Raw genomic sequence first — 72,089 nt, 5'->3', positions numbered from 1 at the left:
CTGATCACACTGACTAGTATATTTTTTCACATATGGATGAAGAGTGGGCCAATAATAGCCTGCTTGTAACACTTTGAATGCTGTCCTCTTTGTTGCAAAGTGACCTCCACAAGGCCCATCATGACAAGTCAGAAGGAGGTCAAAGACTTCCTCTTCCCTGATACACCTTCTCAAGATTTGACTTGGGCAAAGTTTGGAAAGACTGCCCCAATCCAAGTGAAGGGAGCACTTTTGCTGACTATATTGCTCTTTTCTCTGGAGGAAACGTTTGGTGGAACTGTGCTGATACCAAATAGTTTTCTATATCAGAAAACCATGGAGAGAAAACTAAAATAGCAAATAAGTGCTCATCCGGTGACTAGTCATCGACCATTCCTTCTTCACCTGCAGGAAAATTTACCCAAGATAAAGGTCTGCAACAACATTTTCATTACCAGGCTTATCAACAAAGGTTAGATCAAACTGTTGTAATAAAAGTAACCATCTTATAATTTGAGCATTCACATCTGGTTTGTTGATTAAATATTTGATTGTAGCATGGTCAATATGCACAAATGTTAGATAGCCTCTAATGTAATGCCTGAATTTTTTTAATGAATGCACAACATCTAGGAGTTCCTTTTTGGTCACTATATAATTTAGTTCATCCTTTGATAAGTTCTTCTAATAAAATAGATAGCGTAAGGTAGCTTTTTATGTATCTGACCTAGGGCTGCTCCTATGGCTTTGTGTGAGGCATCAACATGATTATGAAATGGGAGGGCTCAGTTTGGGCCTCAGAGAATTGGTGCAGTGGGTTAACATATCCTTTAGAATGTCCAGGCCTCTTGACAGCTTTTTGACCATATAAACTCAGAATCGTTGGCCAAAAAAAACAAATAAAGGAGAGGCCAACTTGCTGAAGTCCTTATGAACCTTCGGTAGTATCCAAACTAACCCTAGGAAACTTCTGACATCTCTTTGCTTTTAAGGAGGTGGGACCTTTTGGATGATGGCTATTTTGTTTGGGTCCACCTGTAGTCCTTTCTAAGATACTGAATGACCTAGCATGGTCCCTACAGTCATTAAGAATTCACATTTTCAGGACTGAGAGATAGATTCATTTCAATGCACTTGTGCAGTACTTTGCCTAGGTTAGATAGGGTTTCTTGAAAATAATAGCCATAGGGTGTAAAATAATCCATATAAATCTCCACCACATCATGGATTAATTCAGTGAAAATACTCAAGATTGCTCTTTGGAAAGTGGCAGGAGCATTACATAGACCAAAGGAAGGAACCTATAGGCAAAACTACCCCAAGGGACAGGTGAATTTGGTCTTATCCTTGTCTTCTAGGTAGATCTAGATTGGTTGTACCAACTGAATCCATCTAAGAAAGAGAAAAACCTTTTCCTTGCCAGGCCATCTAACACTTGGTCAATGAAGGGTAGAGGAAAATGATCCTTTATTGTGGCTTTGCTCAACTCCTTATAATTGACACAAATCCTCCACTTACCATTTTTCTTAGGAACTAACACCAAAGGAGAGACCCACTCACTATCGGAGATAGGGTAATGAATCCTGCATCTAGCAGTTTTTGCAGTTCTTCTTTGACTATATCTTTAAGAGCTGGATTCATCCTCCTTTGTGGTTTCGAGAACAACTTGAAACCTTCTTTGATGTATATGTCATGAGTACACACTGAGGGGTGTACTCCCTTCATTTCCTTCTAACTCTAAGTGAAGGCTTCTAGGTTTTCTTTAACATGTTGCATAGTTTCTCCTCTTCGAGAGCAGAAAGAGATGGATTGATTTTCAAGGTTTTCTTTGGGCCGAATTCTATGGTTTTGACACAGAGTGGGTTGGAACCGACCAAGAATAAGTCAATTGGATGATTGTTTTGGCTTTCCTTTTCTGCTTCTTCTAAAGGTAATGAATCAAGAGTTGGAATTTGGAGCAGGGGTTCAATCAAGTCATCCTCATCTTGTTGTCCTCGTCCCATGGTTGCTTCCAAAGCATAAAGTTGGGCAGATTAAACTTCATCTTCTTCCTCCTCCTCTAGCCATAAAGGTAAATCATGCTCGAGAGAAGTTGAGCAGGAGGGTATATGAATAACTGCTTGGACATATGCCCATTCTTGATGGTCATATTCCTAGCTCTGTAGCTAATGTAAGCATCAGTTATGGCCAACCATGGCCTCCCAAGGATGAGAGGATAACCATTAAGCTTAGCCTTAGTGTGGAGGAGTAGCAAATCTGTGGGGTACTCTGAGGAGTCAATGGAGAGCATCACATCCTCCACAATTCCCTTAGGGGTTACTATGTAATGGTCTGCAAGTTGCAGAATTGTTGTGGTCTTCCTCAATGACCCTTGGAGGTTGAACTTGAGTATGGTGTCCTTGGTCATCACATTAATGGAAGCCCCAAGATTGATCAGAGTGTGTGGGATGATGGTGACATTGATGTGCACATCTACTATAGGGCTTCCAGGGTCCAAATATTTTGGACATACTAACTACCCCAACATTAATTCAGACAACTTCCCGATGACATTAATAGCAGGGGCATCCCCTTTTTCGCCTCCTTGGATGCTTGAAGAATTTCTCCTTAATCAACTTATTGTAAATGGGAACATCTTTTATTACTTGGAGAAGGGGGATATTTACACACAGATTTTTCAATTCTTCCAAAAGTTCAGTCTCTTTTCGGGTAGGCTGGAGTGGTTGGGTTAATCTCTGAGGAAAGGGTGGATTTACTTTAAGGTTGCTTTCCTCTCTTTCTTCCTCAACCTCCCTAGGTGGAGGGGGAGGTTGGTTATCCAGAAGAACTCTCCTAGATCTTAGGTTAATCTCCTAGATTTCCACAACATAAGCTGGATATGATGTCTCTCCACTGTATAATTGCTGAGCATGCCTATTGTTCGGTTTCAGATTTGGATGGGTAGGCATTTGGGGTTGCTTGGGTGGAGCAGAGTGTAGGAGTTGCGGTTGGGCAGGTGGTGGAGGCAATAGAGCTGGAACATTGTTGTATTGGGGCATCCACCCTTGGAGTGGTGTATTCCACTTGTTGGCATTATGGTTCAAGTGTTGTCCTTGATGGCAACTCACTCAGTGGATGGTACAGGTGCTCAAAGGTTAGTACAGGTGATGGCAACTTAATCAGAAGACAGATCTCAGTACAGCATGGCAAGAAAGCTCATACACGCTGTTTCGTTAAGCCCAAGTCGCGTGTACACGCAAGTTCGATTCAGAAAAAGCGCGTGTATGTGGAAAGGTTCCTTTGGTTCATGGTGGTTAGACCTTGGAAGTTGTGCCTATGATTTCGGACCATTATGTCTCGACGGGCGTGTCGATCCCTAGTTTTAAAGTTGATGGTATTGTGTTACTATGGTTTTGGCTCTTGGTATTGAGAAAGGCCTAAGGCTATATAAGGAGAAGAAGATCATTAGGCAAAGATCATCTTTCGACAAGGCATGAATATCGAAGAGAGAAAGAGATCTGATATGCAGGTTCTGAGTTGGTTGATCTGAGCTAAGGAGAGATCTCATCGGTTGATGGAGAACTAGATCTAAGGAGAGATCGGGATCAAATGGTTTGAAATGCACTATCATGTTATGGTTGATTATGCGTATTTCTAGATCTGCATATTGTCGCAATGTTACGTTCTGAGTCTAATTAATATCTGGTACAACTGCAAGTTGAGAAAGTTTATTTTTAGATCTGTACGCAGGTTGGCTTCGGTAAAAGCGCGTGTATACGCGGTTTCTGCTCATTAAAGTAGCGTATATCTTTTGAAGCTTGATTTGGGTTTACAGTGGGATCTGACTGTTATTACAGAGTTCTGTAGTCTGCTCTGTGTTCTGGTAACTGGTGATTGACAGGGTTCAGTGGTTCAGTGATTCAAAGTTGGTTGTTTTATGCTTCAATGATCTGTTGTGAAAATTGAATGAATTGTGGTCTTCAGATTGTAATGTTGTGCTTCAGGAATATCCAAGTCTGAAAATGTATGAAAAGTGATACCTGGAAGAAGGAAGATTGTAGGTCAGCACCTACGTACTAGTATCTTGGCTAGTACAAAAGCAAAAGGGGGTTGGAGCTCCCTTCCAAGGAAGTTTGGAGAACGAGAGAAGGTTGAAGCCTTCTGCAGGTTGTAGCCTGCGTACTGGTATAAGGCTGCACAGTACAAAAGATTGTAAACTGAAGTTTCATATTAAGAAAGATAAAGACAACTTGCAGCAGGTGGTTTTCACCCACATTGGGTTTCCACCTTATATCTTGGTGTTCATGTGTGTGGCTTTTTATCTGTTCTGTTATACTGCACATGTTTACTGTTAATTTGATGAATAATGTCCTGATGCACTTAATTGAAGAATAAGCCAACTAAATTGTGAGTTTTCTGCTTATACGCTGTTTTACTTCGTCACAGTAGCGTGTACACGCTGGTTCACTTAACTGAAGTAGCGTATATGTTTTGGGCATTTGAAAAGTTTGATTAATCTGATAATACTGATTCACCCCCCCTCTCAGTATTATTTCAACAATTGGTATCGGAGCAGGTCCTTCAGAGAAGCTTGATCGCTTGAAGGAAGATCATTCATCATGAGCAACTACGAGAAAGAAGCATCAATCAGGCCACCGGTTTTTGATGGAACAAATTTCAATTATTGGAAGGTAAGAGTTACTGCATATCTTCAATCTCTTGGTACAGAAGTTTGGGACATTGTAGAAAAAGGCTATGCTTTTCCTTCAGCTACTCCTACAGATCCAGATGAAAAAAAGGCATATGAAACAAATGCAAAAGCAGTCGCTACCCTATTAGGAAGTATATCTCAAACAGAATTCATGAAGGTCATGCACTTCAAATCAGCAAAAGAAATATGGGACAAAATGATCACTAGCTATGAAGGAGATGAACAGGTAAAGGAAGCTAAACTTCAAACACTCAGGATTCAATATGAGACTCTCAGGATGTATAATGATGAAAGTGTGGCTAATTATTTTCTCCGGGTAGATGAGATTGTTAATTGTATGAAAAACTTGGGTGAAGAAATAAGAGAAACTATAGTAGTTCAAAAGGTTCTAAGATCTTTATCCCCCAAGTTTGAATCTAAAGTATCTGCAATAGAAGAAAAAGAAAATCTCCGTGTTCTCACTATGTCTCAGCTACATGGAATTCTAACCACTTATGAAATGAGAAAGGGAGGTTCATCTGACAGAAGGGAAGCTGCTTTTAAGGCATCAGGAAAAGAAGATTACTATGAAGCAAGCCATGTTCCAGAAGAAGAGGAGAAGAATCAAATTTTGTCAGAAATCTTCAAAGGGGTTCTGGAAGGTTCAGAGGTAAGCTACCTTTCAAATGTTTTGCTTGTGGGAAAGTAGGTCATTATGCTGCAAAATGTCCTTATAAGGATAAAGGAAAAGAACCTGCTAGATGGAACAAGAAACAAAGTGCAAATAGGAAAAGCTACTACACCCATGAAGATAGTGATGGCTTATCAAACAGTGATGAAGATGAACAAGGTAATAAATATAAGCTGTTAATGGCATTTGAAGATGATGATTATGAGGATGCTATAGATGTGGATAATCTCTATAATGAAATCACTAGACTCAAGAGAAGCATAGAAGAAAGGAATGTGATTATTGATACTTTGCAATTTCAAATTGATGAAAAGGAAAAACATCTTGAAAAACTAGAAGGTGAAATTGTTGGTCTCAGAAAAGAAATTGAGAAAACAAAAACTATTAATCTTAAATTTGTCAAAGGATCTGAAACCTTGGATGAGATTATTAGTGTGCAGCGGTCTCCTCTAAACAAAACAGGTTTGGGCTATAATGGAGAAACCTCTCAAGCATCCACCTCAAAAAGTTATCTTGATGCAGCAAGAGGAAATGAGCGGAAGAACAATGAAGATAATCAGGTAAAGCAGGGACGAGTTACAAACAGAAACTATCAGGGACAATCCTCCTTAAGGATGAACAAAAGCTACAACCAACCACAGGTAAAATCTTCTCAGTTTGGCTCAAGAACAGATGAAAATAGAAATTACAATCAGTTGGCTGGTAGATTCAATAACCGCAGAAGCTTCTTCAATGGACAATGCTTTTCTTGCCACAACTTTGGTCACAGAGCAGCTCAATGTGTTGCATATAAAACAATCATGACTAGGGAAGCTCAAAAACAAAGAAGTATGACAGGGATTACAAAAAGGACCTATAACAACTTTTCGGTGCTTGAAAATGAAGTTGAATGTTCTATTTGCAATAATTTTGGTCATAAAGACTCTGAATGCAGGAGCAGGTTTCAGGAGAAAAAGGAACAAGCCACAAGCACCAAACATGGAGAATAAAGGAACCTCAAACAGAAAGATGTGGGATAGCATTTTATGCAGAAGGACAGGAAAATCTATGGTACATTGACAGTGGATGTTCGAAACATATGACAGGTGATAAAGAAAAACTTGAATCTTATTCTACTTTAGAAAAGGGAAAGAAAGTCTCTTTTGGAAATGATACTCCTGCTACTATAAAAGGAAAAGGTATTGCTCCTTTAAAAGAAAAGGTCAAGGCTGGAAATGTTTTGTATGTTGATGGATTGAAACATAATCTTCTAAGTGTCAGCCAGATGTGTGATCAAAAAACAGAGGTTATTTTCAGATCGAATGGATGTCTTGTTCGTGATCTTGATACAGGTAAAACAGTTCTCAAAGGCAAAAGAACTCCAAATAATCTGTACATATTTGAAGAAGAACAACAACAATGCTATCTTAGCAAGGATGAAGAGCACTGGTTATGGCATCGAAGGTTGGGACATCTAAGCTTCTCACAAATAAGGAAAGCATGCAAATATCAGGCAGTTCGCGATCTTCCAGATATCAAAATTCCAGACAACACCATATGCAAATCTTGTCAGTTTGGAAAGCAGACCAGAACTAACTTTCCAGAGAAGGAAGGGTCAGCTAGCTTGCCTCTTGAGCTAGTCCATACAGATGTATGTGGTCCATTTAGGAAAAGGTCACCTCGAGGAGAAGAATATCTGATATTATTCATTGATGATTTCTCAAGGTTTGTTTGGTTAGGGCTTATGAAGCACAAAGATGAAGCATTCGAAAATTCAAATCCTTCAAAGCATTGGCTGAAAATGAATCAGGACACAAAATCAAGTGCCTCAGATCTGACAGAGGTGGGGAGTTCACATCAAATGAATTTTTTGATTTCTGCGATGAACATGGGATAAGAAGAGAATTCTCTACAGCTAGAACTCCTCAGCAAAATGGGGTTGTGGAAAGAATGAACAGAACTATCCAACAAATGGCTCGTGCTATGCTCGATGAATCAGGTACTCCTGCAACCTTCTGGGGAGAAGCCGCACATGCTGCTGTTATCATTCTTAACAAAACAAATGTCCGAGTAAACAGCACTCAAACACCTCATGAGCTTTGGAGTGGTAAAACTCCTTCCGTGAAGCATTTCAAAATCTTTGGGAGAAAATGTTATATTAAGAACACTGATGAGCAACTTGGCAAACTTGAACCTAGAGCAGATGAGGGCATTCTTCTTGGTTATTCTCCACATAGCAAAGCATACAAGTGCTACAATAAAAGACTTGGCAGAATTGTTGACAGTATTGATATAGTGGTTGATGAGAAGGGATATATTCCTAGGCAAGTTCATCATGAAGAAGATGAAGGTTACTCTCAAAGGCGAAATGATGAAGAAGAAGAACCTCAAGAAGAAGAAGAATCTCAAGAAGAACCAGAGGAGCAGACAAGAATAGAAGAGAAGACTCCATCCAGATATGTCCAAAAGAATCATCCAGAAACTCAGATTGTGGGGCAGAAAGAAGCAGGAGTACAAACAAGAAGGACACTTGCAGAAGCTTCAAGCTACTTGGCTCTACTTTCCTCCATTGAACCACAAAATGTGAAAGAAGCATGCAAAGATGAATGTTGGGTCAAAGCAATGGATGAAGAACTTGAGCAAATCGAAAGGAACAACACTTGGGAATTGGTTCCTAGACCAAAAGATAAGAATGTAATAGGAACAAAATGGGTCTTCAAGAATAAGTTAAATGAAAATGGAGAAGTAATTAGAAACAAGGCCAGACTTGTTTGTAAAGGGTATGCACAGCAAGAAGGAATAGATTTTGAAGAGACCTTTGCTCCTGTGGCAAGACTAGAGGCCATCCGAATGTTCCTTGCTCTCTCAAGCTTTCAAAACTTCAAGGTATTTCAAATGGACGTGAAATCAGCCTTCCTGAATGGAGACTTAGAAGAAGAAGTATATATTGAGCAGCCAGATGGGTTCATTCTTGGAATGATCCAAACCTTGTATGCAGATTGAAAAAGGCTCTCTATGGGCTCAAACAAGCCCCAAGGGCTTGGTACTATCGGTTGGACAAATATCTTCACCAACAAGGCTTTTCAAAAGGATCAGCAGATAGCAATCTCTATATAAAAGTTGAAAATAACAAATTGCTAATTCTTGTTGTTTATGTAGATGATATTATTTTTGGCAGCAATGAAGAAACTATGAGTCAAAACTTTGCCTTGGTTATGCAGAAAGAGTTCGAAATGTCACTTCTTGGAGAATTGACATATTTTCTTGGATTGCAAATCCAACAAAATGAAGGAGGTATCTTCTTGTCTCAAACCAAATACCTCAAGCAGATCTTGAAGAAGTATGGCATGGAAGAGTCAAAACCAGTATGTACACCCATGGTTACAGGATGCAGCCTCAGTGCAAATGATGAATCAGCAGCGTTCACCAACCCACTTATAGATCCATGATTGGGAGTTTGCTTTATTTGGCAGGTACTCGACCAGATATTACTCATGCAGTAGGGATGGTTGGAAGATTTCAAGCCAACCCAAAGGAAACCCATCTTCAGGCAGTCAAAAGAATCTTCAAATATCTTCAAGGGACCCAAAACTATGGCTTATGGTATCCTAGAAATACAGATCTCACTCTTCATGCTTACACAGATGCAGATGGGCTGGAAGTGTGGATGATAGGAAAAGCACAAGTGGAGGTGCTTTCTTCATGGGTTCCAGATTAGTGTCTTGGTTCAGCAAGAAGCAAAGTTCGATTGCCTTATCTACAGCTGAAGCAGAATATGTGGCTGCAGCATCTTGTTGCACACAACTTCTTTGGATGATGCAGACCTTGCAGGACTTTCAAATCACTTGCACTCCACCTGTCTCTATCTTATGTGATAATACAAGTGCAATCAGCATTTCAAAGAATCCAGTCATGCACTCAAAGACCAAGCACATACCAATCAAGTACCATTTTCTTCGGGAACAAGTGCTTGAGCAGAAGGTCAAATTGGAGTATGTTCCTTCTAAGGAGCAAGTTGCTGATATTCTCACAAAACCACTGCCCAGGGAAACTTTTGAATATCTCAGACAAAAGCTGGGAGTAGTTGATGCTTCATCCTGTTGTTGAAATTTGTTTGTTCTACAGAAAAGTTGGTATACGCAGGTTACGGAAGGGATATGAGCGTATACACGCGGATTTATGTTGAGTAAGTCGCGTGTATGCTGGACGCTTGTTGCAGAAAGAATATCCGCGTACATACGCTGCTTTATACAGGATAAAACGCGTATATGAAGTTCTGAACAGCAAAGGAAAACTCTGAAGTTCTGAACAGCAATAGGAATGTCAGAAGTATTCAGGCACAGTTTCAGGGAGTGCAACAGGCACAGGTTCAGGGGGAGCAGCTCAAAAGTCTCATAAAGCATTGTTGGCATTCAGATGTTTTGGTTGATTGGTTTAAGAAGGAGCTCAGAAAGAAATTCTCGTTGCTGATCTAACAAGATGTTTATCAGATGCTGCTGGTGTCTTTCCTAAGTCTTGGTCTAGATCTGTTGTCTCTATGTCATGTATCTCTCTTGTCTCTTTTATGGTGTCAAGGTCATGTAACGACCTTTGTTGGTTTCCCCACTATGCCTGGGATGAATGATGAAATGTTCATGTATTATCATGGTTAGGTGGATGAGTCATTTTTTTTGTATATCCTCACTTAGTTGAGAAATGGATGTATGTATGAGTCTTTGGTTATAGGAAGGTCTTTTATGATGTATAGAGTCATGTTCTTCTTGAAGAACATCTTTTGCAGATCTTGCCTACAGTCAAGGGGAGCATGAACAGCACTTGGTGAGCAGGATGGATAGATTGGTACTCTTTGGCATTCACAAAGGGGGAGCACACTTGGAGATTTCAGCATGTACTCAGGGGGAGTATGGACAGCAGTATGGACAGCAGAAGGATTACCAAGGAAGAGAATATCTTGGTCCTCCCTTTGCCCTTGATGTCAAAGGGGGAGAGTGACCTGGTGTGGTGGTTGCCATCAAGTCCAAAGGGGGAGATTGTTGGCATTATGGTTCAAGTGTTGTCCTTGATGGCAACTCACTCAGTGGATGGTACAGGTGCTCAAAGGTTAGTACAGGTGATGGCAACTTAATCAGAAGACAGATCTCAGTACAGCATGGCAAGAAAGCTCATACACGCTGTTTCGTTAAGCCCAAGTCGCGTGTACACGCAAGTTCGATTCAGAAAAAGCGCGTGTATGTGGAAAGGTTCCTTTGGTTCATGGTGGTTAGACCTTGGAAGTTGTGCCTATGATTTCGGACCATTATGTCTCGACGGGCGTGTCGATCCCTAGTTTTAAAGTTGATGGTATTGTGTTACTATGGTTTTGGCTCTTGGTATTGAGAAAGGCCTAAGGCTATATAAGGAGAAGAAGATCATTAGGCAAAGATCATCTTTCGACAAGGCATGAATATCTAAGAGAGAAAGAGATCTGATATGCAGGTTCTGAGTTGGTTGATCTGAGCTAAGGAGAGATCTCATCGGTTGATGGAGAACTAGATCTAAGGAGAGATCGGGATCAAATGGTTTGAAATGCACTATCATGTTATGGTTGATTATGCGTATTTCTAGATCTGCATATTGTCGCAATGTTACGTTCTGAGTCTAATTAATATCTGGTACAGCTGCAAGTTGAGAAAGTTTATTTTTAGATCTGTACGCAGGTTGGCTTCGGTAAAAGCGCGTGTATACGCGGTTTCTGCTCATTAAAGTAGCGTATATCTTTTGAAGCTTGATTTGGGTTTACAGTGGCATCTGACTGTTATTACAGAGTTCTGTAGTCTGCTCTGTGTTCTGGTAACTGGTGATTGACAGGGTTCAGTGGTTCAGTGATTCAAAGTTGGTTGTTTTATGCTTCAATGATCTGTTGTGAAAATTGAATGAATTGTGGTCTTCAGATTGTAATGTTGTGCTTCAGGAATATCCAAGTCTGAAAATGTATGAAAAGTGATACCTGGAAGAAGGAAGATTGTAGGTCAGCACCTACGTACTAGTATCTTGGCTAGTACAAAAGCAAAAGGGGGTTGGAGCTCCCTTCCAAGGAAGAAGTTTGGAGAACGAGAGAAGGTTGAAGCCTTCTGCAGGTTGTAGCCTGCGTACTGGTATAAGGCTGCACCAGTACAAAAGATTGTAAACTGAAGTTTCATATTAAGAAAGATAGAGACAACTTGGAGCAGGTGGTTTTCACCCACATTGGGTTTCCACCTTATATCTTGGTGTTCATGTGTGTGGCTTTTTATCTGTTCTGTTATACTGCACATGTTTACTGTTAATATGATGAATAATGTCCTGATGCACTTAATTGAAGAATAAGCCAACTAAATTGTGAGTTTTCTGCTTATACGCTGTTTTACTTCGTCACAGTAGCGTGTACACGCTGGTTCACTTAACTGAAGTAGCGTATATGTTTTGGGCATTTGAAAAGTTTGATTAATCTGATAATACTGATTCACCCCCCTCTCAGTATTATTTCCAACACCACTGAGATTGTGGCAGAGCATAAGATTGAAATGAATGGCTGGCTAGCTAGGAATGATATTGAGATGCATATGACCAAGGAGGGGGTTTAGACTAGGAAGGATGAGTAGGGGGTCCCGAAGAAGGTATAGTTGTGGTTTGGTTGGGGTTGTAATATGTATGGGATGACCCTAGCATGCCCTGCTGGTATGGTCTAGGCCTAGGAGGTCTCCTTTGGTTATTGTAGAAAAGCTGCTCAGTGACCCCTTGAGCTCCTTAATATACAACTTTGAGTCCGGGTAAAGAAAGTGAACGTGTTTGTCGAGTGGTTTTCCTCACAGAACAAGAAAATTTCAATAGAGTTCAATGGAAATTCATTCCTAGGATGCCTCCTTGTGTAGCTAGGACAAAATACTGTTTCCTCTTGCTTCCATTTAATGTTCGTGGTCTCCATTTGCAAGGAAAGGGTTTGACACATCTCACTTTTGAAATCTTCCAGCATGTTTCCAATTTCACTCTTGATGGATGAGTTGGAATATGATGTACTAGCCATTGGTTGACTACCCCTACCCTTTTTCTGGGCTGTCCTAGAATGGTTTCTAAAGACAATCTTGATACCCTCATAGGGTAATTGGTAGATATCTCTTCCTACTAATAAATGTAAGGTATATCAAAAGATCTTCTCTTACTCCCCTGAGCAAGACCATTTTTAGTGACTTAGGGTCAAGTGTGCACCTGGCCCTTTTGTAACTGAGCTGCAATCTTTCTTTATAGTCTTCTAAGGATTCATCATGGCCTATGATCATCCTAAAAATTTCTTCTTTAGTATCCTTTGACCAACAATAGTCCCGATATTTGTTGTTAAAGGCCTGCTGCATCTAAGCCCAAGTTGTAATGCTATCTCCAGGTAAACCCATGAACCACCACAATGCTACACCCTTGAAGGTAGATGGAAATAGTTTTAACTTTTTCTCATCATCTGTATAGTCATAGGTTCAACATATAACAACAAACTCAAATAGGAAAGTGTCGAGGTCCTCTGTGATTAGACCATGGAAATGAGCTAGGATAGAGGGGCTTATATTTTTCATCTTAGTGTCCCCATTGGTTTCCCTTATGGGGAAGGCACCCTCAACTCACTCTCTATTCCCTCTGTCATTTTGGTTTATAGCCATTGGTTCAGTAGGAATGGGTTCCTTTTCTTCTTCTTCCCCTCTCGGTTCTTCAAATATGTCAAGTTGCTCACTTGAGGGTTCCTCTAGTTCACAACCATCGAAGAAGAGAGAAGCTTGGCTGTTGGATGTAGTGGGGGTATTTGGCAAAAATTTCCCTAAGTTGTCCCTATTCCTACGAGGCATGAAAGGAAATATTTTTTTGGTTGGTTTTGTATTCCTTTTAAAGCTTGGAAAGTAAGTTTGTAGAATTGAAATTGTTGATTGAATGAAAATTACTGATAGAATGAAAAAGCTACTTGCTGAATTGAAATCCTACCTGTGTAATGGAAAGGAAAGAAGATAATGAAAAATGAAAGAAAATAAACAGCTAGATTACTTTTGCAGAAATAAACTAATGGCATAATATTGAAGAGAAGAAAAAATAGAAGAAGAGAAAGAAGTAATCACATTCTACTTAGACACCTCCCCGAAAATGGTGCCAAAAAGTGATGAGCACCAGTATTGCAGCAAGGATGCTGCAACTCTTGGGCTACCATATTTACTTATCAACCCAGGGTTTGTACAAACTTGGAGGTGACAACGCTGTATGCACCAAGTAAAAGTGATGGTTCTGCCTATTGTCACTGTTCAGGTGGCGAGAGACCACTTGGGTTCTAAGCCAGACTTTTGTAGAGTTAGAAGAAGCTTGATTTTTTGATGGAAGAAAGGAAAATCTACTCTAAAAGAGTTACTCTACTATACTAATGGAAAAAAAATCCAACATGTAATGCAAAACACACCATACCCTAATTAATCATTTAAGAAGCTATGCTAAGCAAAGATGTTAAATCAACAATAAACAAATGCTACTATCTAAGCTGCAGAAGTAAAAAGCGTCAAACAATACTAATGTGTAAGTAATGAAACTATACTAACTCTATTTTCACTTTTTGGGTCTTTTTAGGCAATATCAAGCATGGAAACTAATTGTTCTTATGGATGTGACAGGTGGATTGAAGGTTTTTGAGGATGGCTAGAAGGTTTGGAGAGTGGTTGGATGGTGTGGAGGGGTCCTAGGAGTCTTTTTGTGAATTCCTAGAGGTTTCCCATCAATTTAGCCTCAAAACATGCCATTTCAGGAAAACCTACAAGATGTACTAGAAACCTATAGGATGATCCTATAGGAATTATAGGAAACCTACAGGATACAACCGAGAGCTAATTGTGAGGTGTTGGAAATCTTAGGAAAGGTGTTTGATGGGTGGAATGGAGTGTTAGAAGGTCTAGGAGCACTCATGAGTCAATATCCAAGATAAGAGATGGCTAGATTCACTCAATGTGCTTAGAAGAATTTCAATGAAAAATGATGAAAAGCTAGTGAGGGTGATGGTGAAAGAATGGATGGCTAAGGTGGATGAAGTGGAAGGTGGCTTTTGGTTATGAAGTCTTGGTCTCTGAAGCACCTGCTCTTCTTAAAACATGTGTGTATTCCAAAAACTATGCAACAAGATACATTTTCATAAATTAGAAAAGAATGAATTAATTGCCTATATTATGAATGAAGAAAGTTTTTGAAGTGAATGAAAGCATAAGTGAGATCTTATTGCAGAAATGGAGATGGAAAAAAATGACAATGAAATCTGCCTTGAAACATTAACCAAATATTGAATTAAATACAACAAACTCCAAAGCTCATAAAGAACTAGAAATCTGTGTTTTTGGGGTTGCTGAAGGGTCCCTTCCTCAAGTCATGGTCCCATAGGGAGGAATTCAGGTCGAGACACCTACTAGAAACCTTGTGGTGATCCTTTTTCTCCTTGCTAAACTGCTACTGAAAGAAGACACAGATGGAAGCAAACTGTCACACAACCAATCTAATCTAGACTACTTGTAATGGGGAAGCATCTAGTAAGCAAACTAACAACTAAGTTATGAATCTACGCTAAGCATACATGTAAAATAAAGAGGAACATTGGTTGCTAGGGTTGGGCCCTAACCCAAGAGCTTCAGACATTTGAGTTAACTCAGTGCTGGCTCAAAACAAAACTCATTCTTATTACCAAACAACAGATTACATCAAAAGAACTGTCACAAGTCTTGCAACTCAAAATAGAGTATAATTTTACAATAAAAATCTGAATCCTAATGAGGTCCTAGGCTTCTCTACTTATATGTCTGAAGTAGCCAATGAATTCTTTAATATTAGGGAGGCTCGGCTCCCAAACTCGAGATAAAAGGGTGCTTTTTCTTTCACTTGATCGATTTCCTTCTAGTCCTCATGATTTGGTTGTTTGCACTCTGAGCTGATGGACTAATATTCGAATGGAGGGGTAGTAAATGAGGAGGATTTACCTGCTATAATCCCTCTCCCTTGTCCCATTTGATTTTTTACCTTGTTCTTTGCCAAAATTCCTTGCTTTTGTCCTTTAATCCTGCATTAAATGTATATTAGACCAAAAAGCAAAATATCCAACTCTAACTCATGTCATAAAAAAAAATATAATCAAAAGTATGCAATAAGTTATGAGAATAGTTGGTTTGACTAAGCTAGAAGGTGAATTAAGGCCAGTATAATTACCCAATGATCAGGCTCATCACAAGCACAGAAGAAAGAATAAACAAGCACTAAGGATAAGGGGAAAGTGGTGGATTTGGAGGTCGAAGAGGGCATGAAGGGCATAGACACCGAGGGGATGGATCCTATATCCAAGATGTTGGATTATATCCCTTCATGCAAGGGAAAAGTGAAGGCCCCTAAGGACCCAGACGCAAGACCATTCCTCCTCAATACACCCCTATTACTAGAGAACCTCACTTTTGAAGGACCACGCTTGGCACGGATTCCCAATATCAAGTTGGAAGCCTGGGATTTTGTGGACCACGAGAGGTTACCCCACTTGGAAATAAAAACTATATGAAAAAGTTCTTTTACAAGAATCAGGTGTCATTGTGCTAGATCATGTGGAGTGGATTTGTGGAGTGAATCAGTTGGGGTTGTTGAACCTATTGTGGGTGCCCCACTACCACTGCTCCAACATCAACCTCATAGTGATCAATCAATTTCTCACCCTAGTGCATGACAGATGCTTGAGTGTGAGCACGCTGATCCCTATCACTGATATGTTGATCCATCGGATCACGCTGTTGTGGCACTCGAGATTGAATCCGGCCAAGGAGTTTGGTTGAAAGACGAGCGAGCGTGACCTCGCTCAAAAGATGAAGGACAAGTTCAAATTAGTAAAGAAGCCATGCAAGTACTCAATCACCTCTATCACTGACCTTGTGGTGAATATTTCCATGCAGATCCTTGTGGGAAAAGTCATGAGGAAATTCCGTGTGGACAAGGTTCCGACACAAGTGATTTCTTTGGCTGCACAGTGCGTGGAGGGCATAGAGTTCAACTGGGTATGCTACCTATGTAGAGAGTTCCTTGTGAACTATTGAGAAGCGTATGATGAGAGTAAAACATTCCACTATTCATGGTTGTTTCTCTCCATTGTGCTCATCGCTTGGGATTTGCCAAAGGACAGTCCGTTGCCTCCCATGTAGAAAGATTTGATGAAGGCTACACAGTTTGCAACCCTCTAGAAAATAAAAGATGTCACATGTGTTATAGAGACCAAAGTCTTCTCAGTGCTGATGGAGGTGAGAATTCACATGGCCATCAATTATAAGCCATGGTTGTCACCAACCGTGTTTGAATAGATTTCAGAGTATAAGGAGTTTAAAGCTCAATCCACCACGTATACATCCGGATGCGGAAGGATCCACAACAAAAATGGTTTGAACTACCTTACCTCCCTACAAAAGATGTTATTCAGGAGGTCATCAAGCACTGAATGACAAATTAGCATATTCTATCTGGTCTGACTGTGGGCACCAAAAAATCCACAGAAAAGAAGAAGAAGGAAGCAGAAGGTCCAGCATTTGGCTGAGAAGCGGAGAAAAGAGACCGAGGAGAAGGCCCAATGGAAGCGGAGTGTGCGATGAAGTAGCAGGCTGAATAAGAAAAGTGCGGCTCCGAGTGCAATGGTAAGTACCCTTTGACCCAAGCAAAGGAGGAGGATTAGTTAGAGTAGGGAAGTGCTGGTCAGGAGGAGCAGAGAACTCCATTACAGATCAAAAGATACAAGGAACAAGGAAAGGAAGGGCTGAAAAGTGACAAATCCATCGTTGGATCCGATTACTCTGACAGAAGATGACCTGGATGAAATAGGCAACAAGGTGTGCGATACCATGGCAGAAATGTTCCAGCAGTTCAAACAACATCACTAGTAGGTGCTAAGTACCATTCAAAAGGATCTCCATGAGCTACAGATTCAGACAAGTAGGATCTAGGTAGGAGTATGGTAGAGAAGCACTGCATCAAGGAGTTTGGCACCAGGGATGACTTAGGCAGTAGACATGGTTCGATCACTAGATCTCTGGGTAGTCACCCTGCCAGACGGATCCTTGACCATGGAGGTGGCCGATGACAAGGTCATCGTAAGTTGTTTTAAGAATATTAGCTTTCTTAGAGAATTATATATTACATAGCAATGGAACACATAAAATATACTGCATAAATATAAACAAAGAAAACACATAAAACAAGAGAGACAAAGATATACATGGTTCACCGAGTTTGGTCTATGTCCATGGAGAAATAGCCAGTCCTTCCTTTTATATTATCCACCAAAATGAAGAGATACAACCTACAACAAATCCATTGTAATTCCCTCTTCGTTCTCAATCTCCTCTCTCTTTCCTCACTCAAAATACATATCTACATAGACGCAATACAATTCCCTCATATATAGCGAGGGGTTGCCTTCTAGGGAAAAAAACCCTAAATTAAACATAAATTCTACCATTAGATCTCTTCCTAATGAATGACCTAGATTGACTACAAGATTACAACATTTTTCAAGGAAATTTGACATATATTTTTAGCTTCGGGGGCACTGCCCCCGATCCCCCACCTGCGGGGGCTCCAAATAATCATTGTCGTCCCCCTTGGACCCCCCTAGTAGCATACATTTTACAGGCAGTGCTTTCGCCACATTACAAACTGTGGTCCAATGTGGTTATACCTCTACATAAAGAAGATAATCATGCTCCACACCCAACATGCCTTAACCTGGTCACACTCCCCAACAAGTACCTTCACATGCTGCAGGTAGGTGTGACAATAGAGTTCTGATCTCGAGAGAAACGCACACATAGCCTCATCAGAGAGTATCAGATGAAAAATGAACAGATGTTCATTAAGAAGACAGAGGCACTAAAGGAAAATGAAACAATACAGATGCAAAGTGCTCAGTGAGCAGTCGTAGTGGAAAAATCATACAGAACAGTTTTGGAACTCCATATCTCGGAGGACATACCATTGGAAATAACGATTAGAAAACTTACTATGGGCATGCGCGACGCTAAGGTAGAGGTCACTAGAGTCCAGTTTGAGCTAAACATGAAGATAACAGAACTGGAGCTCAATTCGCAGCCTTCAACCCTGCCATAGGTAAGGAAACAACACAAAGTCGTTGTAAAAGATGGAATCGCGACATTAGATTCCATGGTGGTGGACTGCACCATGCTATTTGAGTAGCCTATGGAGGTAGTCACAATCTTGTATGAAGATCACACCCTGCAGGTCTTAAATACAGAAGTCAGTGAGCTCTAATAATAATATGATGAAGTGAGGGCAATGGCGCACGTCGTTGCTACAACACAACACCTTGCCAGGCTGCAGGAGGCGAAGTAGCTACTTACACATGTGGAAGTAGTGCAGAGAAAGAGATCAATCTTAAGGAGATCTTGGGGCCTTGGTAGGATGAGGCCTACATCGTCTCCACTAGCATTTAGTAGAAATTGGCGAACTTGCAGAGTACGCAACAGAAAATCTAGCAGGACAGTGTAAGACCAACCATAGAGAAGCTAGTGGAACAGATGAAGTAAGTAGCCACAGAAAATGCCACTGAGGTAGTAGTTGCACAAGTGGAGCTGGGGGATGTTCGCAATAATATCTCCATGCTAGCCGAGTGATAGGAGGGTGAGTCACGATCTTTGCGTTGGGGGCATGTTGGGATAGGGTCCTCTAGGGTCAATTTTAGGACAAAAACCCAAGTTTTGGGGAAAAAGCCCAAGTTTTGTTGTATAAAGATGTAAAGTCTCTGCAAATTATGGTTGTGGATTGTGTAGTTAGTTAAATAATCATAAAGGGTTTTACCGTTCTTTATGTAAGTTGAGTCGACTTTTTGAGAATCTACCCATGGTCCGCGAATCATGGGATTGTATAAATAGGTGTTTCTTAGGATGTTTAAGGAAAGAAATGAAGTTTTGTCAATGGAATAAGTCTAGAGATTTAGTGCAAAAGAGTAGGTAGAAAGGCTCCATAACTGTGTGCACAGAGGCCTAGAGTAGACTCCACAGCTGAGTGCGTGGACCCTTGCAGCTGAGTGCAAAGTGAAGTTTGAGTCTGTAAGCTGAATTGAATACTAATAAAGAAGATTGTTACAAAAATACCTGTGTTTATCTCTTTAATTCTGTTTATATGAATGTGCTTTATGTTATGATTGGTTTAGAAATAATGATGTATTGATGTGTGACTTTACATGATTTATACTGTTATATGAACTCAATTGATGTTAACTGTTTACGCAAAGATTACCTTGTTGTATGCTGAAGTTATCAAACACTTCAGCCAATCTGAGTAATTACTAGGTTAAGAGTAATATTTGAGGTGCATAAGTAGCATATTAGTCTGTTGAAGGTCCGCAAAACATAGTCATAGACCTTCGCGGAGGTCTAGAGGCTGATTAAAGGGAGTTATATATATAAGACATAAATTCTTATCGATTTGCACAAAGGCAGATTTAGGGCATAAAATTACATCACATTGATCTCTAGATGCCAAAAATTGGTTCCAACATCCCCCCATACTGCTTCAGGTGAGACTTCAATCTGTGCTCTGCAAGTTGATGCCGAAAGGGCCAATACTGCAGGGATTTGTTTGGCGCAACTAACTCTGAACCTGGGTCGGAACCCACTAAGCCAAAAACTATTATCCCTTGGTATGCCCAAGGCTAAGAACCCTATTTGCTACTTCATCTTTGATTTCATATTCAGAGTATGTTTCGTTGTCATTGTATTCAGTGGTTCATGCTTTTGGATTCCTCTTGGATTTTTACAGGGGTGGAAGAATGGAATATGGTCATAGTATTCTAAGCCTAGTATTGAGTCAAGGTCATCCTTGAGGGTCTCTTCCTCCAAACCCTAAAAAATAATGCATTTGTTGGTGAGGAATTTTACTAAGAGATATGAGAGGCAACCAGATAAGATACCTAACAATACTAAAATAAATTTAGCACTTTGTTGCCAGAATGGTATAGAGCTTAGTTTAGAAATTTGTGACAAAGGATAAACAAATAAACAAGAGCTACAAGAAGGGTATGACAACCATAGAAACCCAAGCATGGCAATGATAGTACACACCACCAAGACACTTTATAAACCATGAACTAGAATCCACCATAAAGACGATAAAAATTAAAGAGTTGTAGAGATTGGACATACTACAAATTACCCCACAATTCTCATCCCAATAAGCTTGGAAAGGCTTCAGACAAAGGTTGAATCTTTGCTAGTCACCTCCCACATTGGTTCTATCCTTTGTTTTCACCATTGTCAATGTCCTAGAGGTCACCTCCTCATCCACTATCACCCCACTCCACATGCAAATGGTTAGCACCAAGTTCATATGCTAAAGGCCATATTCCTAGAAGCTAAGACCATTGTGCATTTGAATACTCACAAAGCCAGCATCATGGGATATCTCTTTCCCCTTAATAAAAATGAGCCATGAGGCTTGTCAAGGAACACAGGGCCATGTCAAATAGATATGGTATCCACAAAGATAGTGTCATGGAGAAATATCTCACCTATAGTGGGGGAATGTTACAAGGATTGTAGAATAACAAGGAACCTTAACTACCAAATAGAGATCTCGCAAATGAAATACATATCTCCTAACATGAAGGAAATGTATGATAATTAACACATATGGTTTAATGAGGTGAGATAGCCACATCTAACCCCATTTATATGTAATGAGAGGTGACAAGGCGGCATTCCAACACGCCAATCATGACATATTTTAGTAAAATATTATAATATCATATCATACTTAGTTATAAGATGTATTAATTTTAATATTATAATATTTAAATTTTTAGTAAATTTTCATAAATTCTTATTTAGTTATTTATAAAATATATAAATTTATTTATTTTTAAAATGAATATATCAAATTAGTAATATTCCTTAAACTTTTATCACATGTTTAAAAGAATAAATCAATGAAATTCAATAGCATAACACAATAGGGGTGGCCCTTCTCACTCTATAATGTTAAATTTTCAAATTGTTATATAATGTTAACTTCAAATTATTATAATTAATGTATCATTAGCCGAATGGATAATTAATGTATAATTAATGTATCTACTATGTTAATTTGCAATTTTTGAATTATTTTTCCAAATTAAATTAATTTATTGAATATTCATTAAAAAAAATTGTTTTAAAATTTTATTATAAATAATAAAAAAATTATTCCCAATTTTTTCATAATATATTTTTATTTCCATTGTCATTACATTTTTAATATCAAAATATTAAATTTATACATGTAACAACATAACATGTGATAATTAAAATATGATAATTTGATTATAATCACATTATCAATATTAAAATATGTTAAATTTAATAAATTATTGTTTGTACATAATTTAGGAGTAAATAAAAAATTTAATTTTACTTCATAATCTGGTGAAATATATTATATTATTATTTTTAAAAAAATTGAATAATATTGAAATTAAATATCTCTATCAAGTCATAAGGATTAGTTCAAGTGGTTTAGATCTAGACATCAAGTTCTTTGATATTGTTGCTAGTTGTTGTCGATTACAGAATTGTCTCTCTTAAATTCTCTAGGGGTGAGGCCCCATAATTAGGGCTGATGGTTTACCCAATTTAGCATCCACTAAATGTGGGGAAGTACTTCAGTTTTTATGCCTATAGACATAATTAATCAATTGTACATTTTTCAATTGAATTTAGCTTGGGTGGTTTGGCAAAATAGTTGTTATCCTCCCCACCCAAGTTCAAGTCTTGTAAGTTGACATGTTGACACTCTAGTATGGATTAACCTCTCTCTTCCCTTTGGGTTGAGAGGGAGGCTAACCATATTTTCTCTTTTCTTTCGATTATGTGGATGTAGTTATGCCCAATATTCTCTGGAATAGACTAACTATATTGAGGGTTGGCCTAGTACCAAAAACATCTAATTCACACTCTCGAATATAGTAACTATATTGAGGGTGAGCCTAGTACCTAATATTATGTGGATGTTGTTATGCTCAATCTCCATGATTCAAACTTTGGAATAGATTAACTATATTGAGGGTTGGCCTAGTATCAAAAACATCTCATTCACAGTATGGAGTAGAGTAACTATATTGAGGATTAGCTTATACGTACCATAAACATAACTCTGGAATAAAGTAACTACATTAGGGGTTGGCCTAGTACCAAAAAAATCTCACTCATACTCTGGAATGAAGAACTGTATTGAGGGTTAGCCTAGTATCAAAAACATCTTCAAACTCTGAAATATAGTGACTATATTGAAGGTTTGCCTATTACCAAAAAAATCTCATTCAGACTTTGGAATAGAGTAATTATATTAAGGGTTAGCCTTGTACCAGATTTGTCTTTCCTTCGGGTTGAGAGGGAAGCTAAAGACTAATTTTCTTATAAGTTTCTTCCTTAGGAAGTACCTAATATTTTGTGGATGTAGTGGTCACTATCTCTAGGATTCATAAAACACATTCCAAAAAAATATCTCTATCAAAAATTATATTTTAAATTGAATAAAAAGTTATTTGAAAATTTTTAACAAAAATATATTTATTTTGATATTAGACATTGTTTAATACTAACATGGACTTTCTCACACACATGTATATATAATTAATAGTTACTTTTGAATATGCAAAAAAATTGTCATTAGAAAGTTAAAGTTTGTGCACATTTTAGTTGCATGTGTATTACATCTAAAAAAAAATATATGGTTTGATTTGTAGTAAATTACTTCAAGAATTCATTTCAAATTTGCCTAATGTGATCTATTACAACAATATAAATATAAGATCACAACAATATAAATATTTTTTGTTTTATACATTGTGTTGGATGAAAGACAAATTCTATCCAACACATTGAATTAGGGAAATCACATTGCTGTGCATACAAATTATTGACAAAAGCTTCTTATTATTTCAACTTAATGTAGATAAATATATGTTCACTTTTTGTGATTTTCCATGATCACCCTATTTACTATTTTAATTCATTTTTTCTTTACTATTCTTGTTTGTTAATTAAAATTTCGTACATTAATTAGCTTTATGGTTGTTGACATGTTTTTTGAATTAAAAATGTAGACAATGCAGTTTACCCTTTGTTTTAACAATCATAACATATTACCATGAATACAATAGAATACTTTTAAAACACACTTTATAGGAAAGTCACAGGTTTAAAAATCCCATAAATCCGGATGCCAAAAAAAATATATCATAAAAATGAACCATGGCTCTGAGAAAAAAGTGATTTGGAAATGTATAAATCAAAGTGAATTGACAATGTATAAAACAGGCTCCGTGGCATTTATCTATGACAGTGATGCGTCATCGTTGTGCACTACACCGACAATTCCTTGAAGCAATACCTTAATGTCTTCATCATATTCATTCACAATATCTCTTTGAAAGAAGCTTTCGGAACATTTCAATATTATCTCCTCTAATCACACTAGGAGCACCTTGTTCATAAACAACCATTTTAATACTAAAACCATATCGCAAGTGAATTGGTTCAAAGCATTTGAAACCAGCTTCGAAAAGTTCTGTAATTCGGACAACCTCTGTTATTATATCGAGAATCTATAACTTCTCCTTATTATCTTTTCATAGTAATATAAGTTGTCAGCCGTGACTATTGGAAATTTATGTTTATTTCAAACACAAAAGAAATAGCACAGAGTTCTAATATAGGATCTTTATTAGAAAACAACAAAAATAAAACTCTTACAAAATAGTCTTCCTCTTCAGAGGGATCACATGAAAAACGCTCCAGTTCCAGAAACCAATTTCATTATCTCATAAAATTAAAGGTTCAGCACTGTTGTGCGTTGCAAAAAAAAATCTCATTCTCCAATTCCACACACTTGTGTATGCTCTTGCATTTTTTTTTATTATATAATGAACAACCCAAAAATATATTACAATACGTGTTGCTTGTGCCCATACTTCCGTAAAATAGAAAACAATAAAATTAAAAATTTCACCTACATTTACCAACCGTAGTAAATATCATTAATTACACGACTGAAAATATCTTATTGGAATTTAATGCATGGCTTATCATAATATTGCACCATCGCATCGGAGGAAGAGAAAAGATGTGCCACCGCTTCCATAATCCGTTGAATCATGCGATTTGCAATATGCGATTAGATCGCATCGCGAAATCGCAATCGCAGACAATCAAAGGGTTGCAGTGAAGGTTGACAAGGAAATGTGCGATATGCGATGGGATCGCATCGTAGGAAAAAATCTGCAGGTTTGTTGAAGTAAAGTCGCTGCTGCTTTTCAACTATCAGCTTCCGGCAGTTTGAAATTATCATTCCAACACTCCCCTTTAATTTTAACTGCTGGGTTTTTCTGCATACCCAAGCATGTCCTGAAATGATCGAAACTTTTCTTCCCTAATGGTTTTGTCAAGATGTCAGCTATCCTCTGTTCTGCAGTGCTGCAAAACAATCTCACCATTGTTAACCAATTCACGTATGAAGTGAAATTTGGTGTCTATGTTCTTTGTCCTTTTATGAAAAACAAAGTTTTTAGACAATGCTATTGCTGAACTATTGTCACAGTAAATGGTTGTGCCCTTTTCTTGTTCATGACACAAATCTCTGAGAACTCTTCTCAGCCATATTTCTTGGCATGTTGCTGCCATATACTTGGCCTCTGCCGTTGACAAAGACACAACAGGTTGCTTCTTAGAAGCCCATGAGATGGCTCCCGATCCCATATGAAACACATATCCAGATGTGCTTTTCCTATCATCAACACTTCCAACCCAATCGCTGTCAGTGTAACTTGTCAACATGAAACTTTCAGAAGAGGAGTATAAAATACCAAACCTCTTCGTCCCATTCACATACCTTAGAATCCTCTTGGCTGCCTGCCAATGAGTCTCTTTCGGTCTTTCCATAAATCTGGAGATTAAACTCACAGCGTGCATAATGTCCGGCCTAGTTCCAGTCAAGTACATAAGGCTGCCAACTATGCTCTTGTACAATTTTGGATCGAAATCCTTGTTGTTGTCTTCTTTGGTCAATTTCAACCCCATTACAGTTGGAATCATAGCTGCCTTGTTGTTCTGCATGTTAAATCTCTTTAACACTGCTCCCACATATTTAACTTGAGAAATGAAAACACCATTTTCACTTTGGTCTACTTCAATTCCAAGAAAATATCTTAAGAAGCCCAAGTCAATCATTTCAAATTCACTTTTCATGAATGCTTTAAAATCAGCGATGAGAGAAGCATCATTGCTAGTAAAAATCAAATCATCTACATAGAAAACAACAATAAGAATCTTACCGTCATTATCCTTTATGTAGGGTGTGGGTTCACCATCACACTTATCAAACCCATTGTCAATCAGATAAGCATCTATTCTGCTATACCATGCTCTTGGAGCTTGCCTCAACCCATAAAGAACCTTCTTCAGTTTGCAGACTTTATGCTCTTGGCCTTTAACTTCATAGCCTAGAGGTTGTTCAACATAAACCTCTTCTTTTAACACCCCATTCAGGAATGCAGATTTAACATCCATCTGATAAATCTTCCATTTGTGTTGTGCCACAATAGACAACATTGTTCTGACTATTTCCATCATTGCTACTCGTGCAAAGGTTTCATCATAGTCTTTTCCTTGTTGCTGCTTGTAGCCTTTCACAACAAGTCTTGCTTTGTGCCTGTCAATCTTGCCTTCAGCATTGCTTTTGGTCTTATAGACCCACTTAACTCCAATGGCATCTTTTCCTTCAGGGATGTTCACTAACTCCCAAGTTTTACTCTTCTCAATTGCACCAATTTCTTCATTCATTGCTTTAATCCATTTATCTTCATTTACAACATCTTCAAAATGAATTGGGTCATCAACATGACAATACAAAGCGAATAATGAATTCAGACCGGTATTGTTACTTACCTCTCCTTGTTCATAAATCGCATTCAGATTTTTGAATCTTGGTCTTCTTGGTGTGCTTGGAGTTCCATACGAACTTGAGGGTATTTCTGATCCCTGTGCTGTGCTTGAAGAAGCACTTCCTTGACTTCTCAAGGCTGTTCAAATTCCAGCTTGTGGTGTGGTTTGTTGTACTTGCAATGGTGGAGGAGGAGCCACCAAGGAAGGATTATTTGCTGCTGTCCCTTCCTCTTCTTCTTCGTGAGACACAATTGTCTTCGCATTCACTGTCTTCTCTAAGCTTCCATTCCAAGCTTCATCTTCAATGAACTGCACATCTGTGCTTACTATCAATTTCTTGGTGGATGGATTATAGAGTTTGTATGCTTTTGACTCATCACTATAACCAATAAAGACACACTTCTCCCCCTTACTGTCAAGCTTCTTCCTTAGCTGATTCGGTACATGTGCATATGCTACACAACCAAATACTCTCATGTGAGTGACAGTTTGCTTTTGACCACTCCATGCTTCTTTTGGTATTTTGTTCATGACAGCTTTAGTTGGGCATCTATTCAAGATGTAAACTGTGCAAGTGACAGCTTCTGCCCAATACTCATGCGGCAAGTGCTTTGCCTTTAGCATACTTCTGACCATGTCAAGAATGGTCCTATTCTTCCTTTCAGCAACACCGTTTTGCTGAGGTGTATACCTCGTGGTGAACTGCTTTTGTATGCCATTCTCTCTGCAAAAACGCAGAAAGTCTTTGGAGATGTATTCTCCTCCTCTATTTGTTCTGAGCACTTTGATATAATTCCCACACTACTTCTCAACAAGAGTTTTGAAGTGGCGGAATTTCTCAAACACTTCACTCTTCTGTTTCAACATATACACCCATGTCTTTCTGGTGTAATCATCAATGAAAGTTAAAACATATTTATTTCCGAAAAATGATGGTATTTGCATCGGTCCACACACATCAGAGTGAACAATTTCCAAGGGTGCTTTTGCCCTTATACTCTTCCCTGCTGGAAAGCTTTCTTTGTGTTGCTTGCCCAAAATGCAGCCTTCACAAAGGCTGTCCAGTTTCTCGATCAATGGAAATCCCTTTACCATTCCCTTTCTGTGCAACAGATTCAAGCCTCCGAAATTGAGATGTCCAAATCTCAAGTGCCACAACCAATTCTCATCTTTCACTTGTTCCTGAAAGACTTCTTGTGTTACAGCTGCAATAGCTCTTCCTTCCTTCAAATCTGCCCTGAGTTTGAGAGGAAACATTCTATTGCTGGTCATCTGCACTTGTGCGATGATCTTCTCACTTGGAGGTATGTCTCTGATTGTACACATATCATCTTTGAAGAACACATTGTAACCTTTGTTAATGAGCTGTCCAATGCTCAAAAGATTACATTTCAGACCGGGTACATAGTATACCTCTGGCACAATCATCTGTTCTCCATTTCTTGCTTGGATACTGACTCTGCCCTTACCCTTGACAGATATCTTACTATCAGTTCCTGTTGTTACCTTAGATTTCACATTTTCATCCAGATTGGCAAACATTGCAATATTTCTAGTCATGTGATTACTACAACCTGAGTCTAAGAACCAAAAATCTTAATGTTTGTCTTGTGCAATATTACATGTTAACAACACAATCTTTGGATTCTTATCTTCTTCATTTGCAAAATTAGCATTCTGCCTACTATTCATGTCATTTTGTTTTTTTCTACATTCATTGACGTAGTGCCCATATTTCTTACAATAATGACATTGGATTTTGGATTTGTCATACCTTTGTCCATGAGCTCGCTGTTTTCTTGAACCTTCATCTTGGTTCTGATTGCAGCTCTTTCCGCTTGTGCTTGCAGGATTATTTCTGCCTTTGTTTTGGCTTCTTCCACTACCTCTATTATTTTCTCTCCCTCGACCTTTTCCTTGGCCAAAAGGCATCTGAGTCTTGAATGCTTGCTCAAAAGAGGAATATGTTCCTCTACTCAGTCTATGTTCATGAGACATAAGAGAAACACTCAGTTCATCTACTGTGAACTATGAGAGATCCTTTGTTTCTTCTATTGCTACCACAACAGCTTCAAACCTTGAGGGTAAACATCTCAAGGTCTTCTCTACAATCCTTATTTCTTCAAGAATCTCACCATGAGATCTTATCTGGGTTATCAACCCAATAACCTGAGTGAAGAATGAATCTATTGTATCAGATTCCTTCATGCTGAGTGTTTTAAAGTCTCTCCTCAACATCTGCAACTTTGCAGTCTTCACCTTCTCCATGCCTTGATAGGCAGTTTTGAGAATATCCCATGCCTCCTTGGATTTTGTTGCTGCTGCTATCCGTGGAAAAAAACTTTCATGTACTGATTGGAAGAGAGAAAAGAGGGCTTTGGCATCCTTCTTCCTGTCGCTCTTCAACTGGTCTCTTTCTGCTACTGTTAAAGCAGCCAATGTTGTCGCATTTGCCGGTTCAGCATAGCTAATTTCAACCAGCTCCCATATTCCTTGAGAAGCAAACAATGTTTTCATTGTTATGGACCAATAACTGTAATTTTTTCCATTAAACTGTGGTAGTTGGGAATTTGTCAAACCAGTTCCAACATCTGCCATCTTAACCTGTATAAATAAAGAAGATATACTGACTGTATAATAAAAAGCAAAAAAACTTTATCTACTTGATAAGCTTCTTACAGCTCCTATAGTGAAAAACAAACTCTATTTTTGACTCACTGAGTGCCTAGACTAGCTCTGATACCATGTTGGAAATTTCTGTTTATTTCAAACACAAAAGAAATAGCACAGAGAACAACGCTCTGTTTCTAATACAGGATCTTTATTAGAAAACAACAAAAATAAAACTGTTACAAAATAGTCTTCCTCTTCAGAGGGATTACATCAGGAACGCTCCAGTTCCAGAAACCAATTTCATTATCTCAGAAAACTAAAGGTTCAGCACTGCTGTGCATTGCAGAAAAAAACTCTCATTCTCCAATTCTACACACTTGTGTCTGCTCTTGCATTTTTTTTTATTATATAATGAACAACACAAAAATATCTTACAATACGTGTTGCTTGTGCCCATACTTCCGTAAAATAGAAAACAATAAAATTAAAAATTTCACCTACATTTACCAACCGTAGTAAATATCATTAATTACACGGCTGAAAATATCTTATCGGAATTTAATGCATGGCTTATCATAATATCGCACCATCGCATCGGAGGAAGAGAAAAGATGTGCCACCGCTTCCATAACCGTTGAATCATGCGATTTGCGATATGCGATTACATCGCATCGCAAAATCGCAATCGCAGACAATCAGAGGGTCACAGTGAAGGTTGACAAGGAAATGTGCGATATGCGATGGGATCGCATCGCAGGAAAAAAGCTACAAGTTTGTTGAAGTAAAGTCGTTGCTGCTTTTCAACTATCAGCTTCCGGCAGTTTGAAAGTATCATTTCAACAGTGACAAAGAAATCAATGGACCTCAGCACTTTAATTAGTGCCATTTTGATCATACAAACATCATTGTTGGTGATGTTAAAAGTTAAAGCAGTATCAGAATCATGAACTGCAACTTCATTCAAATTTTTCAAACGGGTAATGAAAATTATGATTACATTCACCAGAATGTCCACATGGTATTCAAAATCTAAGATGAGGCACTTGTCTTTGATCTAGGTGACGTAGACTATTTCCATTATGTTGTAGACGTCTTCATTTGTTATATTTCTAGAATTCTGATTCCATAAGAGATAGAGAGAAACCTCAACCACATCATACGATAAAACGTCCCTTACTCCAAAAACGTAAAAAATGCTACCGAAAAATAGTTGACTGTAAATTCTTAAGAATATACTCCGCATTTTCGAATATTCTGACTCAATAAGATAATAGAGACTTAGTACTTAATACTCAAATGAATTAGAATACTTAATACCAAAATTAATTATTCTTTTGAGATACCTGAGTATGCCTTTTACTAGTTTCCAATGGCTTTCTAGGGGTCTAGCCATAAACTAAATTAACACAATAACAAAGTACGTTAAATCAAGTCTGGTTGTTGTAAGATAATTAAAGCTTCCCCCAGTTGTCTATACACTGTACCATCAACCTCCTTTGAGCCATCATCAAAATGAAGTTTCATATTCTATTTCATTGGAGCAAAAATAGCTTTGCACTGATCCATTTTGAACTTCTTAAGCAATTCTTTGACATATTTCCCTTGAAAACAAAAGTATGACCAATATTTATCCAAAATTCAAGACCTAAACAGTAATGTAACTCACCGATATCTTTCATCTCAAATACTTGTGACATTTGCACCTTGATTCCAACAATTAATTTATGTGGATTTCTTGCAATAATCAAATCATCAACATACAAAGAAATAGGACAACTTGCCCCTTTGTGTAAAATTTGGTATACATATTTGGATCACTTAGACTCCTCATAAAACCTCGTTGAAGAAAGAAGGAATCTATCTTTTCATACCACACCCTGGATGTGTGATTCAACCCATACAAAGATTTATTTAATCTGCAAACTGAATGTTCTTTCCTCTTTTTCACAAACCATTCAGGTTGTGTCAAATACACCTCCTTTAAATCACAATTCAAAAAATAATATTTTACATCTAAGTGGTTCCAGTTCCAATCATACTTTGTAGCTAACGTGATTAACAATCTAATAGTATTTAGTTTAGTTACAGGTGTAAATGTTTTTTCATAGTCAATACCCTCTTTTTGTGATTACCCTTTTTCCACCAATCTAGCTTTGTAATAATCTATAATACCATTTACTTTAAATTTGGGTTTGTATGACCTTTTACATCCTATGGGCTCTTTATGTTTAGGCAATTCAGTCAATTCCCATATTTGTTTTTAATTATATAGTCATATTCTTCCTTCATTTCTTTTCTCCACTCTTCATGTGCATTAGTTCATTAAAACTCATGGGTTCTATGACATTTAAAACAGTACTCATCAAAGGCATAATCCGTATACCTTTTAGGTAGGCGAATCTGATGAGCAGATTTCATTGAAACTTTTTTGTCTATTAGAAAATTATATATTACAGAGCAATGGGACACATAAAATATATTGCAGAGGCAAAACACATAAAACAAGACACACACACACACACACACACATATATATATATGTGTGTGTGGTTCACCCGATTTGAGCTATGTCCATGAAGAAACAACCAATCCTTCCTTTTATATTATCGAGCAAACTGAAGAGATACAACCTACAACAGATCCGTTGTAATTTTGTCTTTTCTCTCACACAATTTCCTCTCTTTTTCTCACTAAGAATAGAGATATACATAGACGCAATACAATTCCCTCATATATAGCTAGGGGTTTCCTTCTCGAGAAAAAAACCTTAAATTAAACATAACTTATACCATCAGATATTCACCTAACGAACGACCTAGATTGAATATGAAATTACAACATTTTACAAGACAATTTTACATCTATTTTTAGCCTTGGGGGCATTCCCTCGATCCCCTTCCGGGGGGATCCCAAAGATTGCAGCTGCCCCCCATTGGAACCCCCTTGCAGTGCAAGTATTATGGGCGGTGTTGTCACCTCATTACAAATTGGGGTCTAATGTGTTGATACCTCTGAATAAAGAAGATAATCAGGCTCCACACCCAACATTGTCTTCATCCCTATTCTCTGAAGGTCCTTCTCGACCTTTGGGTGAGATTTGACTGCTAGTGGTCTCTATATCACTGGATTCTTCCTCAAGATTTTGTTTCACATTATATTCTACTTCTTCTTTATCTTCAACTTCAAGAAGTATGTGCCACTTTCATAGTTGTTGTCCTTGTTTGCTTCATCTTCATTCTCATGGAAAATTACATCTCTACTTGCAAATAATTTATGAATGGAGGGTTCAAACATTGTTTAAGCTTTAAATTATGAACAATATCCTACAAAAATAAATTTTATGGATTTAGCATCAAGATTTTTTCGATTCTCCTTTGGAATATGTGTAAAGTATTTTCACCCAAATACACTTAAATGATGAACTTCAGGTTTAAATCCATACAAGGCCTTGAATGGATTCTTGAAATCAAGGTTCCTTGTTGGAATTATATTCTTTAAATAAACTGTAGTACTAATGGTCTCTACCCAAAAATAATTTGAGAGATTATTACCTTTAATCATAATCTAGGCACACTCCACCAACATTTTATTTTTCCTTTCTGATACATGATTCTATTTGTGGAGTGTAGGGTACTCTAAATTGTTGCATTATTCCATGATCCTTGCAATACTTGATGAAATTCCCTAATCTATACTCTCCCACTTGATTTGAATGGAGAATTTTTAATGAACCTCTCTGTCTTCTTCTCTACCATGTTTTTGAATTCTTTAAAGCACTGAAATCTTTCTCCTAAGGAAGTACACCGAAGTGTACCTTGTGAAATTATCAATAAACAACAAAAACTAATAATCACCTCATAGAAATCTAGTGTCCATGGGTCCAAAAACATCAATATGCACAAGTTCTAATACATCTCTTCTTCTCCTATCAAAATTGGAAGGAAATTTATCTTTTTCCATATTTCCTAAAGCACAACACTCAAAAGAAGCATGTTCATTCCTTAACATAAGGAGTCCTTCAACCATTCTTTGTTTCTGCAACAATAACAAGACATGAAAATTAATATGGCCAGGCCTCTAATGCTAATGAATTTCAATTGAAATTGTTGTAGAAGTCAGTGCTTGATGACTCTTGTTGGTGACATCAATTTTGTACATGCCTCCAACTCTGCCTCCCACAACGACTAGTTTGCAATGTTCCAACAAGTCCCTTATTATGCAGTGTGTTTTGGAGAATTCAACCTTAAGATTTTGAACTGTGATTATGGACACAAACATCAAATTTTTCTTAATCTTGGGCACATACATGACATTGTGAATGTGTTTGACACTACCATATCGTAAAATCACTGGAATATCTCCATATCCCTTGATCTAATGTGCACAATCATCTCTAAGATAAATGTTTCCACCATTCATTTTTTCCTTGAAATTCTCATACCAGTACTGTTATAGACATTTTTGTGCCTTACAGCATAGAGCATGAAATGTCAATAATCTAAGGGATCCAAAGTCCCTAAACATGTTGTTCTTACCCTTAGAGGAACAAGGTCAGCAAACCACAGCACTGCAAATCAGTTCTCCACTGAGAAACACTCAAAAACAGGTCAATTTTGGATCAAAGCAGCTGCTCCACTAGGCATCTGTGCTGAAAGTCAAAAGCTCTGTGGTGTACCTGCACTGCATAGCAAGTGCAACAAAGGCTACCTGCGCTGGGCGTACTTTGACATGTGGAGGAATCGTTTCTCAATGTGCCAGTGCCCAGGAAGCTTCCCAAATGACACTTGGATCATAAGATTCGCCTAATGATGAGTTAAGAGCTTCTAAAACTCCAAGTGGAAGGTAGAAACTCCGAGTGAAGGACTGAAGAACAACTGGAGTTGAAGAGGGCAACAAGTCACACATCAAGCTGACTTATCTTCACTCCAAAACTCTATATAAGGATCTCATCCCATGGGATCTGGGGAGGGCGGAATTCGGTGCAAAGAATCGTTGTTGGTTTACAGTTGAGAGTATTGGGTGATTGCTTGAGGGAGGTGAAGAAGAGATTTCTCTCCGTCGGGAAGGTGATGCTGGATTGGACCTTTCATGGTTGTATCACCGCCTGAACCTTACTTCCATATATTAATAAAGCATTTGAGGTTCTTCTATTCGCATGTGTTTCAATGGTGTATTGTCTTACTTGCGTCTTTGATTTATGCTAATCCTTGAATCGATTATGAATGCATGCTTCTTGTAGTTTCCTTTTCTTGTCTTATTTGCAGGATCTCGTGTAGCTGGGCCCGTGAAAAGACTTGGAGCTGGGAGCAAGCGGCAAACAAAGGAGATTGGATCGACCATTTGCGCAAGACATCGGTAAGTGGATCTCTCCCTTTTATCTCTTGCATGTCATAAAGAAGAAACTTTAGATAGCTTTGCTTTCAGCTGTTGCTAAGGAACTGTCACCCTTAGAGTGGGTTAGGGTCATTCCGAGTTGGATACTTTCCCCCACAACAGACTGGCGACTCCGCTGGGGAACGTGTCTTGTTGGTAGCTTGTGTTTCTTGCTATTCATTTCTTAAACAAAGGGAGTACCGAATCGAACTGCATTCGAGTCCTTCGAATGCAAAGTAGAGGGCAGCTACTCTAGCCCAGTGCTGGGCATGTTTATGATTTGAAGAGCTGATCCACAAGGAATCTTTTTAGATCTTTGTGATAGTGTTCATCTTCCTTTAATCATCCTCTAGTGTATACTTGACTGACAGCCTCTGATTTGGCCAAAAACCATTGATTTTTGAGCAAACTGTGACCCGGAATCTGAGAGAGACGAGAGTTGTCTCTTCAGTGCAGCTGCAGCAAAGGCTACCTGCGCTGCAACGCAGGTCCCGAAGGGGCTACCTGCGCTGCATCTCAGATTGACAGTGCAGCACCTGCGCTAATCCAGTTTTGCCTTTTGCAACTGGGATTCCCCACTGTCTGTTGCCCAGTTTTCAGTATTGTTTTTGCAGCCTGTTGTCAACCTGTATACCCAGCTGAAACTACCTTTCTTTGCCTTCATTCCGCCTCAGTTGTATGAAGAAACCGTGATTGTTCTTATTGTATTTCTTGCTGTCATTCACGGTTTCCCGTAGCGAAAGTGAACTAGTCTTGCTATGACCTCTTGGATCTAGACCTATGAGAAAGTGTCGTTGTGATTCTAAGAGCTAGTTTATTGTTGTTCATAGCTGCTTGAGCATTTGCTTTCGTTATACGGTTCAAATTTCAGTATTTCTTGTGTTGAAACGAGTGAATCTTAAGGTGTTCTTTTGATTATTGGACAAAAACTTGTTTGCTTTCGCTTGAAATTGAATTCGAAATTATACAACAGCTTTCTTTTTGTAATACATCAACATTAAGGAAGAAGAAAAGAAATACTTGCATTGTGCATGTTCATTTTGACAGTTTGCATGTCGATTTAGGAAAAGTGCATCAGTGTGTGCTCTATGATCTGTTTGAAAATATGATGTCTTTCTTTTCCTTCAGTAGTTAATATTTTCATAAGTTGAAAGAATTGAAAAAGCTTGCTTATCATTCTTAGACTGCATTTAGGAGTTGTATCATACATCACGTGGTGATCCATAAAGGCAAACTGCTAAGCAAGATCAACCTAAAAAGAACTGAATTTATCTAACAACGCTTTGAAACATAACGAAACACAGTAGAGGTCTAGGTAGAGACGTGAACCGGCGTCGTTAAACATAGCGACTGTCGATCTCTACGAAGGTGGGTGATTCCTCCTGAGGGACGATAGCACTAATACGGACTTGTGCCCCCGCGTACCGTCGCGTATATTGGGGGACCCCTATAGGAACAAAGCCTTTATCCATAGGAAGCCGTGTCGGCCGCCCTACTGATCGCGATGCAGTGAACACAGCATTCACGAAGATCGACCACTCGTACCGTAAAACGTATTCTGTGGTTTCGCGAAAGGTTTGGCACACCCTTGCCTAGAACTCCAGAGTAGTTTCTTTTGGCCTTTTTCAAACTCTATAACTGAAAAAGTCCATCCGAGCATTTGTCACTTCGGGCTCGTTAATACATCGAAGGAGACTAGAGTCATCTTTAGCTTTTTCTCGACTCTTAAAAAGTGAAAAAGCAAGTTGTGTCTAAAGCGTCGTCATATAAAATTCATCTTAAACGGAACATAATTACCCCTGATTCCTACGTTGATCTTAAGGTTGAGAACATGGAACACACCAACCAAGGGATTCCACATGATGGGACCCCTAGGCCTTTCTCCTCTTGGGGAGAAGTTGGTGCGCCCCACATGGCCACATTGTCGCTTCCAGGGCTGACAATTGGCCTGCCAGTTTGGCTATTCTCAACCGCTGTAGTTCAGACCACCACGGTTCCTGAACATTCGAGTCAACAGTTAGACCAGTCTAGAGCCACCCTCCAGCCTTCCACTTCTTATAAGCCTTCCTCCGATCCTTCTTCTTCGAAAGGTCAAGCCGCCAAAAGCGGAGCTCCCATAGAGAAGAAGAAGGAAAAGAAGAAGAAAGAAAATAAGCAGAAGGAGCCAAAGGCGCCTGGGGGCAAGCAAAAGGTATCTAACGAAAATCCACACACAGCACGGACCGGGCCCAAATCGCCATGTGTCATATGTAGAGGAGACCACCTCCACCGTGATTGTCCCAGTATTCCCCGGATACTAAGGGACTGGTCCCCTCGTTTGCACAGTTCGGAAGCGTCAACCTCTGACAACCAGGTTGAATGCTTACCGTCGACCAGCGAAAGTAAAGGTCCTAGATGACGAAGGGGAATGAGATTCCCCTGCGAACTGTGTGAAGGCAATCACACCCTTCGCCGTTGTCCCTTTTTAGACGAAGCAAAGAGAGTTTTGGAAGATCAACCGGTTGCACCGTTGCTACTTCCTCCTGGATACCAAAAACTCGCGCCAAGTCCTTCGTTGGTCGAAAATACAGCTGCCCCGCTCATAGGGCCAGCTGAAGTGTCAGTCACTGAAAGTGAACCTACTGAATCCGGACCGGACGAAAGTCCAAAGGTCGAAACGGCAGTTGACCCGATTCTCCCTTCAGAAGTTTCATCTTCAAATACCACAGTCACTGAGGATTCATCTTCAGCTGACACCCCTACCGAAGAGAGTAAGGATGACACCGTCCAGATTCTTTTCATCAACACCGATTCTGATGAACATCAGGGCAATGTGCCCACTCCTTTATCGCAGGAAGGAGCATCGTCAGGATCATACCCGGCCGTATATTCGGTCCCACCACCAAGCAACCTGGTTGTGTCCTTTGATTGGAACCAACTAGGCAGACCCCGGTTACCAGCCAGTATACCATTTAGAATTATAGTCCAAATATACAAAATGGTGATGGCTGGAACTATCATTGATGAAGGGGCATCTGTGAGTATCCTGTCCTCTATTGCTTGGAAAGCACTGGGTTGCCCAGCACTTTTTCCTGAGACAAGAAATCTCTCGGGTTTTGACAAAGGAAACCAGTCGACCATTAGGGATTCTACCTAATGTGCCTATTACCTTGAAAGGGAAGGCTGTCAAGATGAATTTGATGGCCGTCCAAGACCCTTGGATTATAACCTACTCCTTGGACGAGACTACATATATTGCATGGAAGCAATAGTCTCCTCACTCTTTCGAATAATGTGTTTTCCATACGAAGGAAGAATGGTCAAGCTCGTAGACCAACTTTCATTTCCGGGATCACGCATCGCAAATAGTCACATACCTATCCTGAATGGTCTATTTGATCAATAAAGGTCTCTACCTCTGGTTCTTCTTCCTGATGAGCGCGAGTGATTCGGGAAAGTAGGGCCGGAACCCAGGGGGCATGCATCCTGGTCTGCTCTGGAGGCAGAAAAAACCTTGGGTGTAAAGTAGAATTTCCGCGGGAGAATATGACTAGTCCATACCCCGTCCCCCCCTTCATCTTCGTAAAACAGAAGGGCCGGCAAGAGCTCTCATGCAGAAGAAGGGGCAGTTAGGAATGGGGTTGTTCTGGAAAAGGATTCTTTTGTCAAGGTTACTTGTTTGACAAAGGTCATTCACCTTTGTCTAAATAAGTAGGCTCTGCCAAAGAAGGGGATCCGTTTGCGGCAGCAAGTAGTAACCATCTTTGGGTAAAAGGCAAGCCTCACCCATTAAAACAAATGTTTTAGAGGATAAGTAGGGGCAGCCTCCAAAGAAAGAGATTCTATTGCTGCAACAAATTGTAACCATCTTTGTGTAACCTAATGATAGACATCGCCGAAGAAAGAGTTTCATTTGCGGCAGCAAATAAAACCATTCTTTGGGTAACCAGAAAGAGGTAGGCCTCACCCGTTGAAAACAAAGGTTTTTGACGGAAAAGTAGGGGCGACCTTGAAATTAGACTTACACCTGGGGGCATGCAAACCTCTTGGAATGCAAGCACGGGCGGCTATTTTGTTTTTTAGTTTTTTAGGTCCTCCCTTTAAACCTGTAGGTCTAACCCGTTAAACTCGTAGGATTAGCCGATACCCAGCTTGCATAAAGAGAGGATATGGAGCAAAGCGTAGGGAGATGAAGCTCCTTAAAAAATAGCAATCTTCCAAGAGACCTTCCTACTTTATGACTGGTAAAAATGAGCAGTTTTGGCAAAGTTCATGCTCGTTAAAAAATAAACGCAAGATCCGAGCAGTTTTAACGCGGACTTCATGCTCATTAAAAAATAAACATAAGCATGTGAGCAAGCTTCCCCCAGAGTTCAAGCTCATTCAGAAAAAATGAACCGGTAAATAACCATTTGAGACCGTAAATTCATCAGCCATAAAAGCCTTGGTCGTGTTTGTGCACCGTCACCTCCACTTTTCATTTGGCCGATCATTCACATCCACTTGATTGTTTACCTATTTTGAGGAACAGTTGCGAAGAGTGATCCCACCTAGCCATCCTTGTAATACTGCCGTGATTGGAAAATTCCAACCTGTACCTGGAATCTGCTGCTATCCCTGTTTATCACTCGTTCCTCAGAATACGAGTCTTCTTTGAGCTCTTTTCATTGACTCGTAAAATATGAAAAGTTTGCCGAGTTTTGGCCTTCCAGCTCGTTAAAAGGATCGGAAGAGCTATCCCTCCTCTAGATTTTAATCTTTTTGGACCTGAGGGATTATTGCACAAAAAGATCGAGCGCTTGTCTTGTTCGGCTCGATAAAGCTATCGAACATTCATCCCTTCTGTATTGTTTTATACTTTTTCGGACTTAAGGGATTAGATGACGAAAAAGGACCCCTGGAGTCTACTTTATGTACACTTTTCAGACTCTCTAAAAATGAAAAGGACCGAGTTGTCTTTGTCGCTGGGCTCGTTAAAAATATTAGATAGCGACAAACTTGTCTTTAGACGAGAACGAGTTTCCCTATCGCTAGGCTCGTTAAAACATAGCGATGGGCTTGCCCGAAGGGCAGGTTATAGAACAAGCATATGTTATCCTCCTCAAGCTTGACAAAAATAAAGAGGTACTGGTCAGAAATGACTAGGGAAAAATTGGGAAAACCTCAAAGCTTAATGGTAGCAGGTCGCTCTTGAACATGACACTTTTGCCTCCGTAAATATCGGGTTGGGTTATTATCATTCACCGGTCCCTTCACCATGGTCTCGCCATACCATCCATACATGGGGTAATGCTACCGATCCATCACATCAGTGTCGTTATATGTTCAAGAGATGTCATTCAGAAAGTGTCAACCGGGTCCCATCCACTACCATACATCATCTTTCATCCTTCCATGACCGCCACCCTGAATCATATTTCACAGATCGTTTTCACCATCATCACTAGCTCCGTTCCGTGTCACTGATGTGGGATTCATTAAGGCCCTCCTTTGACGGATCACTTCTTGTCGACATCAGCTCATTATCCAAGAAGTTGATCTAGGAACACCCCCTCAGTACTTTGAAGCTTGCATGCCTCAATGGCAAGTTTCTCACTTCCGGCGATAGGTATACATTAATGACCTTCGACCGAGAGACTTTGTGTGGTGTTCGACGTCAGATCCTATATTCACGCCACGTGAATTGTGCTGCAGTACCTTGAGGATCGTCATCATTATCGGTGATTCCTCTCGCGCTTGTTAACAGTTTACATTATTGACTGGTAATCAAGCGATGTCTTTCCATGTTCGACTTCATGAAATTCTCACATGGATCGACTTGTACTAGAGTGAAGATCGGACAAGTTTGAAGACCCCGGATCTAGTTTCATCCATCCGGGCTGCGATATATATTCAGGAGATAAAAACATAGACATGTGCAGCAGATGATCATCCTACTAAAAGGATGATAATTAAAAGCAGAGAATTATCAGTCTATTATCAGACGATCGTCTGTTTATGTACAACAAATGTATTTATAAAGCTGAGCATGGGAAATGCCCGCATCAGCTAGATCATGAAAAGAAAGTATGAAAAGATAATGTATTGTATTGTATTTTGTTACAGGTCACCTCCTGACGATTGAATGAACTTCGGATCCTCCTAATAAAGCATTTCACCCGATAAACGACCTCATACTTTAGGGGGCAACTGTTATAGACATTTTTGTGCCTTACAGCATAGAGCATGAAATGTCAATAATCTAAGGGATCCAAAGTCCCTAAACATGTTTTTCTTACCCTTAGAGGAACAAGGTCAGCAAACCACAGCACTGCAAATCAGTTCTCCACTGAGAAACACTCAAAAAAAGGTCAATTTTGGATCAAAGCAGCTGCTCCACTAGGCATCTGCGCTGAAAGTCAAAAGCTCTGTGGTGTACCTGCGCTGCATAGCAAGTGCAACAAAGGCTACCTGCGCTGGGCGTACTTTGACATGTGGAGGAATCTTTTCTCAATGTGCCAGTGCCCAGGAAGCTTCCAAAATGACACTTGGATCAGAAGATTCGCCTAATGATGAGTTAAGAGCTTCTAAAACTCCAAGTGGAAGGTAGAAACTCCGAGTGAAGGACTGAAGAACAACTGGAGTTGAAGAGGGCAACAAGTCACACATCAAGCTAACTTATCTTCACTCCAAAACTCTATATAAGGATCTCATCCCATGGGATCTGGGGAGGGCGGAATTCGGTGCAAAGAATCGCTGTTGGTTTACAGTTGAGAGTATTGGGTGATTGCTTGAGGGAGGTGAAGAAGAGATTTCTCTCCGTCGGGAAGGTCATGCTGGATTGGACCTTTCATGGTTGTATCACCGCCTGAACCTTACTTCCATATATTAATAAAGCATTTGAGGTTCTTCTATTCGCATGTGTTTCAATGGTGTATTGTCTTACTTGCGTCTTTGATTTATGCTAATCCTTGAATCGATTATGAATGCATGCTTCTTGTAGTTTCCTTTTCTTGTCTTATTTGCAAGATCTCGTGTAGCTGGGCCCGTGAAAAGACTTGGAGTTGGGAGCAAGCGGCAAACAAAGGAGATTGGATCGACCATTTGCGCAAGACATCGGTAAGTGGATCTCTCCCTTTTATCTCTTGCATGTCATAAAGAAGAAACTTTAGATAGCTTTGCTTTCAGCTGTTGCTAAGGAACTGTCACCCTTAGAGTGGGTTAGGGTCATTCCGAGTTGGATACTTTCCCCCACAACAAGTACTTATTGCATGTCATGCGGATTGAAGCTCCAAAATCCACAAACCATGCATCGAAGTCATTAGTTTCAAAGATAATGCACCATTAGACACAAACAATTAAGATTCTTAACTTGATTAATTTTAGGGCTTGTCCTACAAAGTGTCGTAAATGTAATATGTGTTCATGCTTCTCTTCTTCACTTTTCTTCTTGTAACGATATCTTGCAAGATTTCCACTTCTAATACAATAAAAAAAAATTAGTTTTAGAATTATTTCTAATAAGCGAAATGCCTTGATTTGGATTTGGAGATGGCCTTCTCTAAAATGGACTTCCATCTTTGCTTCTTTCTCCCTATATTCCTTTAAATAATTTCTTCTTTTCCACAAGTTCTAAGTCTAGATTTGGAGGCTTCAAATTCCTACACCTCTCTTCTTCTTGCATCAATATACCTATCAACTCGTCAAAAGTGGGAGATTTCTCCCTTGTTGTAAGACTTGTAATAAACTTCTAATAGTCTTTTGACATTCCATTCAAAGTGATTGTCACAAGATCAATACTAGGTATTGATTCTCCTATATATCCCAACTTATCTTTTAAGTCTTTAATTCTTGAAAAAAGTGCACTAAAAGATTCATACTTTTCCATTTTAATATAAAGGAACTTACTTTCCAGGAAAATGACACGATTTGTATTTTTAGTCTCTGTTGTGGTCACCAACAACCCCCATCTTTGTTTGATATTAGTAATAACATCAAGCAAAAGGGGACCCTTAGCCAAAAATCCAAAAAATTATTTTCGTTTGAAAAATCTTTTGTATCAACTCCCTAAGAGCTATATCGCATCGCAACGGAAAAAAGAGCGGTTGCCGAAAGCGCATAAACGCACTGAAAACGAGCGATGCGAGAAACCATCGCATCGCGAGCATTAAAAGCGCTTGAAAAGAGGAGAACCTAAAGAAACGCCGACGGCCGATATGCAACGTCGCACGTCGCAAAGTCGCATGAGCAGCACAAAGTGACAAAGCGAAAACCTTGCGACCTTGCGATATTGCGATATGCGATCTGCGACCATGCAAAGCTGCAATCTGCGACCTATGGTTTGCAACGAATGAGACTGTCAATTGCTGCGACGCCACCTATTTACATCGCAATTTTCAAGACTACGATGCAAATCGCAGAAATCATTCATCGCAGGCATTCCTCAGCATGATCTGTGAGCCCAAAATTAGGCGCGCACCTTACGGGAAATTAATGACCGCATGCTTGAATATCCAGAAATGATTGCATCGCATTTATCGAAGAGTCAATTGATGATGAATGTCAGAATTACGCATTCATTAGAATTTAATGCTTTCATGTCAATCTTTTCGTCATTTCCCTTCTTCTTTGCGTAAACTGCAAAACATGCTACTGATATAAATCTATATGCAGGAAACATCTAAGGGAAGAGCGCCAATAAGACAACAGAGAGGAGATGCCTCCGCAATTGGACGTTGCATGCAGCAGAACCGCGGATTCCAGAATATCGTCCAACAGGCACTGATGAAAATAGACTGTCCAAGACTCAGAGTCAAAGGCGCACAAAAGCAGCGTGTTACAAAAGATCCTGAAGCTCAGACTTGGTAAAGCAGAGAAAGAAGCGCAAGAGAAGGAAGACGCTCCAGAAAAGCCTGGGACAAAGAACGGAAACAATTCTCGAAACAGGGGATTGTCCATACAGCGTGACTTCTAACTCATTGAGTCATTCGCAGGACCGGAAACCAAAATAGCAACAACAAAATCAGTTTGAGAAGAAACTGGGTTGTACTAAGTGTGCGCACAGCGAATACACCCAGCCAGAGAAAGGTTTTCGAAAATATCTTCTAGCCTGTCAGAAAGAGGTGCCAGCTCTTGTTATTTATAATTATCAAGCTCGAACAAAAGGAAAGGACAACCAGCCGACTCTTTCAGGGCGAACAGCGCATTGCTTACAGCACTAAAGAACAGATACAGAAACGGTTAGAAATTAGATTTGATTTTTAGAAATAAATTTTCTTTTAGAAGGGCGGTCATTTGAAGCCGTTCCCTCAATTTGTGTAATTAAAATTAGCCGGTTAGTAGTATTTAACCCTTCTCATTGCATTGGAGAAGGGTCCGGAAATTTGTCAAAAAACTTGTCCTCAGAACATGCACTTTTTCACCCTCGGAGGGGGTTTTTGATGAATGGACGGATCAAGATTTATTTATGTTTGCATTTTAATACCTACTACTGATGTTGCACTTCTGTACTCTTAGTAGGAATTAGAAGTAAGTAGAAATAGATCATTATTGCTTCAGGTCTGTGAGTATAAAGTCAGTCATAAATGGTACTTTTATCTCTTGACGAGTTTCTGCTTGCATTCTTAGAGTAATATACAGCTGATGTTGTTTATATGTTAACGTATGAATGAGTGGACTACCATTTGGCACTTTTGTACGGTGGAGTCATTGATTTTTGCTTAATACATGAATAACTGATTATGCGATATGTTGTTCACAATTGTTCTGCTTAAATTTTTATGCAGGATGGTTCATCTTAATTGATTTATATTCTTATAATAGCTGAATAATCTTCATTACCAGTTATTGTGTGAAACCTTTCTAGATCGCATAATGGAAAAAGTTCTATCCCGGGTTAGCGTAGATTAGATGTGTTATTCTTTATAGATTAAAGTAGTATAAAATTCATTTCCAGAGTTCAGAACTAGATTAGCTTAGAAATAATTCTATATTTTCATTATCATATTCTACACACATACACATCACTAAACTCTACACACACACACCCCCTTAGAATAGGAAGTTGGTCCCGTTATCCCCAGTCGGACCCGCTACACCAAACGGGCACGGAGCCGCCAACCAGGTTCCCGACCGGGTGGGTATCCCCCTTGTTGTTGACCCGATTTCAGGGCCCTCAACATATTTGGCGCTAGAAGGAGGGCACGAACTATGAATGGCACCTAAAGAAATATCTAAATACCATTCTGAGAGTAATACACCCTCATCAACTCCCTCGACTTCTCCAACACGGTTAAACCCGGAATTTGAAGTCGCTCGAGTATCTACCACTGCTACATATTCGAATATATCAGACCAATCTATCATTGAACCCCCTGAAATTCGGACTTTGATTCGTAAACTCCAAGGATTCTCTATTTTTAGCCACAAGTCTGATAAATCTAAAAGCAGCGTGACTTCGCAGTATAACCCTGCTCATCCCCTTACCAGATCAAAGAGTGAGAAATTTGGCATACAACCAAGTGAACTCCCTCTCCCTACCAGGAAAAGAGCAAGGAAAACACCACCAGAGTCTGACAGTCGGACTCCTTCATCCACTTCGTCCATATCAACTCCCTCACCGCGAAGTCAACCACCCACTCTTTCACTTCAACTCACTCACCCATCTTCTACAAACCTTCCTCTTCAAACATCAAAGATCTTAATATCTTCATCTTCTCAGCATCAGAATTCATCTTCTACACTTCCATCAACTAGCAACTCAACGATGGCCCAGTCTCCATGGAACAATCCTGGGGCGGTTTTAATGCCTCCACCCCTGAGCCCTATACCGGCCCATCCTGAGAAATGGCTGCCTAAATTCAATCTGGAAGCAGGCATGCTAGCCGAGGAACATATCAATAATTTCATGCTTTCTGTTAATCTCAACGGAGTCACTAACGAAGACGTTGTTGTCCGGCTGTTCCCTTATACAATGCAAGGAACAGCCGGGTCATGGTACTTTTCGTTACCTTCCGGATCCATCACTAGCTGGGACATTTTTCAAAGTCAGTTCCTCACCACGTTTGGTGATGACAGATCCATGGCGACATTGATCAGTGACCTATCTAATCTTAAGGCTGAGGCTAGAGAACCCATTAAAGATTTTAACTTACAGTTCAATAAGATCCTCAACAAAATCCCCGCTACCTCACAACCCAACGAGGAAGTAAGATGTGAATGGTACATCACGGCTTTACCTCCAAACTTGGCTATCTTCGTAGATAGGGAAAAAAAGACCACCTTAGTCGACAACTTGACAGAAGCGTTAGCAGTGGAAAAACGCGTGGTAGCCCTAGAAAAGAGATCTGCCATAGAAGAACGCAAATCTAAGAAGATCTCTTTCAAAGAAGACACCAAGAAGAAACAAATGAAAGATCCTTTCGATTTGGAAGGATTACAAAAAGTGTTTAAAACCATGTCAAATGAGATGATTGATATTAAGAAACAAGTAGCAGAGACTTCTTCGAAAAAGCCCTTTAGGACTTTTAAAAGAAATCCTCCCATGGAGGTAAGACCACCTAGTGTTGTCTCAAACATTGAATCTGAAGAAGACGAAGAAGAAGAGAATACCACTGAAGGGCAGACCGATGAGGAAGAGGTCGTAGAACTACAAGGAATGTGGGACTTCATCCTCCCACAAGAAGAGGATCAAGAAGCATTTCCTGTTAGCACGAGAAGCAAAAATAAACTTGATCCTCCCATAACTACCCAAAAACAAAAGGGCGCAAGCCTTGCAACAAAAGAAAAGGTCGCAACAAAAAAGACAACTGCTAAAGTGACCCAGATTAGCCCAGTCCAATCTGATCAAACGCCTCCATCAAGAACACTAATAGTGTCGGATGAAATGGAGTATAACATCATTGATGACATGAAGAAGACTAGGGCTAATATCACTCTGTATGAATTGAGTAAATTGAAACACCAGCAGAAAATAATGATGAAAGAATTACATGTTGTGCCTACTACACCTTTACCTACAGCAGTAGCTTCCCACAATATGGGAAGGCCTCCAACCAACACGATCAATAAAATTGATCCAAATGACATCGCCTTGATTGGAGGAAGATCAAGATCTCATACTCCTCCTTTTCTTCTCACATATGAAATCTTCAACAAAAATGTGCACAATTGCTTGGTCGATTCTGGTGCTTCAACGAATATTTTACCCAGGTCAATATGTGCTAAATTGAATGTGCAACCTCAAATATTCGCAGTACGCATAGTTCAACTTGATCGATCCCAAGTCGAAGTGATTGGTGAACTCAATCAGGTGACCATAAGATTGTCGTCTAACCCGAAGGTGTGTCAGGTTATCGACATTCTAGTAGCTGATATCCCTGAGTTCTATGGTTTGATTCTTAGCAGGGATTGGTCAGAGAAACTCCACGGATATTTTTCAACCGATTGGTCACATTAGATAAAGGTTGAACGAGAGTTGCACCAAAAATACATAGTGACAGAACTGGAAGGAGAAAATGAGGCCATAACGTACAATAGCAGCATTGTAGGCAATTACGCAATAGATTCTTTCCTAGGTAATTTCAATGCTCATATTTCACCATACTTAGAGAATTCAGTTTTATCCCAAGTTGAAAATTTCTCACAAACTGATGACTCAAAATGGTTTAGTTTTTTAGATAATTCTGTAAATACATCTTTATTTTGGAAATTATATTTTGACGGATCTAAATCAAATGAGGGAGCAGGAGCAAGATGCGTTTTGATTAACCCAGATGGGAACAAGATTATGCTCACATGCAGACTTGAGTTCGATTGCACGAACAACACAGCGAAGTACGAAGCCTTGGTTCAAGGCCTATACAAAGCAATCGGATTGAACGTTAAGTATCTTCAAGTCTTTGGAGATTCGGAGATCGTTGTAAAACAGGTGCGTAACACCATACATTGCCTGTCAAGTCATTTAAAGCATTATCAATCGTTAGTTCAAGATCTCACTGCACATTTTGTAGCATTCAACATCTCGTCAATTCCAAGAATTCAAAACGCGAGCGCAGACCTGTTAGCTAACGTAGCCTCTAGACTTATCCCTTCTGAATATTTTAGTCCTGATAGGTTTTCAATAGAATTGATCTTTAAACCATCCATCCCTGACAATATCACCAATTGGAGAGTGTTCAACGACGATCCTGACATCGTAAATTTCCTTACTTCTGAAGGATCCTACTCAAATCAGATAATCGACGAAGACCATCATGATCATCAAATACAACAAAATAGCTCTGACAATGCTATACCAAAATCAGTGGTCAAGCTAGAAGATCTATATGATTTGAAAAGTCGGTTTAAAAGGTCCGCCAATGCTAAAATTTGCAGTTCTACCCTGAACTATGAATTAGTAAACCTAGGGACCGATCAGAAGCCACAGAACATTAACCTAGGCCAGGGCCTAGCCCCTGAAGAAAAATCAGCATATATCCGTCTTCTGAGACAATACAAAAACGTTTTTGCCTGGAATTACGATGAGTTGAAGACTTGCAACACTTCTATCATTCAACATGTTATCCCTATGATTGACAATGAAAAACCTGTCCAACAGAAGCTCAGAAAAATACACCCTAACCTAGAAAATCAGATAAAAACTGAGCTTAATAAATTGTTGAGAGCCAAAATAATCTTCCCTGTCAGGCATTCTAAATGGGTATCCAATATGGTGCCCGTTAGGAAGAAACGGAGACATTAGAATCTGTATTGATTTCCGAAATCTCAACAAAGCCTGTCAGAAAGATAACTTTCCCCTCCCACCTATGGAGCAAATTCTACAGGCAGTAGTAGGCTCAGAATTAATGTCATTCCTGGATGGATTCTCAGGATACAATCAAGTACTTGTGCATCCCGATGATCAGTTAAAGACTACGTTCCGAACCAAATGGGGCACTTATGCATATCGGAAGATGCCATTTGGTCTGATCAATGCCGGAGCTACCTTTCAGAGAGCCATGGACATCGCGTTTAAAGGGTTAGTTAATAAATCAGTAGTGATTTACCTGGATGATATAACAGTGTACTCCAAAAATCGAAACAACCACCTCAAAGATTTGAAGCAAATCTTTCACAGATGCTTGAGGTATGGGATTTCGCTCAACCCAAAGAAATCTTTCTTTGCGTTAAGCGAAGGGAAATTACTCGGATTCATAGTGTCGAAATCCGGTATTCACATAGAACCCGACAGAATCAAGGAAATTTCTGAAATATCCATACCTCATAACAAGAAAGCCATGCAATCCTTCCTTGGACAGATCAATTTTGTCAAAAGATTTGTCCCGAATTTTTCACGTATTATTTCTCCCTTACAAAATATGATAAAAAAGAATTAAACTTTCAAATGGGGTCTAGATGAGCACGAAGCATTTAACTTAATCAAACAAGCTATCATCAATGCTCCATCTTTGGCCACCCCAAATTTTTCATAATCTTTCATCTTATACACTTTTGCCTCAGAGAAATCCTATGCCGCGATTTTGACCCAAGCAAATCAAGAGAAAGCGGAAGCTCCAATTGCATTCTTTAGCTCGAACTTACAAGGTGCTGAAATTAATTACTCAGACGTAGAGAAACAAGCATATGTTGTTTTCAAAGCAATCAAATATTTCAGACCTTTCTTGCTTAAAGCCCACACCAAAGTCGTAGTGTCGTTTCCAGCGGTAAGAAACCTTTTGGTGTAGAAATACGTAGGCGAGAAGAGAGCTAATTGGATTACCGCTTTACAAGAATATGATCTTGAGATCAAACCAACAAACATCGTAAGGGGTCAAGGCTTCTGCAAGATGTTAGCCGGAGCATCGCAAATCCCAGAGAACTCATCTGAAGAGGTACAAGCATATGAGGTAAGCCTAAACGATGCAGAATCATTATATGCTGACACCATTTATTTTCTTAAGAACGGGTATGCTCCATCACATCTGGATCATACCAAGAAAAGAGCTCTGAGATTAAAAGCTAAATAATACCAGCTCATAAATGATGTCCTGTTTAAAAAGAATTATGATTCTGTACTTCTTAGGTGTCTTGAGAAAACTGAAGCCGAAAAGGTTTTGCAGGAACTTCATGATGGACCAGCAGGTGGACACTATGCCGGAGATGCGACTGCACACAAAATCTTGCGTGCAGGATATTATTGGCCCACGCTGTTCAAAGACTCATACAATCACGTAAGGAAATGCCAAGTCTGCCAGACTGCTGCAGGAAAACAAAGGAAACCATCCATGCCGCTACAACCAGTCAACATCGACCAACCATTCAGTCAATGGGGCTTGGACATAATAGGTGAGATCATTCCTCACTCTTCTAAGCAGCATAAGTATATCCTTACGGCAACTGATTATTTCACCAAATGGGTAGAAGCAGTTCCTCTCAAGACAGTTCATTCTGAAAACATTATTGAATTCATAGACCAATTTATCATAACTAGGTTTGGATTGCCAACGGCCTTAATGTTTGATAACGCTTCATATTTTTCTGGAAATGCTATGACTGAGTTTGCGCTTAAAAGAGGGTTCAAACTGAAATATTCTGCCAACTACTATCCGCAAGGTAATGGATTGGCTGAATCAACAAACAAGAACCTAATCAGAATTATCAAAAGAACAGTTGACCAAAACCAAAGGAATTGGCACAAAGCGCTGGTAAATGCTTTATGGGCTGATAGAATCACAAAGAAAGCTTCAATCGGCACTTCTCCCTTTAATTTAGTTTATGGGAGGGAAGTAGTTCTTCTGACTCACTTAGTCATTCCCTCTTTGTCTTTAGTGCAATACATCGATGAAGTACCTACTTCCTCATTACAATTAAGACAAATGGAAATAATCAAACTAGAAGAACAAAGAGAACAAGCTAGGAAAACCCATGCCCATCACCAAGCGCTAATAAAATCTTCTTTTGACTCAAGCATCATAACCAAAAAAAACTTTCAGATGGGTGATTTGGTTTTGAAATGGGATAAGGCTCATGAAGAAAAGGGCAAACATACAAAATTTCAAAAGCTGTGGCTTGGCCCTTTTCATATTGTTGAAGTCGTTGGCCCATCTACATTCGTATTGCAGGATCTGGCAGGAAGGAGAGATTCTTTACCTGTCAATGGACTAATTCTTAAATTCTATTTTCCATAGAAGAGAAATCTTCTAATTTTTGTAGGATAGATTTAGTTTTTAGTTTTTATTTTTGTTTTGCTTTTCTCTTTTGAATAAAACCCGTTGTAGATGATCATTTAAAAAAGATTCATGAAAGAGCACGCCAACTCTCTATCAGATTTTGATTTCGCTTGTACAAATAGCAAAATTTTTGAAAAATCTAAATTTTATTATTGACAAATAGAGTTAACTTCACTTTGATTATGATACTCGTTTCAACCTCTAAAAACTTTGACAAAAGAAACCTCTGGTAAAAGAATTGTTTTGTATCAGCACCATGAAGGGTATCATCAATAATAAAATAAGCATTCTCTGCAAAGCTGTTGTTTTCAAAAACTCTATTATTGTCGTCCAGAGCTTTCTTAAGGAAAAACAATGACTTCCTCCCTGCAAAAAGGAAACTACAACATCCAGAGAAATAATCCAAGCAAAACACTATATCTCAAAGAATAAGAGGTCTCATCACGAGCTGGCTTATCATGATCACAGATATTATAACTTGCTGACTTTGCCAATACTGTCTATCAAAACAGGGCAACGACTTAAGATTGTTGCAATCCAAAGACAAGAGGTCTCATCACGAGCCGGCTTGTTCAGCACAAGTGTAAATCAAGTGAATGACTGTGTCATAATTTGGCCACCAAACCAAGACATTGTTCTTTAGAGAATTAAAAAAGGAAAAGTGTGTTAAAAAAGGAATTTTCTCTGGAATGTTGCGAGTAACCTCAAAGCAGGAAAAAGGATCATTGCTGGATAATATGGTAACCCTGTCGAGGCTATGGACGCTTGCGGGCAGCAGAGGCTCTACCTACGACAAATGAGCATACTTTTAAGCCAGTACGTACAGAAGACCTTATTTTATCTTTTATCAAGACCAAGTAGTGTCTGATGCAAGTGCAAGAAGAAACTTGAGGAAGCAAGAAATTGAGATATAAAAGAGGTTGAAACAAAATATCGTCGACAAGGTGAGGGGCAATCTACTCTATCTGTCCATAACAAAATTTAGACATATAAAAATTTTTGTTGTTTCGAAAGTGAATGGTCAATAGAAATGCAGAGATAACTGGTTCTTCACAGTGAATCGCCATTGTTGTGGTCACCAACAACCCCCCTCTTTGTTTGATATTAGTAATAACATCAAGCAAAAGGGGACCCTTAGCCAAAAATCCAAAAAATTATTTTCGTTTGAAAAATCTTTTGTATCAACTCCCTAAGAGCTATATCGCATCGCAATGGAAAAAAGAGCGCTTGCCCAAAGCGCATAAACGCACTGAAAACGAGCTATGCGAGAAACCATCGCATCGCGAGCATTAAAAGCGCTTGAAAAGAGGAAAACCGAAAGAAACGCCGACGGCTGATATGCAACGTCGCACGTCGCAAAGTCGCATGAGCAGCACAAAGTGACAAAGCGAAAACCTTGCGACCTTGCGATATTGCGATATGCGATCTGCGACCATGCAAAGCTGCGATCTGCGACCTATGGTTTGCAATGAATGAGACTATCAATTGCTGCGACGCCACCTATTTACATCGAAATTTTCAAGACTGCGATGCAAATCGCAGAAATCATTCATCGCAGGCATTCCTCAGCATGATCTGTGAGCCCAAAATTAGGCGCGCACCTTACGGGAAATTAATGACCGCATGCTTGAATATCCAGAAATGATTGCATCGCATTTATCGAAGAGTCAAGTCATGATGAATGTCAGAATTACGCATTCATTAGAATTTAATGCTTTCATGCCAATCTTTTCGTCATTTCCCTTCTTCTTTGCGTAAACTGCAAGACATGCTACTGATATAAATCTATATGCAGGAAACATCTAAGGGAAGAGCGCCAATAAGACAACAGAGAGGAGATGCCTCCGCAATTGGATGCCGCATGCAGCAGAACCGCGGATTCCAGAATATCGTCCAACAGGCACTGATGAAAATAGACTGTCCAAGACTCAGAGTCAAAGGCGCACAAAAGCAGCGTGTTTACAAAAGATCCTGAAGCTCAGATTTGGTAAAGCAGAGAAAGAAGTGCAAGAGAAGGAAGACGCTCCAGAAAAGCCTGGAACAAAGAACGGAAACAATTCTCGAAACAGGGGATTGTCCATACAGCGTGACTTCTAACTCATTGAGTCATTCGCACGACCGGAAACCAAAATAGCAACAGAAAAATCAGTTCGAGAAGAAACTAGGTTGTACTAAGTGTGCGCACAGCGAATACACCCAGCCAGAGAAAGGTTTTCGAAAATATCTTCTAGCCTGTCAGAAAGAGGTGCCAGCTCTTGTTATTTCTAATTATCAAGCTCGAACAAAAGGAAAGGACAACCAGCCGACTCTTTCAGGGCGAACAGCGCATTGCTTACAGCACTAAAGAATAGATACAGAAACGGTTAGAAATTAGATTTGATTTTTAGAAATAAATTTGCTTTTAGAAGGGAGGTCATTTGAAGCCGTTCCCTCAATTTGTGTAATTAAAATTAGCTGGTTAGTAGTATTTAACCCTTCTCATTGCATTGGAGAAGGGTCCAAAAATTTGTCAAAAAACTTGTCCTCAGAACATGCACTTTTGCACCCTCGGAGGGGGTTTTTGATGAATGGACGGATCAAGATTTATTTATGTTTGCATTTTAATACCTGCTACTGATGTTGCACTTCTGTACTCTTAGTAGGCATTAGAAGTAAGTAGAAATAGATCATTATTGCTTCAGGTTTGTGAGTATAAAGTCAGTCATAAATGGTACTTTTATCTCTTGACGAGTTTCTGCTCGCATTCTTAGAGTAATATACAGCTGATGTTGTTTATATGTTAACGTATGAATGAGTGGACTACCATTTGGCACTTTTGTATGGTGGAGTCATTGATTTGTGCTTAATACATGAATAACTGATTATGCGATATGTTGTTCACAATCGTTCTGCTTAACTTTTTATGCAGGATGGTTCATCTTAATTGATTTATATTCTCATAATAGCTGAATAATCTTCATTACCAGTTATTGTGTGAAACCTTTCTAGATCGCATAATGGAAAAATTTCTACCCTGGGTTAGCGTAGATTAGATGTGTTATTCTTTATAGATTAAAGTAGTATAAAATTCATTTCCAGAGTTCAGAACTAGATTAGCTTAGAAATAATTCTATATTTTCATTATCATATTCTACACACACACACACATCACTAAACTCTACACACACAGACCCCCTTAGAACGGGAAGTTGGTCCCGTTATCCCCAGTCGGACCCGCTACACCAAACAGGCACGGAGCCGCCAACCAGGTTCCCGACCGGGTGGGTATCCCCCTTGTTGTTGACCCGATTTCAGGGCCCTCAACAGTCTCATACAAATCCTTCAGTTCATTCCAAGTTTCATTAGATGTCCTACAATCATGAATATGAGAAATTATATTATCTTTCACAAAAAGTATTAGTAGTACCTTTTGTTTATTGTCCCACTTCTCGCAATCTTGGATCAATGTAGTTGTCACGCCTTCTTGGATCAATGTAGTTGTCACACCTCTTGTAGCACTAGGTTTTTCTTCTTCTCCATTTTTAATTATCCAAATGCCATATCCCTCCATCAGAATATTCAACTTTAATTTCCAATTAACATAATTGGATGCGTCCAATTTATTAGATTTATTCAAGTAGCTCTCTGCAAGTGGATTAGTCATCTTGACAAAAAATCTCAATTTTCAACAGTGGCCTACTTATTTCTCCACACTTCATGAACACCACCAATAACTCCATGAATCCTTGTCAAATGTTTCATGATCGACGGATCCACAACTCCAACAATGGCTTGGTCGGGGCTTCACGCCCCACTCAAATTAAATCTAGAGAGAGAGGCTCAACAACTTCAAATTAAAAGAAAAAATCCACACAAATGGATATTCACACTCTTACCACAGACGCAATGCGGAGTAGAATTTGGTAAGACACCCTATGCACTTCTCTGACTTAAGAAATGGAAGACGAAACTTAGGGAATGAACCATATAGCTCATAGGTGAGACGAGCTACACATGGAGGCTGCCAAGCATTGTTGCTAACCATTTAACAATTAATAAAGCAATCAATACATATCTTATAAAATTACATTTGAATAGGGAGATCAAACAAAATACTAAAAAAAAGATCTAATAGCTAAATACAAACAAAATCAGAACAACCTAGTAAATCTTTTATCCATTATTTCCAAGTATATTTTCTGGGAGTGTGTCATGGAGAACACACTCTCTCTCTTTTACAACACAAGAACACCACAAATATAACCAAAGAATATCTCTACAATGGGATAATAAAACTCAAATCTAGTTGGATCAAATACTAGTTCATAATCTTAGACTCTAAACACTACGTGGACATTCTAGTGAAGGTGGTGATAATTTGCATTTCCCATCTAGAAAAATTGCATACAGCTAGAGTTCATCATGCTCATCCTATATCTCACAACACTAGACATGACAAGACTGCAAAGAATATTAATATAATTAGTATGCAATTGGACCAAGGTCTCTTGTTAATTGATTACTTAGTCCCAGAAAATTCAACTATTGATAGTCATTGCTACATAGATCAGAAGGAAAGGATACAAACTTTGGACATAGTTAAGGACATAGTTTGAATGGTGGAGCTTGTGCTTTTAACTTGAAAATTCATGAAATGGTCTCATTTCCAATTTTGTCTTAATATTGCAAGGACACTTTATGAACAAGATTGCAATGCAATAGTATACCTGTCGAAATAGGACAGCCAGGGAATCGAAGGCAAACAAATATTGTTTTGGTATTGATGTTTGAAATTCAACTATCAACTTTACAAAAAAGCCCCAACACATACAACAAAAAACCTTGATTGTTCAGCACAAAGTTTTGGACAACAGAATGGAGCTACACCAAAATAGAAATAAGATACAACCAGAAAATCAAGAATGGAATGAGCAGCAAATACTCTTCATATTTATAGAAAGGGGACACAACCAAGAAACCAACAATAATGTTCATAACTTTAGTATTGGCCTTTGACATTTATGGCGGTTTGACTTTGTAGCATCAACTCTCTATAAATCTGAGGCCCAATGCAGACGTAAAAACACTTTGTTCACCACAGTTGTGGACTTTGTTCACCACAGTTGTGGACAACCAAATGGAGCTTGTGCAACATCTGCAACTAATCCTCTTATTCTGTCACAACACGCATACTAACCATCTTATTATATGCAAAATAAGTATAAAATAGTTAGCTGATAATTTATTTTTTTGCGTTTATAAATCAACCGTCTTCATTTCCTTTCTCAATATGCATTTAAATATTTTTTATAATCTTCTTTGTTATTCATGTGTCCAATGAATTCTGCATTTAGTGTTTATCCAATCAAGTTAATATCTATTTGTTGTCAAGATATGGACCAAACTCTGACCAAGAATGAGCTGCATCTACTTGGCACATGTACATGCTTAGAGAAGGGTGCACTTTCCCTCTCTTAAAACTCACGTGTGCAGTTTCCAGAGCTTTTTATAATGGCGCTCTTCAATATTCCGTCTCTATAAACACATGCAAGTGATTTATTACATGATTAGTGCAGATCCTTAGGGGATGCCCTTTCTCCTCTGTGTTGAGGGAAGTCAGTCTTCATATTGCAACTTGAGCTCCTTGTTACAACCCTTTATTTGACAAACCGTATCTAGGGTTTTGAGTTGAGATTTAGTGAACTCACCTGAATCTAAAGTATCTTATTCACGACTAAAATGTAGGCTTTTAAGGGTAGTTATTGAAATAAATTCGACATAGATCATGAAGTTATAGCTTTACCCCATTGCATGGATTATTTCCCCGTGCGCTTCACCTGTCAATGAAGAATGTTCACCATCAAAGAGATCAGTACATTCAATCAATACAAAGCTATGTTGCTATGCTGCTAAAAATACAAGCTCAGCGTTGCTGTAATACTTGAGGGATGTTATAAATCCATGTTCGCTCCATTAATTCCATCCCATTATGTGAAACAGGTATGCATACTTTCGATATTAAATAGAAATAAATATGGGCACCAACATATTACTGTCATGAGCAATCATGTTTTTACTCATTCCTAGACCAAAATCATTGTAAAAAAGACTCGAACAACATTAACTTTGTACTTCAATCACGTTTCATCCTCTATGGTGAGGGCAATCAGTCCTCATGCTGCGTTCATATAAAATCAATCATATTTAAAATGTAAGAGTACTGTCGTACTCCAAGTTGACAGCAATAGTTGCAACTCTTTTGTTACACCAATTTATATATATTTATAAAAAAGCAGAGGAATATCAATCAATTTATATATATTTATAAAAAAGTAGAGGAATATCAATCACCAGCCAATCACACTTAATCAAATTGCTACAATGCTAACCTGCTGCAGTGCTGTCAGAATTTGTTACACCAATTTATATATATTTATAAAGAAGAGGAATATAAATCACTAGCAAAGCATAGTTAGCCATCCACAGGTAACAGTACCAATTAACTAAGTGCAGTAGTAAGGAATTTCAGTATCTAGCCAACAAAGGTAGAACAAGGTATAGTTCTAGCAGTTGGGAAAGACTAGGTGTTACACTAAAATTTGTCACCATGACTATTTGCAGTCAGTATGGCTCCATCAATAACCATACTGTCCTCCTTGGCAAGTCTTATACCTCTGCTCCTCATGTCAAACTCCAAAAAAGAGAGAAAGCCTTTAAAAGTCAATATAACTCTGGTTACGCAGTTTCTCTTACTTTTACCTATGTGCCCACACCTCAAGTACATAATACCTGCGTACTTGTACGCTTTGCTTGTAAAGGGGTGGGTGCGTACTGCTGTAAAGGTTAAAAGGTGCAAGTTTTACTTCAAAAAACTTACTTGTGGTCGATTCTAGAGCATTCTAAAAGATGGTTTGACGTGGATTGAGTGCCTCCAGATGGTTCATGCATCCCAGTGAAAGAGGAACTTATCCCATGAAGAGGGGATCTATCCCTTTGAAAGAGGGGCTTATCCCATTGATGGTGGACCTGTTTAACTTCCTCCAAATCATTATAAATATAGGCATTGGGCCAGAGGGAGGGGAGGTTGAAAGCTGAACATTCCTAAGGGTAGATGTTGCTGAAATTAGGACTCCCTTATAGAGCTTGAGAGGAGAGATTCCAATCCTTTCCTAGCTTCATTTGGAAGTGGGTGAGCTGATCAAAGTAAAGGAGAACTCTTGCTGGACCCTAGGAGGGACCTGCAAAACACCAAGGCACTGGTTGTAAGGTTTCTCTTGTTTCCAATTAATACAATTAAGTTCATTTTTCTCAACAATTTGTTTCATAAACTCCTCGGTCTTTATGATGAATATGTTTTATTATATGAGTTATTCAGGTGCTATGTAATCGTTTGATTGTTAGGGAATGCAGGCTTCAAGGAGAAGGAGCTCATCTGGATCGAAGAGGCTTGGCTGCTGCAAACAGCGTTGGACTAGAGGTAAGCCTTAAACACCTGGTTGCTTTTATTTTAAATGCATATTTAGGGAAAGATAGTGCTTGATTGTTTTGTTTGTCACTAGAAAGGTCTTGTTTTCTAGGGAGGTCGGTTTTGTCCGCAAAATTGACTCTTTCCGCATGACAAAATGGCGACTCCACTAGGGAATCCATGGATTTGATTGATTTCTCTTTTGATTGATACTTTGATTTGAGAAAAGTTGATTTCTTTCTAGCTTTTGACTAATTGACTGTGAATTTGGGTGGATTACATTAGGATTGAGTTTGTTTTTTATTTTTCTTGTTTTTGAGAGTAGTACGCACCCTCTACGTTAAGCACAGTGTGTACCTGTACGCACTTCTGCTTTGTACATAGAGCGTGGCCGCACCTGTGCAAACAGGCTGCCTGCGTACCCTGTCAAAAGTTTAGGAAATTTCCATTTTTTCCTTTTTACCTATTAGATTTTGTTTATAGCTTGTTTATTGCTACCCAGATCCACTGGTTACCTGTCAAAAGTTTTCATCTAAGCTTGTTTCATTAGCATCAAGGGTTTTAGTGAAGTTAATAGAAATTCTAGCCCTAGGTTTGATTTTTGTATTGGTCTTGTAGTGACTCTGGCTTTAGAAGCTGTAAAAACCTTGGATATCCCTGGTCTTTTTAGTCTTCTTAGGAGTCAGACCTTTCGTAAAATCCACCTTTGTTTGAGAAACCTACCGTTGTGTTGTCTCTTTGCGGAATTTCGAGAAGGCTTGTTTGTTAACCTGTGAATTTCATTCTTAAGAAAAAGAACAAGAATTTTTTATTTTTGTTTTTGACTGATTTATGATTCTGCATGAATTAGTCCTTGGTTGAATTGTAACTGAGTAAAACAACCTGGAATTATATTTTGTAGGCTTTTACCTCATTAGATTTGCTTTTAGGTAAATTTCTCTTAGATTTTCATAGATCTTAAAATTGATTAGATTTTCATAGATCTTAAAATTGATTAGATTTTCATAGATCTTAGAATTGATTTTTGTTAAGTAGTTTTACATGCTTTGTTAAAATAGGAAAAATACAAAATCTCTTTTGAAGGAACTTTGTTTCAGTAGCGATTGAAGTCTTTGAAAAGAGAAAGGAAGTTTTCTTGAAATAATTAGTGGTCTCGTGTTGTGTGCTTTGGAAAAGATAAAGAGATTGTTTCTTTGATTTTCATTGCCAAGAAAGTTGTCTTTATAAATTTTGCATTCTCCAACTCTCTTAGCTATGTAATTCATTGAAAAGGAAAGATTGTTTTGTTTCATCCTAGGTGCATCTTTTTAGTGGATTTGAGTCGAGTCTACACATCATAAGTTTCATCTCCGCTACCTTTTGTCCTAAAGAAAAGCCATAAAAAATTAACGCTTAAAGTAAAATTAACTTAGTCACTTTTTATTTACTAGGGCTCTGATACACCAACATAGATCAGGCTAGTGTCTTGGAGTAGGAGAGTAATTAACTTTCCAAGACAGTAAAAACAAACAAGTAGCTCATCTTGCAGTAGGATAAATCCAACTGTTACATTTATGCTCTAGGAAAGCTCCTCTTAAAGGAGAATCACGAGATCGTGTCCGAACCAGTGAGGGAATCAATCCTCCTTCATTGGGAATGACGCCAGATATGCACGTACTACAAACGGTAAACCTCGGATTAACCATTGTCGAGGAGCCTGGGGTCACTTGTCGGTAAACCTTGGATTATTGTCAAGGAGTCGGCAAGGGTATTGAGCTTGTTACTCTGCCCTTGCGTGTGTATCGGATCGTAGACTATTCCCCCAAGTATATTTGTTGCTGTTGGTGACCTTAGTGACTATTATCTTTAGGATTCTTCCTAAGGTGACGGTGGAGGGAAGATCCCACTGTACCTAAAGCAGGCGTCAGCTAGACTCACTTGGATTTTTTGGGGGGTTCACTTCACTCGAGACGGTTAAAGTGGAGGAACTTGGTCCAGTCTATTCATTAAGCAATTTGCCAGGGTAACTATTCCACCCGTCACTTCTGTACTGAATTCTGCGATGTTGGATTTCATCACCAACTAGTGTTTTCGGTCCGGAAGGTTACTGTTTGTGTGTGGTTTGATGCCCTACATTCTTTAGGTGTGTGATTCAGATTTGTTTGGTTCTTTAGAGACTTTAGGTGGTTTGCTTTGAGATTTTACTTTGTTTGCGTGTGCAGTAGTTAAAAGTTTTTAGCTGTGGCTGAATTACCAAGACAGTCTCGTAGACTTCGGGGCCAGTCTCCTGAGGTTGGAACCGTGGCTGATTTGTTGAGGAAGTCCCGTAGACTTCGGGGCCAACCTCCTAAAGAAGTCCTGGGCCATTACGAAGGTCTGAAAGTCCTCGTAACTCCTAGTGGCAGTAAAGTAGGGTCACCTGAAGAAGGAGAGTCTTCGTTGGTTGTTCATCCTGATTACCAAACTCTAGAAACAGGTTATAATCCTGAAGCTATTTCGGTTTCCGAACTTGCTGGTAGATTTTCATCTACTAGTGATATAGGCGAAGAACCTCAGATATCTGAACCTCTTACTCCAACATTGGGGTTAGTCTCTCCGACTTCTAGTGTTCCTGATTCACCTAGGGTAGAAAGAGTAATCACCGAAAATCTTCCTTCTGGTTTGATAGCTATTGAAGAACTTGCTCCGGAAGAAGAAATAGGCATCCCTATCCCTGAGAATCAACCTACTATTGATCTAAGGGAGCGTGAATCAATTTTTTACAGTCCACCTAGAAGTACTACTTGGTATCTTTCTTTAACTAATTATTTGGATAACTTAGGGTTAAGTTTTTCACCACCTCGTGCTCCTTATCCACCTAGGGGTTTTTATACTCCTGTAAATATGTCAGGTCAGTCGTCCATGTTTACTCAATCGCCTAAGTCTTTTTTGTACGGCGGTCCTTCTATTCCCGTTGGGTATCAGTCACTTTCTGGTACTTTTTCGGGAGCATCTCCTCAACCCATTGAACAAAGGTTATTCACTGGAAGCAACGGTGAAAATCCATTGAGTGTAGAAGACATTCTTATGATGTCAGGTTATATTCCCAATTATCAACCTCAAGGTGGCCAGTTACTGACTGGGGGGAAGCCTCAATTAACGCCTGGGGGGCAACCTCAAGGTACACAATTTGCATCTGGGGGGCAACCTCAAGGACAGTACGTGCCTACGGTACATTACATTCCTCAAGGTCAACCCCAGACTCAATATGTACCCCAAGGTCAACCCCAGTATCAGTACATGCCTCAAGGGTATCTACCCCAAGTTCAGTACTCGAACCAAGGTTTCCAACCACCCCAAGGTCAATCTTATGTTCAAGGTACGGGAAATGTACCTTTCAATTATCAATCCTACCCTCAACCCGGTTTTGGATCTCAATATTCTCAACCTGTTATGGGTCAGTACCCCGGAATAAACATAGTGTGGGATCCATCGCAAGTTCAACAGGTGTTGCAGCCAAATGTACAGTTGTCATCTCAAACTAGATAACCCTTAGTTTCTGGTTCACCCCAGCAACCAGTCCAGTCTAATATTCAAACTTCTGTACCTTCGATAGTTTCTCAGTCTGGGCCTATTTCACCTCGTACTCCATCTCAAACGACTGCTGAAACTACCGCAACATCTGTTCCATCTACCCCACTTACTTCTGAAGTATCGACAACTCTGGTTTCTACTGTTCCTGTATCTACTCCTCAGACATCTTTACCATCGTCTAGATCCACGATTCATACTACGGTTCAGATGCCTGTAAGACAACCTGGTTTAAGTACGGTTGTCACAAGTCAACCACAATTCACTTATCAACCGTACCAGGGACAGTACCAATTCGGTCCTGCTGTCCAGCAACCAGTTTACCAGTATCAACCGTATCCTGGTACACTTATCAACAACCACAACAACCCCAGTACGGTCCAGTTAACCCTGGTTTTCCAGGAGGATACAATATCCCGAACGTGATTCCTATTCCTAGTTATCCTGGATATCCTCCTCCTGGGGCTGGTCTCATGACCCAGAGTTTTAGGGATCCTAATCCGTAGCTACCGTTTATCGCAACTTTGGATTTACCAGACTTGTTGCGCCTAACGAATGATCCAATTAATTATCCTCCGTTTTGGCCGCCAATGCCGAATAAGTTGCCCAGTGACATTCCCAAGTTCGAGGGTAAATCTGGAGAGGACCCGTCGAATCATGTGATGACTTACCACCTCTGGTGTGCCTCTAATTCCATCTCGGGTGATTCGATCCGCTTACGTCTTTTCCAGCGCACTCTCATTGGTCTTGTGGCCAAGTGGTACATTGAGTTACCACGGGCCTCTTTTTATAATTTTAGCCAGTTAGCTACCTCGTTTTTAACTCATTTTCAGTTGCCGGTCAGATATGATAATGGCATGGAGTTACTAACTCCTTAAAGAAATCGACGTCCACTTATATTTCCGATCATATTCATGAATGGAGATGTCGAAGGCGATTAGTGAAAGTTTTTATCCCGGACCAGATCTTAGCTGAATGGTTTGTTAAATCACTGTTACCGAAGATTACTGAAGACGTAGCTAAGGCCGGAGTAGTTACTAAGGAGCAAGTGATTGCTCAAGCATAGTACCTTGACTTAGTTTATACTCAGTCATGTACGTTACACGAAAAGATCCCAGATCTTCCAAAGTCAAATCAAATTGCTGCAGCTCCTTCGGGATCTCATGCCGTTGATGGCATGATTGGTACGGTTAATACTAAAAGTAAGAAGAAGTCTTCCAAGCCGATATTCACGCTGTAGCATCATCTATGGCTAAATCAAAATCCGGTGGGAAGAAGAAAGGGAAGAAGAAGAATAAAGCAGACAAAACTCCAAAGGAGAAAAATGAAAAGGCGGAATCCAATGATGAAAAGCACAAACCTCGTTATCCATGTCTTATTTGTGAAGAGGAACACTTTACAAGAGAATGCCCTCATTGAGCAGAGGTTGCGAAGATCGTCAAGGGTTCCCAAATTCCTGCTGTCTTGAAGGATCCATTCCAAAAGATAGCAAAATGATAGGTTCTTCCTCGAGTGCTAATGAAGAACCCATTTTGATGATGTCCCATGTAAGGATTGCAACTCGATCACAAGATTATGGTAGTAAAAGTCCTATTGATGGCAAAGAAGCAGAATCTTCTCATTCTAATCCATCAACCTCAGCTCCCGGTTCCGATCCACTACAGATCGAGAAGCCTAACCCAGAATTAGTAATCAAACCGCCCGCCAAGGGTGTACTTCGAAGGTCAGCTTTCAATCCACATGCGAGAGCGGCCCAGAATTTCAACATTGTTGAGGACTTAGCTGTTTCACCCTCAGCAATGTCGGCTTTGGAAGTGCTGCAATCGTGCCCAGCACAACGCAAATTACTTTTGTCGGCTATAGGAGCTGTTGATGTTCAGGACCCGAACCTAATAATCTTTGATCTAGAAAATAGTACACCACGTTTTCCTCATCAAATGGCTTTCCAGATCCCAGTGATAGTAAAAAACAGGACTATTCATCGGACTGTAATTGATGAGGGAGCTTCAACGTGTATTATGTCGATACAGTGTTGGAGATCGCTTGGTTCTCCTTCACTAAATCAATCCCCGACAATTCTTAAGGCCTTTGATGGCTGTGGGTTTCATCCTTTCGGCATTCTACAGGATTTTCCTATAGGGGTTGAAGGAAAAACCGTTAGTCTAGATGTGGAGGTGGTTGATGCCCCTCTAGACTACAACCTTCTTTTGGGTCGAAGTTGGACTTACACTATGACAGCAGTCGTTTCATCGGTCTTCCGTGTAATAAAGTTCCCACATAATGGAAATATCGTAACAATAGACCAGCTGGCTTACTTTTCATCCGACCCATCCTCTTCAGAGAGTATTCAACATATCGGTAAAACGACTATCACATATAAGGATGTTGGAGTAGGATTAGTTAAAGATGCCGGTTTACTGGGAACTTTTCCTTTTCCTCCACTCAACGCATCATCTTCATTTGCAACCATTCATATGATTACATCAGACACTATTTATTATGACGATCCTTGGATTGTTCCTTCTGAATCTGAAATAGACTCATTTGGTAATTTTATGCCTTTGAGTCCATATGAAATTGCCTATGAAGCCGTGCAGTCTTTTACCGACCTGTGTTCAACCAAAATCGACCTAATGAATGTGGCCCGTGAGGAATCACTTTTCACATCAACCTCAGAGTTAATAGCGTTTCCCGAAGTTGTGTCATCTGACGAGCAACTTCGTGAAGTCCTGTGTATAGATGATTTACCATGGGAGGATCTCCATCATAGATCTTCATTTTTACTTGAGGATGATCATTTTGAAAATGATTTCTCATCAATTTTTACAGCTGAATATGTCAAGGAAGCTCAGAATCCCATGAAACATCTTGATTCAGAGCTGAATTTAGGGAACATCTCTCGAACTATTCCCATTGACATTTCAGTTAAGTCTGGAATTATTGAAAACATTCATATAGGTGCCTCGTGTACAGATAACGAAATTCATACATACAAGGCCCTATTTCAAGAATTATGCGACGTGTTTGCCTGGTCCTATAAGGAAATACCAGGAATTGATCCCGCGATTGTTGTTCATGAGATCAAGACTTACCCGGATGCTAAACCCGTCCGGCAACGTTTGCGTCAGATTCACCCACGAAAAGCTGCTGCAATTAAAGCAGAAGTTGAAAAACTGTTGAAAGCAGGTTTCATTTATCCGATCCCGTTAACGGATTGGGTATCGAATATTGTTCCAGTTAACAAAAACAGGGAACAATAAGAATATGCATCGATTATAGGGACATTAATCGAGCTTGTCCAAAGGACAACTACCCAACACCCTATATCGATCAAATTATTGATGATTGTGCCGGCAGTGAAATATTTTCCTTTATGGACGGTTTTTTCGGATACAATCAAATCAACATTCTACCTGCCGATCAACCAAAAACGGCTTTCATTTGTCCATGTGGGACATTTGCTTATTGCAAATTACCTTTTGGGCTAAATAATGTCGGAGCAACTTTTGAAAGGGCGATGTCTTATGCGTTTCATGACATCAAACACATTGTGCAACCGTATCTCGATGATTTTCCTGCTCATTCATTACATCGAGCTGATCACCTTGTCCATTTACGAGCAATCTTCATGAGGTGTAGGCATTATCGTATTCAGTTGAACCCACACAAATGTGTCTTCTGTATAGAAGCGGGTCGATTACTGGGATTTGTAGTTTCGAAAGCTGACATTCACGTCGATCCCTCGAAGGTAGAAGCTATCATCAAATTGCCTCCTCCTTCGAGTCTTCACCAACTCAAAAGTTTGCAGGGGAAAGCAAAATTTTTACGACGATTCATTCCTAACTACGCCAAGGTTACAAAGGCTTTTACATGGTTGTTGAAGCAGAACGCTCAATTCTCTTGGGATGAGATAGCTCAGAAATCTTTTGATGCACTCAAACACGCGTTGACCCATGCACCATTGTTGCATCCTCCCAACTACAACCAGGATTACTTTTTGTACCTCGCCGCCGCTCATTCCACCACTGGTATGGTCTTAGTTCAGGAAGATGAATTTGGAATGGAACATGTGATATATTACCTTAGTCGGGCGTTAAATCCAACTGAGCTAAAATACTCACATGTGGAGAAATTGGCATTGGCAGCCGTTCAAGCTGTCCAACGTTTTCGTCACTACATTTTACTTCGTAAAACTACAGTCATTTCGGATTGCAACCCTATGATCTACATTTTGACTAAACAATTGCTAGGGGCCAAGTACTCTAAATGGATTGTTATCCTGTAGGAGTTCGACTTGGAGTTTGAGAAATCTAAGTCTAAGAAATCTTTAGTTTTTGCAGAGTTAATGTGTGACTTCCCGCGTGCTGACACGGAAACTGTGGCAGAGGAGCCCATTGTGGATGAATCTTTGTTTCTAATCAACACTTTAGATCCGTGGTATGGGGATATCATTGTCTATCTCTAGACCCAATCCTTTCGGCCCAAAGCTTCAAAGTTTGAACATCGGAAAATTCAATTCCAGTCCCAACAATACAAAATTATTGGAGATACTCTTTATCGCCGTGGGGCGGACTCTATTTTTCGACGTTGCTTAACTCACGAAGAGGCTGAAAGGGTTCTAAATGACTATCACTCTGGAGCATGTGGCGGTCATATGTCTGGGTATGCCACAGCCCAAAAGATATTGCACGCTGGCTACTTTTGGCCGTCCTTGTTTAAAGATTGTATTACTGCGGTCCGAAAATGCCACAACTATCAAGTGTTTGACCGAAAGATGCGTGCTCCACCTGCTCCTCTCCACCCTATAATTTCCGTTGGTCCTTTTTCCAAATGGGGTATCAATTTTATTACATGTAACCCTCACTCGGCCAGGGGGCATGCGTATATCATCCTTGCGGTAGATTATTTTACTAAGTGGGCCGAGGCGATGCCTACATTCGAGGCAGACGGCAAGACAGCTGCAATTTTCGTATTCAATCATATAATTGCTAGGTTTGGTGTCCCACAAGCAATAATCACTGACCATGGGCGCCATTTTTGAAACGTTATGATGACAGAACTTACAGGCCAGCTTGGTTTGCGTCACGATAGTTCAACTCCTTATTATCCACAAGCGAATGGTCTGGTTGAGTCCATCAACAAAGTTTTAGTTATCATGATCTGACGAATCATTGGTATTCATTGGTCGAATTGGCACAACATGTTATTTTCAGCGCTTTGGGCGTATCGAACCTCAGTGAAAACATCAACAGGGTTCACTCCTTTCCAACTAGTTTATGGTTTGGAAGCTGTGCTACCCATTGAATGCGAAATCCCGTCACTGCAAATGGCCATCGAGTTACTTCCAGCTACTTCTGAAGAGGAGAAGCGTTTATTATACTTATCTCAATTAGATGAGAATTGACGTGATGCTGCATTGGTGATCGAGACTCACGCAAAACGTATGAAAGCTCAGTATGATCGAAATGTGACCCCTCAAATTTTTTTGGAAGGAGACCTAGTGTTATTATATGATCAAGCTAATGATAAATTAGGTGCTGGAAAATTCGTTCCTATGTGGCATGGGCCCTATATTGTCAAGAGAAAGCTAGCAAAAGGGGCCTATGAGCTGGTAGACTTTGACGGGGACTCTCTGGGTAAACCAAGAAATGGACTTTACCTAAAGAGGTATTATGCTTAAAAGATGGGTATGGATATTTTTAGTTAGGTTAGTTTTTCTTTCTAGCTGGTGTGTTTGTTAGTTTAGACAGTGTGCTTAGCTTAGAGAGTGTGTTTTTGTCATTATTCTGGTTTATCTTGGTTTTACTCTTGATGATGCAGATGTCGATGCCTTTCCAAACATACATTGGTTTTGCTGATGGTGCTTGTCATAGTACACGGAATATCTCTTCCGCAGCTTGGGTTATCTATTCGCCCTCTGACGAGTTAGTATCTATGCATGGGGTGAGCCTCGGTCAAACAACAAACAACATTGCCGAATACAGTGCAGTGATTGAGTTATTGTCTGAGTCTATTTCATTTGGGATTCGGAGTTTGATAGTGAGGATAGATTCTGAACTCGTTGTATTACAACTTAATAGAGTGTATGCCATTAGAAATCCAGTGTTATTAAGGTTATTTTTGAGAGTGCGTCTCTTGGAATGTGAGTTTGATTACATTGAATATCAACATATTCCAAGGTCTTTAAATACATTAGCAGATGAAATTTCTTCTTGAATGTTAAATAGACATTTGCAATAATCATACATGTAAATTTAAAACCATTCCATAACATGATTTACAAGATAAGCCGGTAATAATGATATATATAGATAGGAGTGTGTCAAAAATACATCATCTTCGATCATAGGTTGAAAAACACCTTATGATCGGCAAAAATGATAAGTACAAAAAACCAAAATGTCACATGTGTCTACAAAAACGATCATCCAATCACTGGTGATGATCTCTATATGACACCACTGCACGGGCCACCCTACACAAGAACCTCCTAAAAGGTCCTGGGACCCCGACTACATAGTGCTGAAGCCTGATTGGAATATCATCTATGGTAGTCTCCGGTATGTCTCCTGTAAGACGTTCTAGGTCACTTTCCAACTCAGCCAAAGTCTCTGTGGCCTCGTCCTGTGGGGCCGGTGCCGCTGCAACTGGTAGTCTCCTCTCGTAAGGCCGGAGATTGGCTGGACGTCGTGGACCTACATCTACATTTTGAAAATTATTACTATCAGTTTTGAGATGATATAAAAACAAACAAAAAAATAGATAGTTTAAAAATCTTGTGGAAAATGAAGTTACCTGTATCATCCCATTGTTCTCCCGGTGGAAGAACCATGTCCGGATCTCCACGAAAATCAACTCTGGCATAAGGAAAATCCTGTATAGAAAAGACCTGGTCTTCTAACCAACGAAAGTACTCTGGAGTAAATCGAACAACCTCCGTTCCCTCATCAGGATGACGGGCCATAACCGCAACCCATCGCATCAATTTGGGCTCTCGAGGAAGCCCAGCCTCAACAGTGAGCTGCTGTGGGATCAGCATCGGAACCCTCTCTAAGCCAAAACTCACAACTAAAGCCCCATATCCAAAGGTCTTTAGCTCTCCATTTTTGGCTCTAGTCAGTTGGCCTTTTACATTGGCCAACACAGCATCACACCAGTTGAAAATGGTACCTCGATAGAAATCAATAGCCATCCGCATCTGGGATCCAGTAGCAATGTGTAAAGCGGCAGCCCCACAAAGTCTGGTAACTGTAAAGGCAATCACCTTAAGTTCAGGGCGGGATATAGTTTTGATCTTTATCCCCTTCTCCTGAGACTGAGTGTTACACCACTCTAGTCGAAGACTAGCAATGGACTGGCCACCCGGCCTAGTCCCGAACAGAGTCAAGTGTTCGCCTCTCTTGGGCAAACCAGTGAGAAAGTAAATATCTATGGGCTCCATCTCGAGCTGGTGCCCTCCAATATAAAAATACTGGTCCTGAACGTTCCATCTTTCTACCAGCCACTCTAGAAAGCTCACTTGGGCCCTCATGCCAGGTATGGCCCAGTATTTATAAAGGTCGCATGCCTTCAAAGCATCAATTGACAGTTGATAATTTATGGCGGCCAAATCAACATCTTTGTGCTCTCTCTCGCGCCAATCGAGCATGGTGAACAATCTACATGCCCAACAACATCCATTAGATTCCATAAAATCAAAAAAATTTGGTCCATTTTGGAGAATTTGGGGTTTAAAAACTCGTTGCGCGGAGTACGCACCTCGCCTTTAGGAACAGAGTGTGGGTACGCAGGTTCCCTGAAGGCAAGGTGCGTACTCCCGACATTTTTCCAACTGCAAAAATGTCGGGGTACGCGGGTCTCTAGTGTGGTGCCTGCGTACCCCGAGAGGCGGTTTTTGAAACCCCAAAACCTCCAAAAAATGAAATCTGGGGCCTTAAAAAGAATTCTAAACGGATGAAATTGAAGAGGAGGATGTTGAAAATTACCTGGAAGAGACGGCGTTCGGTTTCGACGGTCGGATTCTCCGCAATGTCCATGGGAAGTTTCTTGCCAAAAGCCCTTTTTCTCTCCTCAACAGTAAAATGGTAAAAATGAATTGGTAAAAGCCCTTTTTATAGGTTTTTTGGGTAAATAAATGGTAAATTTGTTTATTTTTCACCATGAAAAGGTATTTTTCAAAGTATTTTTATCTATCTTCAACAGGTATGAGTAATGTGTTAGTTTTGTGTAGGATAAAGGATTTTTAGGGAAAATTGTCATTTTTCACAAACAAAAACATCAGAGTCATCTTTAAGCCCTTTTCTGACTCCTAAAACATGAAAAGATTGCCGAGCGTTTCTTTTACACTCGTTAAAACGAAATTAAAAGACGGTCCTCTTATAGCCCTTTTCTGACCGTAAAAACATGAAAAGATTGCCGTATTTTTGTCGTTTCAAATTCGATATTGGAAATAAAACGACGTGTCCTTGATCGCTTTTTACTTTTCAGATCAGAGACACTAATCATGAAAGTACTCCTTGGTCGTAAAGATCAAGCGGTTCTCTCAAGTATTATTTTATACTTTTTCGGGCTTGGGAGACACAAATTTACGAAAAAGGTCAACCCTGTAGTCTTCTTAAGTTTTTTCAGACTCTCTAAAATTGAAAAACGCCGAGTTTCTCCTATACTGGACTCGTTAAAATTTCACAGTAAAGGACCTGTTCGATTACAAACAGGAACAGACCACTCCTTCTTAGGGTTCGAATCTAAACTAAGTTGTACTCATCTGAAGGATGAGCTTATAATCAAGCAAATGTTATCCTCCTCAAGCTTGTAAAAAAATAAAGAGGTACTTGCCAGAAATGGTGGGGGAGAAAGAGAGAAAAATGAGCCTATTTGTTATCCTTTGTCTCGGAAAAACCTTATCACCACTCTTGAACACGACACTTTTCATTCACTTGGGTTGGGAAATCCTAATCCAGGTGGATATTGGGGGCCACCTGCCAGGTCCACCTGGACCCCCACCATTGTCTTTCTCAGCATTTTCAGTTTCCTTAATTGTAGCACAGTTTACTATTTTTAGCAGTTTTTCGGGTCCTGAACTTCCGGAGCCGTTTTGAGGCCCTAAACGACGTTTTTTTGGAATTCTGGGGCGACCAAGCCCTTTTGTTGCCTCCCAAAGTGGTAGTACTCGGATAGATCTTTCTAACGAGCTATCGTACGCGTCAAACGGAGATCGTATGCCAAAGTTACGACCCCGGGAAATTGATGTACCAATTTACCCAAACGGGGCCCACAATTTGGCGTTTCATCTTCTAGGGTTAGGTTTCGGTATGTGAAGGGTTTTCCATTGTTTCTCAACAATAAATAGGCCTTCGAGCCTCATTGTAATACAGTTCAGAACAGTTCAGAGGCATGTAGCCATCACATCTCTTCTCAGAGATAAGCTACCATCGCCCTAGCTAGTTTATTGCCATTTCTGTTTGTAAGCATATGTCAGTATTTTCCATTAATGAAATGAAGTATTATTTCCGCTGCATCTTTGTGTATATGGTTATCTCTGTAATTTTTTGCGTTCCTGTTTAAATCTGGATCAGTGGTATCAGAGCGGTCTGCTTTTTCTCTGTTTTTCTTTGCATGTCCCCAACAAGGTCGGGATATAAGGAGTTAGGGCTTGAACTGGTTGAACCTTTGCAAGACTAGCCTCGCAAATCCCGACGGCCTCCCATGGCGGACGAGAAGAAAGACGAGGGGGCAGGAGATCCCATCAAAATCTTGCTCGAAGAAGCGCTCGAGCGACAACGGAACGCGATGATGGACAACTTTGCGCAGATCCTTCAGCGGCTACCCAGAAGCGGCGCATCGGCTTCCAGCAGCTCCTCTGGAAACGCCACACCCTTTAAGGTACAAGTTAATTTTGAAATCCCCATATTCGAGGGTCAGATAGACGCCGATGCCGTAGATAAATGGTTAAATCTGCTAGAGGGTTATTTTTCTGTTCATGAATTTTCGAGTCGGGAAAAGATTGTTTTTGCTCTTCTCAAAGCAGCCCCCCACGTCAAGGACTGGTGGGAAACCTACTGCGAGCAGAAGGATGAAAGTACTGGCTCACTATTTTCAGCTGCACCCACCTGGGATTCGTTCCGGGATGCCATCAAGGAGCAGTACTACCCTGTCGGAAGCTATGAGGATGAATACATAAAGTGGACCATGCTGCGGCAGGGAAGGGACCAAGATGTGCCGGAGTTCACAAATCTTTTCCATACCCTTCGCACAAAGTTGGGTATCAAGGATTCGGAGCAACATTTGATACTCAAATACCGTGGCTGCCTGCACAAGTACATCCAGGAAGAAATACAGTTCCTAAACATCCCCTCGCTCGGCGCAGCATACCGGTATGCCGTCAAAGTCGAGCAGAAGTTTAAACAAAAGAAGCGAGACTTTGGATCTGCGAATCCAAAGCAGGGGAAAGGTGCCCCTAAACCACAGAACAAAGGACAAAGCCAAGGCGGGACAGCCCAAGACAACCAGCTAAAGCTGCAAGCAAAGAGCAACGCCGCGAAGCCGAGAAAGGACACTGGAAAATGGTGCGAGTTCCATAAGAGCTCCACTCACAACACAAGTGAGTGTCGGGCCAAACAGTCACTGGTGGCTGAGCTAAAGGTTTCAGAATCAGATG

The sequence above is a fragment of the Pinus tabuliformis genome, chromosome 7, assembly GCF_031772625.1.
Source record: "Pinus tabuliformis cultivar Carrire ecotype Pingquan chromosome 7, CPIR1, whole genome shotgun sequence".
Taxonomy (NCBI): Eukaryota; Viridiplantae; Streptophyta; class Pinopsida; order Pinales; family Pinaceae; genus Pinus; species Pinus tabuliformis.
Note: the sequence above shows the minus strand (reverse complement) of the source record.